This window comes from Heptranchias perlo, chromosome 35 (genome assembly GCF_035084215.1).
Source record: "Heptranchias perlo isolate sHepPer1 chromosome 35, sHepPer1.hap1, whole genome shotgun sequence".
Classification (NCBI taxonomy): domain Eukaryota; kingdom Metazoa; phylum Chordata; class Chondrichthyes; order Hexanchiformes; family Hexanchidae; genus Heptranchias; species Heptranchias perlo.
The window spans coordinates 6215676-6287072 of record NC_090359.1 but is presented as its reverse complement, the minus strand read 5'-3'; the positions used below and the strand labels follow the sequence as shown (position 1 = coordinate 6287072).

The following is a 71397-nucleotide window of genomic DNA, read 5'->3' as shown; positions in this document are numbered from 1 at the left end:
ATCTTCTGTGTGAGAAGAGCACAAGAAAGTTGTGCTTGAAGCTGCGACCTTGAGGCAAGTTTCAGGTTGTCCGGAAAACGGCTGTAGTGAAAGCTCAAAAATAAATCCAGAAACTGCTGGCAACACTCAGCAGGTCAGGTAGGATCTGTGGACAGACACTCGCTTCACCGGGGCATCATTGGCCATTTGCTTGATACTTCACGTTATTCACATCTGACACTCGCAACACCTCCGTGCGCCAATCAGGACCTTGATGATTTGAGCAGAGTTCAACGAGCATTGCAAAATTGATGCACCGTTGCTTCGGATTGGAGCGAGGCCCAACACCTCTGTTTGGATTTCATGAAGGAAGCAACACATCCAACGGTAAATGCAATAATGGCGCGGAGGAGATACAAAACCATGCGTGCAGAGCACAATGGATTAGGAATCCATCACCTCAACCACTCGGCCACCTCATCGCATGAACATTGCTCAGAAAGGCCATTAGTTTGATTCGCTCAATGGAAAATCTTCGAATCTGAGTTCAAAATGCAAGAAAAACAAATTTCAGTCACCGGATAGCAGATTCAGAACTCGAGCGTTTGATTGGGGGCAGCATGGGCGAACTGTCTCAGGCGCTGAATGATAACCGCAATCGTTGCGGGCGCTCGGTTCGCATCCCACCGCTGGTACAATTTAAAGTGCTTGCTATTTTTCCCTCATCACCAAACATGCTTCTTTTCCAAGCAGCACCGGACGCGACCTTCCTGTTGTTCGGGAATTGCTGCCCCACCTGATGCGCGTCGCCTTGATCGTATCGTGGTCCATCCTCTGCGTTGAGGTCGCAGTCAGTGCGGTTTGAATACGAGCTACAGTATCGTTTCGTTTACCTCTTTTGTTCTCTGCCACATACACGAATAGAATGCAGCAAGAAATCAATCTTTTGCACAAGAAAGAAATATGTTTTGGTGCTGGCAAAACCTAACCATTCCTTCAAATCCAGCACTCTCACCTGCCTGTACTTGATGCTCCACAGTTCAAACTCACCTGTTGTCCCCACTTTTTCTTCCTTCACAGTCATTCGGCCGCCATTGCTTTCTTCCTTCCATTTCATGGAAACTTTCTTGCGGCATTGCCGACTCTAACATTCACTTTCATGATCTCACGCCTTCAAGTTTGCTCTGCGACGACCGCTGTTTCTAATGGGCAGATGTCCGATTCGCACCAATGTTCATTTGCGCCTTGAAACCAGTCGATACATTTCGATCTGCGTGACTGTTCGACAGAGAAACACGAGGAAAGCAGGGCTGGCCTCTGGAAAGACAGCCGCCCGATTGTTCACGAATTTTACTTATCGAATCTTGTGATCCAGGTGATGGTAACTGAAGAACTGGTTTTTGTTTTGATGCTTTTTGGCTTTTTTATTTCAGCAGTTGAGTTCCGTGACCGATGGGCAACGCCACAGAGCTGCGAATTGCAGTTGACAGTTGCACATGTGGCAAGTTGGGGCGGCGCATTAAGATCGGATTTTTTCTGCCTTGATCTTAATAGTTCTGTTGAAATATGTGATTGAATGGAGTAGAGGATAAATTTAAAGGGCGCATCTGGATAAAAGGGAGCGATTACAGGCCATGAGCGAAAGGTCCTTCAAATTCTCGTGGTGCACGACGCTGTGTGCGGATAATGCAGATTTGAAAACGTGTGCAGGAATGTAAAGTGCGATCTTGTGGGTGAGAAGAGCACAAGAATGTTGTGCTTGAAGCTGCGCCCTTGAGGAAAGTTTCAGGTTGTCAGGAAAACGGCTATAGTGAAAGCTCAGAATTAAATCCAGAAAATGCTGGCAACACTCAGCACGTCAGGTAGTATCTGTGGACAGATACTCGCTTTATCGGGGCGTCATTGTGCACTTGCTTGATACTTCACGTTTTTAAAATCTGACACTCGCAATACCTCCGTGCGCCAATCAGGACCTTGCTGATTTGAGCAGATTTCAGCGAGCAATGCAAAATTCACCCACCGTGGCTTCGGATTGGAACGAGGCCCAAGACTTCTTGTTGAAAAAAAAGGAAGGAATCAAAACATCAAACAGTAAATGCAATAACGGCGCGGGTGAGATACAAAACCATGCGTGCAGAGCACAATGGATTAGGAATCCATCACCTCAAACACTCGTCCACCTCGTCGCATGAATATTGCTCAGAAATCCCATTTATTTGATTCGTTGAATGGAAAATCATCGACACAATGTTCAAAATGCAAGAAAACCACATTTCAATCACCAGATATCAGATTCTGAACGCAAATTTTTAACAGATGTTAGAATGGCCGTGCGGTCCAATGCGCTGGATTGAATCACCAGTCTTTGCCGGGGCAAGGGTTCGAATCCCGCCACTCCCATTTTTGAAAGTGCTTGCTATTTTTTCCTGATCACCAAAGATCCTTCTTTTCCAAGCAGTTCCGGGAGCGACATTGCTGTTGTTCGGGCATGACTGCCCCACCTGATGCGCGTCGCCTTGATCGTATCCAATTCCATTATCTGCGTTGAGGTCGCAGTAAGTTCGGTTTGAATACGAGCTACAGTATAGTTTCGTTTGCCTCTTTTGTTCTATGCCACATACACGAATAGAATGCAGAAATCAATCAATTTTTTGCACAAGAAATAAATAATTTTTCTTGCTGTCGAAAACCTATCCATTCCTTCAAATCCAAAACTCTCACATGCCTGCACTTGATGCTCCACAGTTCAAACTCACCTGTTTTCCCCACTTTTTATTTCATCCACAGTCAATAGGCCGCCTTTCCTTTCTTCCTTCCATTTCATGGAAATTTTCCTGCGGCATAGCGGACTCAAACATTCACTTTCATGATCTCACGCCTTTTAGTTTGTTCTGCTGCGACCACTGTTTCTATTGGGCAGATGTCCGATTCGCACCAATGTTCATTTGCGCCTTGAAACCAGTCGATACATTTCGATCCGCGTGACCGCTCGACAGACAAACACCACGAAAGCAGGGCTGGCCTCTGGAAAGACATCCGCCCGATTGTTCACGAATTTTACTTGTCGAATCTTGTGATCCAGGTGATGCTAAATAAAGATCTGGTTTTTGTTTTGCTGCTTTTTGGCTTTTTTCTTTCAGCAGTTGAGTTCCGTGACCGATGGGCAGCGCTACAGAGCTGCGAATGGCGGTTGAGAGGTGCACATTTCGCAAGTTGCGGCAGAGCATTAACATCGGAAGTGTTCTTCCTTGAACTTAATGTTTCTGTTGAATCATGTGATTGAATCGAGTAGAGGATAAATGTAAAGAGCGCCTCTGGCGAAAAGGGAGTGATTCCAGGCCTTGAGCGAAAGCTCTTTGAAATTCTCGTGGTGCACGACGCTGTGTGCGGATACGCAGATTTGAAAATGTGTGCAGGAAAGTAAAGTGCGATCTTGTGTGTGAGAAGAGCACAAGAAATTTGTGCTTGAAGCTGCGCCCTCGAGGAAAGTTTCAGGTTGTCAGGAAAACGGCTATAGTGAAAGCTCAGAAATAAATCCAGAAACTGCCGGCAACACTCAGCAGGTCAGGTAGTATCTGTGGACAGATACTCGCCTCACCGGGGCGTCATTGTGCAGTTGCTTGATACTTCACGTTATTAACATCTTACACTCGCAACACCTCCGTGCGCCAATCAGGACTTTGCTGATTTGAGCATAGTTCAGCTAGCAATGCAAAATTCATCCACCGTGGTTTCGGAATTGGAGCGAGGCCCAAGACTTCTGGTTGAATATGAGGAAGGAACCAAAACATCAAACGGTAAATGCAATAATGGCGCTGGTGAGATACAAAACCATGCGTGCAGAGCACAATGGATTAGGAATCCATCACCTCAACCACTCGGCCACCTGGTTGAATGAATATTGCTCAGAATGCCCATTTATTTGATTAATTCCAAGGAAAATCCTCGACACAAAGTTCAAAATGCATGAAAACCACATTTCAATCACCAGATATCAGGTTCTAAACGCAAATTTCTGTTAAGTGGTCCGTGGCCGAGCGCTTTCCGGGGTTGGATTAAGGCTCAAGTCTCTCCGGGGGCGTGGGTTCGAATCCCACCGCTGCCATTATTTAAAGTACTTGCTATTTTTTCCTCATCACCAAACATCCTTCTTTTCCAAGCAATCCTGGGCGCGATATTGCTTTTGTTCGGGCATGACTGCCCCACCGGAAGCGCGTCGCCTTGATCGTATCGTGGTCCATACTCTGCGTTGAAGTCGCAATAAGTTCGGTTTGAATACGAGCTACAGTATAGATAACGGAGGGTCCCTCCCAGTCAGCGAACACTTCAGCAGTCAAGGACATTCAGCCTCCGATCTTCGGCTTAGCGTGCTCCAAGGCGGCCTTCGAGACACACGACAACGCAAAATCATCGAGCAGAAATTGATAGCTAAGTTCCGCACCCATGAGGAACGCCTCAACCTGGATCTTAGGTTCATGTAACGCTACATGTAACCCCACCAGCGAAAAAAGTTATCTGTTTTTAATACAACTGGACATTCTCTCTCTCTCTCTCTGCCATTCGGGTCACTTTCTCCCTCTGTCTTTGTAATCTGACCCAGTGTGCATTCAGTATCCTGGGATGTAATTTTTTCCGTGGCTAACCTGTCTGAACACCAACGACACCTTTGATATCTGTGACTGTCTCCCAGCCGAGATTTGATAGGCGACAGTTGGAAAGATTACCTGTAATCACCAGTCATTGTTCTCTGACTATATATGCTATGCGTTTTAAAACCCTGCACTCACGTGACGAAGGAGGTCAGCTCCGAAAGCTTGTGATTTAAAATAAAACTGTTGGTCTACAACCTGGTGTTCTGCAAGTCCTTGCATTTCAATAAATGGTGCTTTGAATTTTTAAAAGATTGCCTGCTGAATGCAGATTGAAAGAAAAAATCAGCAGCAACATTCTTTGTTGCAGTGAAAAGAAGCAATGCAAAAAAAAACTTTCTCTTCTGAGAACTCGGTAAAGGAAAAGACTGGCTGAGCGAATGAACTGAAATCTGTATCAGGAGTTCGATCCGCATTGTTTGAGGCAGCGAACTGCCCAACATCAGGGATTGGATCCCAGGTGCCTTTTTAAAACATCGTGTGCTGGAAATCTGCAATAGAAACAGAAAATGCGGAAAAGTTCAGCAAGTGAGGCAGCATCCGTGAAGAAAGAAACAGAGTGAAGTTTTCATGTTGAAGGCCGATGGTCAGAACAGAAAGATGTTAAAGAGTTAATGTTTTGAAGCAAGTACAGATTAAGTGAAAGGGGGGAGGGAGAGGAGGGGAGGAAAGAACAAAAGGGAAGGTCTATGATAGGACAGAGGGCAAGAGTGATTAAATAATAAAAGAGACGATGGTGCAAGGCAAGGACGTTTTTAATGGGACAAGTTAAGAAGCAAAAGATCGGTATGGAGTAGCTGTAAATGGCAACAGCAGCAACATAATGAGCAGCTGCAGTCCAATAAATAAATATATATATATATATATATATACATTTTAAAAATGGGAGCAGTGGTTTTGGTCTGAAATTATTTTCATCAATGTTGAGTCCTGAAGGTTTTAAAGTGCCTAAACTAAAGACGAGGTGCTTTTCCTCGAGCTTCCGTTGAACTTCATTGGAACAGTGGAAGAGGTCGTAGACAGAGAGATCAGAGTGGGAGTTGGACGGGGGTTTCAATTCGCAAGCGACCGGCAGGTCAGGGTCACGCTTGCTGACAGAGCGGAGGTGTTCAGCAAAGCCATCACCCATTCTGCGTTTGTTCTCCCCAATGTAGAGGAGACCGCAGTGTGAGCAGCGAATACAATATACTAAATTGAAAGAAGTGCAAGTAAATTGCTATTTCACTTGGAAGCAATGGTTGGGGCCCTGGACGGTGAGAAAAGGCAGGCATTGCATCTCCTGCACTCGCACTGGAAGGTGCCGTTGGGAGGAGAGCGGGCGTTGGGGGTGATGGAAGAATGGACGAGGATGTCACGGAGGGAACGGTCCCCTTGGAATGCTGAAAGGGGAGGGGAGGGGAAGATGTATTTGGCAGTGGGATCACGCAGAAGGTGGATTGCGGTGGATGATACGTTGAATGTGGAGGCTGGTGGGGTCGAAGGTGAGGACAGGGGGACACTATCATGGTTCTGGGAGGGAGGGGAAGGGGTGAGAGCAGAATTGCAGGAAATGGGTTGGACACGATCGAGGGCCCTGTCAACTACAGTGGAGGGGAGTCCTCGGTTGAGGAAAAAGGAAGACATATCAGAAGCATTCGTGTTTAAGGTGGCATCATCAGAAGAGGTGCGACTGAGATGGAGAAATTGGGAGAAGGGAGTAGAATCCTTCCAGGAAATGGGGTGGGAGGAAGTGTATTCATGGTAGCTGTTGGAAACGGTGGGCTTATAATAGATATTGGTTGACAGCCTATCCCCGGAAATTGAGATGGCGAAGCCGAGGAAGGGAAGGGAAGAGTCGGAGATGGACCGTTGAAGGCGAGGGAAGTGTGGAAGTTGGAAGCAAAGTTGATGAAATTTTCCATTTCTGAGCGAGAGCAGGAAACGGCACTGATCTGGACATCAATGCAGCGGGGAAATGTGTTCATGGTGGTGCCCTGCTTAGGACTGGAAGAAGGAATGTCCCACGTATCCCACAAAAAGGCAGGCAGAGCTAGGATCCATACGGGTTCTCATTGCGACAACTTTTATTTGGAGGAACTGAGTGGAGTCAAAGGAGAAGTTGTTCAACATAAGGACAAGTTCAGTCAGGCGGAGAAGGCTGGTGGTGGATGGAAGAAGCGGAAGGCCCGCAGGCCGCCACGGTGGGGGATGGAGTTCCATGGTGAAAAGGAGATGGTTCGGGATTTGGAACTAAAAACTGTTAATGTGGTGGAGGGCGTCGGAGGAGAAGCAGATGTAAGTCGGAAGAGATTGAACAAAGGCAGAAAAATTAGGGTCGAGCTTGGGAAAAAATAAGTTCCGTGTGGGAAGAACAGTCTGAAATGACGCGTCTCCCGGGGCAGTCCTGTTCGTCGATCGTGGGAAGGAGGTAGAAGCGGGCTATGCCGGGTTGGGGGAATATGAGGTTAGATGAAGTGTGGGGAAGATCTGAGAGGAGATGAGGTAATTGACGGCATGGTAAACTATGGCTTGATGTTGGGCGGTGGGGTCATGGACCGGAGGGAGGGAAGAGGAGGCGTCAGAGAATTGTCCTTCAGCTTCCTCAAGTTGGAGGTCTGTTCGCCACGCAACAACAGCGCTGCCATTTTCAGCAGGTTTAATGACAATGTCAGAGTTGGACTCGAGAGAACGGAATGCTGTAATTTCAGGTGGAGGTGGGTTAGAGCGTGTTTGGGGAGCATAGAAATTGAAACGGACGATGTCACTCCGGCAGTTCCCAAGGAAAAGTTCAAGAGAGGGTTAGAGGCCAAAGGAAGGGGTCCGGGTGGAAATAGAATTCTGAAGACGGGAGAAAGGGTCCGCTGTTCGGGGGAAGATTTCTGTCCAACGAAGTGGGCGCGGAGGCAAAGGCGACGGAAGAAGAGCTTAGCAACGTGTCGAGCTCGAAATTCATTGAGGTGGGGGCGTAAGCGGATCAATTTATTGGTATCAACAAACAATACATCGGGGTTTATCGGCAATTCCTTCAATAACCAGCCGACATGTTGGCGTATATCGGCATTTGCTGGGAAAACCAGCCGATATATCTGTGTTTAAATGGGCGGTTTCCTGCGATCACCAGCCTATTTATATGGGTTCATTCGGGATTTACTGGGATCATCATCATATATCTACGTTTATCGGGGTTCACTGGCACTACCAGCCGATATATCTCGGTTTATCGGGGTTTACTGAGATCACCAGACTCTATATCTGGGTTTATGAGGGATTACTGGGTTCACCAATCTATATGTTTGGGTTGATCAGTTGAACAGCTGACTGGAATCACCAGCCTATATATCTCAGTTGATCGAGTTTACTGGGATCACCAGCTTATGTATCTGGGTCTATCAGAGTTTACTTGGGTCATCAGCTTATATATCTGCGCTTATCGTATTTACTGGAATGATCAGCCCATGTATCTGGCTTCATCATTGGGTTTTCTCGCATGATCGATCCATATATTTGGGTTTATCACTGGATTCACTGGGATTACCAGACTTTTAACATCGGATTATCAGGGTTTGCCGGGGTCACCATCATATATATAAATATATAGATTGATTGTGGTTAACTGTGATCACCAGCGTGTATATCGTCATTTATAACCGATTACTGTGATCGACATCAAGTCATCGAATCACAGAAAGATTACAGCATGGAAGGAGTCCATTTGGCTCATCGAAACTGCGCCAGCTCTATGGAAGAACAATCCAGCCAGTCCGAGTCCTACGTCCTGTCCCCGGAGCCCTGCATTTTTTTTCCTTTCAATTAATCATCCAGTTCCTTTAGAAGGCCATGATTAATTGTGCCTCCACCACCTCCTTGGACAGTGCATTCCAGATCCCAACGATTCGCTGTGTGAAAAAAGATTTTCCTCATGTCACCTTTGGTTCTTTGTCAATCACATTAAATCTATGTCCTCTGGTTCTTCGTCCTTCCGTCAATGTGGACAGTTTCTCTCTCTCTATAATGTCTACCCTCTCTGTGATTTTGAATACGTATATCAGATCTTCTCGCAACTGTCTCTGTTCCAAGGAGAACAACCCCAGCTTCTCCAGTCTATCCATGTAACAGAACCCCTGGAATCATTCTGATAAATGTTTTCTGCACCCTCCCTAAGGCCTTCACGTCTTTCATAAAGTGTGGTGCCCAGACCTGGAAACAATACTCCCGTTGTGGCCGAACCAATCTTTTATAAAGTTTCATCATGACTTGCAAACTTTTGTACTCTATGCCTCTATTTATAAAGCCCAGGATTCCGTCTGATTTTTTAACCGCTTTCTCAACCTGCCCTGCCACCTTCCACGATTTGTGCACATATACTCCCAGATCTCTCTCTTTCTCGAGCCCTTTTAGAGTGAGACCGTCGAGTTTATATTGCCTTTCCTCGTTCTTCCTACCAATTTGTACCACTTCGCATTTTTCTGCGATAAATTTTATCTGCCACGTGTAGGCCATGCCACCAGCCAACCTATAACTTCTTGAAGTCTATCACTGTTTCCTACCTTTCCAAGTTTTGTTTAATCTGCAAATTTTGAAATTGTGCCCTGTGCACCCAAGTCCAAGGTATTAATATATATGAAGAAAAGCAATGGTCCCAGTCCCGACCCCTGGGGAACACCAATGTACATCTCCCTCCAGTCCGAAAAACAACTGTTCACCACTAATCTCTGTTTCGTGTCACTGGGTTTATCACGGTTTGCTGACACACCAGCCCACATATCTGGATATATTAGAGAAAGAACTTTTTCACCCAGAGGGTGGTTGGAGTCTGGAACTCACTGCCTGAAAGGGTTGTGGAGGCAGGAACCCTCACAACATTCAAGAAGCATTTGGATAAGCACTTGAAATGCCATAGCACACAAGGCTACGGACCAAATGCTGGAATATGGGATTAGAGTAGACAGGGCTTGATGGCCGGCGCGGACACGATGGGCCGAAGGGCCTCTATCCGTGCTGTATAACTCTATGACTCTATGACTCTATTAGTGTTGGGGCTTAACAGGTTTTCCTGCAATCCCAGCCAACATATAGGAGTCTATCGGCGTTCACTGAGATCAACAACATGCATATCTGGTTTATCAGGGTTTGCTGGGATCACCAGCCAATATATCTGAGGTGATCAGAGTTTACTGGGATCACCAGCCTGTACATCTGTATTTATCGCGGTTTACTGGGATTACCAGCTGATATATCTGGGTTTACCGGCGTATGTTGTTACCGCCAGTCTATATATCTAGGGTTTCCGGGGTTGCTCAGTATCACCAACCTATATTTTTAGGTTTTTCGGGGACATTCACGTCTCCAGGAAGACAAGTTCTGAAGTAGCTCATGTGTAAACAGAGTGTTTGTTCAGTGACTGTAATTAAACCCAGTCAGCGCGGGACTTCTTTTTCCGAACGGTTGAATTCGCTCTGCTATAATTAAGGATAATCCGCTCAATGTCTCAATCGGAGAATTGATCCCAGCATCAGGACCAACCATCGAATCATCGCTTCTAACTGAAAGAGAAATAATGTCTCTTAGTTTTATGATCAAGTTCCAGATTCTAAGGGCGCTTTATGATATACAAAAGGTTTACCATCCTATCCTAGCTGCGTTCGGTGTCCCGGTTAAGTTACTATCTGCACCTGGAACTTCAGGAAGCTGAGTTTATCTGTACACGGTCTTTTAGTCCTCCTGTCCAGCTATTTATTGTTTTACTCTCCCAACATTATAACAGTGACTACACTGCCAACTTCATTGGTTGTGAACCACTTTGGGAGCTTCTCAGGTTGTGAAAGGCGCTTTGAAAATGCAATTGTTTCTTTCTTTCTTTCCATTGCTCTTGTGTGTGTTTAATAATGGCCCATGCTCCACTGATGTGAATTTCCATTCATTGGTGTCAGTTCAATGAAAAGTGTGCCCTTAGTTGCCATTATTAGTAACAATTCAGGCGATCTTATTAAGATCCCGGTCTTCTTTCAGACGACAGCACACGTCATGTGACTGGATCTTTCTGTTAATTAGAAGTATGCATTCTGCTGTAAATACTGAGTCCGACTGACAAGTGAGAAACGTTTTATTATCTCACACGGTCTGCAATTTCGGCAGATATATTTAGTTATTTAGTTCTACAGATGAGTCCGACCAGATAAATGACAAATGCATTGATGATCCAATCTCGTCCAACTCTCTCGCTTTCCACCGCTTCATGGTCTACACTGGTGTCACTGTCTCTGAATGGTTAAATTAGAATGGTTCAGTGAGCTACTATTTATTTTATTCAGATCATTTAATGTTTTCAGTTCTAATAATGAGTCTTCATTAACAATCTAATCCCGTGCCTGGCTGGTACAGTTTTTCGTTTCTCTGATCAGGGCCCACAATCAATGCAAGGGTCATATTCTGATAGTGAAACTCATTCAATATTAAATTGTGCATTAATCCTTGTATGAATTGGAAATTATAGAATTCGCACTACGGAAGAGAAAGAACAAGATTAACAGTATTTGACTGGAATACAGATCGATTTGTAATCACAAGTTGGTTTGAAGGATCAGAGGGTAACTGCGGAAAATTGTTTTCACCCACAGAGTGACGTGAGTCCGGAACTCGCTGCCGGAAAGGGTGGTGGAGGCAGAAACCTCAACTGATTTAAACAGTACAGATGTGCACTTGAAGTGCCGTAACCAACATGGCTACGGACCAAGTGTTGGAGAGTGAGATTAAGCTGGTTAACTCGTTTCGACCGGCACGGGCACGATGGGCCCAATCTTCTCCTTCTGTGCCGTAACTTTCTATAATTCTATGATTCTATGGTGTATTTTATTACCGGTCACATTATTCCACGATTTAAATTAAATGATCGTTGTTACAAGTGTGACCTGTAATGTAATTAGAAAACTTGCTTGCAAAATTAACGACATTATATTATCATTTTCGACCTTTGTATTCTTGGTGCGGAGCATCACACATGATCCTGAATATCGAATTACCATGCATGGAGCTTTGCGTGACTGCAACTCAGTTCATGCAACGATTGACCATTGGGAATCAGAGGGCAGAATATCTCACTGACTTTCACTTGTAATATATAACACAAACATGGATTGAAATATTTAGTAGTTTAGACCAGGAGCAGAAAGGTGGAATAATTATCTCGACACTCGATAATGTGGAGCACGGCAGGCTGTTTCTGTTTCACCTGGTCCAGAGCAATAGCACAGTAGAGGGCAAGGCCTGTAATTGAAGGGTTAGTTGGGGGGTAAAGTCAAAACTAAGCTGCAGAAAAAAATATTTCTGTGTTTGAGTGGCCAATCTATAGAACATGCTCCGTAGGGAGACTATGGAAACAGTTAGCATTGATTCATCAGCGAGGTTTCTTTCAGAAAATAACATTTTGGGTACAGTAGATGAGTAATAAGAGACATGACAGACGGTCAGTGTAACATGCTTGGGAGGGTAAAGGTGATTTTGGATATATGGTTCTCAAAATTTTACAAACTTGGGGCTTTGCTCACCTCTTGTCTGGGTCTGTGTACATTAATTGATAGAGATTGATTGCTATGATTTTTCGCCATCTCCATTATTGTTGTATCATGCGACTACCGGGAAGGTAGAAGCTGCACTCGATGGAGCTTGGTGTTTTTTGATCTAGCAATTCCTAAGTTCCTATACTCCTATCTCTTATGTACATTGAAACATTGGATGGGCGGGATTGATTTCTGTCATTGTATAGATGTTCTTAATGCCTTGAACAAGTGACCATGGACAATGTATGAGCACAGACAATGGGCGTTGTTAGCTCACTATTCCATTCAAAGGGCACCAGCGATTCCACCAATCCTCATCCTCCCAGGGCCCTATTGTCCCTTTCCAACCTGGGGGGATTAAATCCCGGTATCACTCCAGCAGCTGACGCACATACGCCGCAATTCAAACATGCAAACATCTCACCTTTTCCTCCCCCCGCCGGCTCAGGTGTAGGTGAGGCTCTCGCTTTCCCTTTAGTTACTTTTGTAATCATTCTAAACTAAGTTTCTGTTTGTAACCACATTTAATTTGATCGCGTTGCTTCACTTATTTGCCGATTCGTTACTCTGATTACAAAGTCCGTCACAGCTAATAGAATCGGATTCCATCACTGGACGCAGAGCAAAGATGCAAATTTCATACCGCATTTCAGGTTATTGTGAAGAACATTAACGTCCCTGTTCTGTAACCTGATCTGTTATTCCACTGGAAACGCATCAAATTAGTGTTTTTCCTGAGTCTGGTGAATCATTTCGCTATTTCCGTCTTGTTTACAGTTAACGTGGTGACGATTGTGATCCTGTCTCGGGGAAAGTGCGGTCTCTCCAAATGTGTCACTCGCTACCTGGCGGCGATGGCAGCGGCAGATCTACTGGTCGTTATCGTGGATCTGATATTAAGGCAGGTTCCGATTGCTTATTGGGACGAATTTAGATTTCTGTGGCACGTTGGACTGTGTAATATCCACGCCGTCCTGCTCTATGCAGTCACGGATTGTTCTGTCTGGTTCACGGTCACTTTCACCTTTGATCGATTTGTGGCCATTTGTTGTCAGAAGCTGAAAACTAAATACTGCACCAAGAAGACGGCGGCTGTGGTTCTCGGAACAGTTACTGTGCTGAGCGGCTTGAAGAACATTTTCTGGTATTTTCTGAATACAAATGAGTATTGGCTTTCTAATACTCCCTGGTTTTGCCGCGTGAAACCTGAAGTATCTCGTTCGCTGGCCTGGGCGGTTATTGATTTATTCCATTACATGTTAACCCCGTTTATTTCATTTCTTTTGATTGTGTTGTTCAATGTATTAATGGTCAGACACATTTTAGTGGCCAGCAGAGCTCGCAGGAGAATTCGGGGTCCGAGCATTGGGGAGAGTTCCAGTGACCCAGAGATGGAGAACCGAAGGAAATCCATCGTTGTACTGTTTGTTATATCTGGGAATTTCATCCTGTTGAGGGTGTTGTTCATGGTGTGTTCAATATTGAAACGGTTGGATTATTTGGGATATCCTGTCCCCCTGCACACATTTGTACGAGAAATCGGCTTCATGCTCCAGCTCCTGAGTTGCTGCACGAACACTTTTATTTATGCAGTGACCCAAAGGAAATTCAGAGAGGAGTTGAGGAATGGAGTGAAATATCCCCTCGCAATGATGGTCAAATTAATTAGATGAGAAGACCTCACACTTTCTAACTTTATCATGTAATTTTTGTTTCATGTTCATATCTCTTCACATTTCTTGAAACATATCACAATCTGGTCCAGTCTTAAAGGTAGGTTAATGTGGCCATTCTTCACGAGATAGGATCCAGACATGATCTCTGTCGAGGACGGTTTTACCATATACTTGCCCAAGAGCGGTTAACTGCTTTCGACAGTCCTGTGCTCAGCTCACAGTCTGGGGTGTTTTGGAAATGACCCCTTGTTGTGATTATTTCCCAAAAATAATCCAAGTGAACAATGTCCGGTCAGACAGGGGATGTTTAGTACCTCAGTGTTGATAAGTTTTTCTAATCTCTGCCAATGTTGGAAGGAAGACTTTTTGGATGTCAAGATAGACACCAGAAAACAGTCAAGGCATCAGGTGGACTGTGGAGGTTATTAATCTGTGCACCGTCACTGGGACAAAAAGAGAAAAATAATCAATGTTTCTAGATTATTTCCAATCAACCCGTGCGCCTTGGTCTAAGTGTGTTACATTTATTTACCAGTTTCCGTGCGGATGTTGAACTGATTACATCGAATGTATTTAATCGTGTTCAATGTTCTGTATCTTTTACCTGTGGTTGAATAAAGCAGATTGTGAATGGATCTCAAAGACATTTCGCCAAGTGATAAATTGGTCCACCGTTGCAGAGATTGTAAGAGGACAAAGATATCGCCAGCAGATCAATATTGCTCCACTTCCGGGACCCGGTAAAGCACACTCCCGTGTCCCGGCACTGGACACTGAACCATCCCAGTGCAGCAAACTCCCCGGTCCTGGCACAGCACACTCCCGGGTCCAGGTACAATACAGTCCAGAGTCCTGGTATGCATGACCCCGGATCCAGAAACAGCACACTCCCAAGTCCCCTTCCGGCAATCTACCCGAGTCCGGTACAGAATGGTCCCGGGTCCCAATATAGCACACTCCCAGGTCCCGGTTTATCACACACCCGGGTCCCGGTATAGCACACTCCTCGGTCCCGGTACACCACACTCCCATATCCCAGTTTAGCACACTCATATCTCGCGGTACATCATATTCCAGTCGACCACAATCCTCGTCTGCCCCATTGAATTTTTGGCACTTAACTTATATTTATATCATCCAGTTACCAACTCTCGTACCGGTGGAAACAGTGTCTCCTTATTTAGTCTATCACAATCCCTCATCATTGTGAACACATCTGATCAACCTTCTCTTAACCATCGATGCTCTCAGGAGAACAATCCCAGCTTTTCTATCTCTCCACATAACTGAAGTCCCTCATATCTGGTACCATTCCAGTTGATAATACAATTGGTATTTTCCAAAAAGAATCCATTTATTATTGTTGCCCTGTGGACCCTTAGGTTCCTCCAGCCTACGGTGTTACAATAACAGATGAGAGTTTTAAAGCAGCGTTTTAGTGTTACTTGTTTATCGGGGGGAGTGGGGCGATTGGCGACAATTGATTAGGTGAAATGGCAGGCCACAGGTCTTGAAATCTGAAGAACCAAATATACGATTTCTATATTCGTGAAGCAGATATACGTCCCTTTGAACTGTCATGTCGGGAAATTGGGAAGGAAAAGATGCTGCCTGGTGTCATGGTGTAAACGGGTGAAATGACTCAGCTCAGAGTTAATGATCCGCTGAAAGGTCGAGCGGCCTTTTCCAGTTCCCCTGTGGGAAAGGTTTAGCGTTTTAACCACTTGATAAAGTGTTCATTTTAATTGGTTCTAAACAATGAGAAAATGTTTGTCACAAATTAGAAGATGTGGAACTCATGGGTTATCTGTCCATGTTTCCTACATCAGAAACAGAAACAAGGATTCTCCTGAACACGTTTCTGGGAAATTTGAAAAGGGTCCCTGACGTGTATTTGGACTCTGAATATGAAGAGGCCACACATGAAGCGGTTTGATAAAATTCGAATGGGTGTGTGGAGCCTCGTGTTGAGCATAAAAGCTGGAAATCAATCAGTTGGGCCGCGTGGCCTGTTTCTGTGCTGTAAATTCTGTATATTCTTTGCAAACGTGGCGCTGAAATATCTCCGTCTCCAAAGTGAAATGATTAACGAGGCAGTGAACTGACAGTCTTCGGTTCAAGTCCTTTAAAACAATAACTTGCTTTTGTATATCGCGCCAATAACGTAGTAAAAAGTCCCATGGCGCTTCACAGCAGCGATTATCAAACATTATTTGACACCAGACCACACGAGGAGATATTAGTACAGGTGACCAAAAATTTGGTAAAAGTGATAGATTTTCACGAGCGTCATCAAGGAGGAGAGAGAGGTGGAAAGGTTTAGGGAAGGAATTCCAGAACTTATGGCCGAGGCAGCTGAAGGAAAGTCACCAGTGCTGGACCGAAGGGAATTGGGAATATACAAGAGGTCAGATTTGGAGGAACTGACAGATCTCGAAGTTGGGACGGGCAAGGCCATCGAGGGAATTGAAAACAACGATGAGAATTTTAAAATTGAGGCTTTGCCGGAACGGGAGCCAATGTCGGTCAGCGAGCACAGGGGTGATGGGTGAAGGGGATTTGGTGCGAGCTAAGATACGGACAGCAAGAGTTTTGGATGAGCTCTTTTTTAGGGAGTGTGAAAGGTGGGAGGCCGGAGAGGAGAGTATTTTAGGAGCCGAGTCTAAAGGTAACAAAGGCATGGATGAGTATTTCCGCAGCAGATCAGCTGAGGCAGGACTCTCGGCCAGGGATATTATGAAGCTGGAAGTCGGCAGTCTCAGTGGTGGAGCGGATGTGGGGTCGGAAGCTCGGCTCAGAGTCAAATAGGATGCCAAGATTGCGAACAGTCTGGTTCAGCCTCAGGAGAGAGATAAAACAGCAGACAATTTCTGTCCGTCCGGCCAACACGCTGCATTGTCAACTCTGGTGAGCAGCTGAGAAAATGGCTTTGTTCTCTGATCAGCACTTTTACCAGAAACATTTGGATTGTTAGAAAGACCACTTGTATTTGAAATTTGCCAATTGGATGGTTAATACTGAGTTCGGTTGGGTTGATCTGATTTTTTTTCTCACAAGTCTGCTACTTTTTAACACCCACACTCTCACTTCAATCACCATCCGGGTGGGTGAGAGAATACAGAGACATTCAGCGCTATAAATCTTTCCGTCCTGTCAATTACTGAAACTCGGCAACAATGTTAACCATTTCAGCCTCTCAGATACTGGTGTCGCCAGTTGCATCTTGTTCAGCCCGAAGCCAGGGTGATTTTACCGCCACTGCAGTTCACTTCATTTTCCCGAAAGTCTGCTCTTCGAGAGAGCAATGAATTGGGAAGGAATAGTAAGAATTTCTCTATTGGTGCAAAAGCAAATTAGCGGCTAAATGTGTAGTTGCAGCGATTCTCTTTTGTCCACTTTTACTGAGTTCAGTGGAAGCACCTTAAAAATAGTCACACTCCACAACTAAATGAACTTCTACCTTATATATTATAAACATTACATACTGTATTGCCGACATTACACCCGTGACTTCACTTCAAAAATGTTTCATTGTCTGTAAAGCGCTTTGAGATATCCTCAGGTCGTGGAAGGCGTTATATAAATGCAAATTCTTCCACTCTTTCTTTTACTTCACACACGTCTATTTATTAAGCAAACATCTATCAAAACTCAACGCAAAATTTTGCAGCCCTTCACTTTCATTAAAATTTCCAATTCCGGCATCAATTGGTCAGGCACTGCATATTTTAGGGAAACTTTTCGATTGTAGCCCATAAGCTACAAGAGTAATTTCGGCTTCTTCAGAGTGATTGCAGAGAATGTTGATTCGGAAAATCAAACGGAGCCAAGACTGTGGCCAGTTTGACGGCGGCAATTCTCAATCCCCGATATTGGTCCTTCGTCACGGCATTTTACTGCATTTTCAGCACGGAGTCCTTCTCAGTCATGTATAGAGTTACATCGAAACTACAACACAGGAAGAGGCCATTCAGTCCAACTGGTCTATTTATGATGCACAGGACCCTCCTCCCTCCTTACTTCATCTCACCCTATCAGGATACGCTTCTATTCCTTTCTCCCTCATGTGCTGAACTAGCTCCCCCTTAAATGCATCTGTGCGATTTGCTCAACTCTTCCTTGTGGTCGTGCGTTCGACACTATTACAATTCTTTGAGTAAAGAAGTTTCTCCTGAATTCCCGATTGGATTTTTCGAGGCTATTTTTTATTGATGACCTCTAACTTTGGACATGCTCAGAAAACCGAACCCCTCAACCTTTTCATTTCTGGAGAAAAGTGAACCAACCTGTTCAGCCTGTCCTGATAAGGATGTACTCTCATTTTTGGCATCATCCTTGTGAATCTTGTTTGCGCCCTCTCCAATGCCTGTATATCCTTTCTATAGTATGGAGATCATAACTGTGCAAAGTACTCCAAGTGTGACCTAAACCAGGTTCTGTAGAAGTTTAACATAACTTCTTTGCTTTTCAATTCTATCCCTCTACAAATGAACCCAATTCTTGATTTACCCTTTTTCTGGTCTTATTAATCTGTGTTGCTACTTTCCGTGAATTGTGCATTAGTACCCCTTTATTCCGTTATCCCATTTAGACTATTATTAAACAAGCAATATGTGGCCTCCTTAATCTTCCTATCAAAATGCAACATCTCACACTTATCTATATTGAAATTCATTTTCCAATTACATGCCCATTCTGCAAGTTTATTAGTTTCCTCTTGAATTTGAACGCAATCTTCCTGTGTATTAACTATACCTCTCAATTTGTTGCGGCCCGCAAATTTTGAAATTGTACTTCTGATTCCCGAATCCAAATAGTTAATGTAAATTATGAACAACAATGGACCCACCAGCGATCCCAGTGGAACACCACTGCCCAACTTTGCCTGTGTGAGTAGCTACCCTTAACCTCTCTTCTACGTTTCCTGTTTTGTAGCCAGCTTGCTCTCCATTCTGCTACCTGTACCCTGACTCCACATGCTCAGACCCTTGGCCATGAGTCTACAGTTCGGCATCTTATCTTCTGATGTACCACATTGGAATATCAGCAGATATATCTCAAGAGCACGTTTCCTCACAGGAAGCAGTTCCACAAGCTTGTGTGTGTGCGTACGCATGTGTGTATATGTGTGCTTGTGCGTGCATGTATCTGTGAGCATTTGTGTGTGCCAATTTGATTATGTGGATGCGTGTGTATGTGTGGCACATATGTATGTATGTATGTATGCGTGAATGTGTGTATGCGTGTTTTTGTGTCTTGGTTTGAGCGCATGCATGTGAACGCGTTTGTGTGTGTATGTTTGTCTATGTACCTGCTTGTGAGTGCACATCTGTGTGTATATTTGCATGTCAATGCGTATATCTTCGTGTGTGTGCGTGTATGTGTGCAGGTGCTGAGAAAGGAGCCAGGATTCTTTGAATGGTGTTTGCTCAACGCACTCACTGCGTTGTTTACATGGTGTAATGGTGAGCACTGTGGACTTTGAATTCAGTGATCCGCGTTTAAACTCTGTGACACCTGTTTTGAGTCGATCCCTATGTTTCCCATATCATAGAAGACACTTTTTACAATGTGGACACAGGTCGATTCTCGAGTTCAACATTCAAATATCCTCCCGCCACGTGAGCAGTGACTGCAATCCACGTAATTGGAGTTTTAGTCCAGCGCATTGCGCAATGACGGAATGTTTCCTTGCAGTGAATGTTAATTCTTAAGTTGAAAGGATCCATCTCCGTTCATAACCTGGACTTCTTCTGTTCTCTTTCTTTCTTCCCTTTTTGAGCTTCCTGCTCTTCTGGGCTTCATGTGATTGGAAGAGCAGAACCTGGTTTTCGTTCAGTTGAAGCGCTGTATAAGACAAATTTCCTTTCCTGTCGAATCTTTGCCGATGAAGAATATTGGAAAATGTCAAATGATTTCTCTTCAAATGCCAGCTGGTGCTCACACTGTGCCATTCCTCTCAGGCTGGATGCTTCATTCCAGGCCGATTGATGTCCATTAGAGTCCTGCAAAGAATGGACGCTTTTATTCGTACAGCCGATGGGATCAATCTCATGCAGCGAAAATAAACATCTGAAAGCTGTTTTAATCTGCCTTCACATAGAACTGGCAAGAATAGAACTGAAAATACCGACCAGAACTCGCTGGCCCAGAGAGCAAAGGCTGAAATGAAAATGTTCAATGTTTATTGTTCTCCTCTTATGAAAATTTCCGAAGCTTTCTTACTTCAAATGACAAAAAACATTCATTGACGAATGATTCGAGACCGAATGCTTTATCTACTGCCTCCCGGTACACGGAACATTGTCAGCAGATTCGGCCCGTTGGTTTCCCAGTGTAAGGGAGAGAAGTGTCTGATCTGCTCTGCGAATTAATCCAGAAAAAATCGGGTAAATTTGTCAGCTCTGAGTGATTCACTGGGGAAGTTTGAGAACATTTCTTAAAGCCTCCGGCTCACTCAGAAACAAACCCAGACACACGGATTGACCCCGAATTAAACTGGAGACAGTCACAGGGATAAACTGAGCCGAGATACAGGCAGTGTTTAGAAACACGTGGGAATAGATAAGAGAAAGAGAACGACAAAGCGATTTGATGACAAAAACTTGACTTAAACCCTAAAAGACAGCAACAAGAGGCTGCTAGCGTTTGCAATGACCGGATGCGGTCTCTCGGCTGTACCTCAGGGCTCCATGCCTTAGTTGCTTAAAAAGCCTGTCTAATGAGCAGGAGTTCCTGGCATCAAATCCCAGGGGGATCTCATTCTTTTCACCTTGGTTCCATTTCCCTATTTGTGACTTTTAAGCGAGGGCTTTGAGATTCTTCGGAATTCAGCAAATACAGAGGGGCCAAACTGCACCTTTAATGTGCGGACAGAATGTATGAAGTAAGATGCTGGAAATCTAAAATAATAAGAGAAACTGCTGGAAAAACTCAACAGGTCAGAGAGCGTCTGTGTCGAGACGAACGTGGGATAACGTTCTGGCGAAAGGTCATCGATTGAAAAATTACTCTACCTTCCTCTTTTCACAGATGCTGCCTGACCCGTTGAGTATTTCCAGCATTTCCTGTTTTTATCTCAGGGAATGAGTCGATGACGTGTGTCGAGTATCCTCCGCTGGAGAAGTGTTTTTACAAACTCAGTTACTTACACAGGATCACAGTTATAGGAGTAGGCCATGCAGCCCCTCTGGCCTGTTCCGTCATTCAATCATATAATGGCTGATCTGTACCTGAACTCCATTCAGACGTTTTCAAGCCATTTCCCTTGATACTCTTAGCTAATAAATCTCCATTTATCGCATTCTTGAAAATTTCAATTGAGCCAGCATCCACTGATTTCCCCTGCTCTTTGAGTGTCCAACGTGCTTCCTGATATCACTCCTGAACGGCCGAGCTCTAATTGTAAGAATTTGCTCACTTGTTCTATATCGCTGCACCAGAGCTAATGGTTTCTATGTAACTCCCCTATCGAATCTCTTTACCAGTTTAAACGCCGATTAAATGGCCCTCCCACCGTATAAACTCAAGGGAATACAAGTCAGCTTTATGCAACCTGTCCTCTTAATTTCCCCTTTTATGCCCACGTATTCAGTTGAATCTGTGCTACACTCCCTTCGACCATTCCTGAGTTGCAGTGCCCAACACTGAACGAAGTTCTCCAGATGGAATATGAACAAGAATCTGTTCATCAGAAGCATCATTTCCTCACTTTTGTTTTCCAGCCGACTTAAGATAAAGGCTTTCACTTCATTAGTCTATTTGATTGCTTGTTGTACTTGCATAGCAGCTTTTAATGATTTGTGTTCCTTGACACACGAATATCTTTACTCCTTCACACTTCCTAGTCTCTCGCCACAAAGAAAATATTTCGATTTTTCTTTCTTGGATCCAAAGTGGATGACCTCGCACCTCCTCAAATTAAGCTCCATCTGCCATAATTTTACCCACTCTCTTTGTCTGGCAATGTCAGTTCGTAACTTTCTGCTCCCATCTACACACGTTACTGTGCCTCCGAATTTAGTGTTACGTGCAAATTTGGATATAGAACTCTCTCTTCCTTCGTTCACCGCCATTTGCCACATTCTGCCAATCAGAATGCATTCATAGAATCATAGAATCATAGAATGATACAGCACAGAAGGAGGCCATTCGGTCTTCGTGCCCGTACAGGCTCTTTGAAAAAGTGTCCAATTCGTCTCATTTTTCTGTCCTTTCTACAAATTTTCGCTCGTCAAATATTTATCCAATTCTCTTCTGAAAGTTATTAGTGAATCTGCTTCCACCACCCTTTCATGCACTGCATTGCAGATCATAACAACTCGCTGTTTTAAAAACAAGTTCTCCTCACCTCGCCTCTGGTTCTTTTGCCAATACTATCATTCTGCGTCCTCTGGTAACAGGCCGTTCTGCCTCTGGAAACAGTTTCTCCTTATTTGCTCTATCAAAACACCTCATGATTAAGAACACCTCCATTACATCTTCCCTTTATCTTCTCTGCTCCAAGGGAACGGCCCCTCCTTCTTTCGTCTATATACACCGACTCTCTGTCTCCTACCTTTTAACCAATTACGAACATATTTCACAAGCTTACCTCCAATTCCATGCACTTTCAATTTCGCTAACCATCTCTTGAGAGGAACCTTATCAAATACATTCTGGTATTCCATATGGACGATATAATTGGACATTTTTTATTCATTCATGGGATGTGGGAGTCGCTGGCAAAGCCAACATTTATTGTCCATCGCTAAATGTCCTGCTAATAAATGGGGAATAGAGAGGAGACAATGAGACAATAGGCGAGAGCCCAAGTTAAAGCCAGAAGTACCGTGGCGGGATAAATTTGATGTTGATATGGTGGAGTCAGCTTGAAGCATCGACGAACTGATGTCCAGTTTCAAAGGCAGGTGGGGAGAGCGAGTGAGTCCAGAAGTTATTTGAAGGGAAGAGTAACAGAGGGCGCATTGCTGGAGGTATTTCTGTGCGAATGAAGAGCTAGGAGGTGTGCAGAACGAATCGCGGGGAGAAAAAACAGTGGGGAAATTGAAAGTCATTAGAAGATCAAGAAACGGCGGAGAAATTGATTATGGCCCAGGGACTGAATTTATAACCAGGAACCATGAACTGAAGCAAATTAAGATAAAAAATAATAGTAGGACCAGTCGGATAATCATAAGCTCAGCAGATATTAGGAGTGGTGGAAGGTGGGCATCAATCACAGCAGCTAAGTGTAACAATGCAATCAAGTGCAGTCAAGTGCAGTCCAGTGGAGTGGCGTAGCCTTGAAGTCCAGGAAAGGCCAGGAATTTGGAAGCCAAAGTTGAGCAAAGAACCAGTGCTCACTGATGAAAACAAAGAGCAGACATGGTCAGGGAGTGGGCCCAGGTAAATTTATAGTTGCAACTTCAACTTGCAGTTCGGGCTAAAATGCACCCACCAGAAGAGCCAGTGGACGTTAAACAGGGTCAGAGAGGAGATTTGTGGAGAAAGGGCATCGGATGGCAAAGGATGGCCAAGGATCGTGTTGAACAGCAAAGGAGCTCCCGATGGATCTAACAGCCTCGGAGCGATCTTAAAAATGCCATCTTTAAATTTAAATATGGCACCCATCGAGAGGATAAGAAATAAATTGTCCAGAGTAAACTGGACTGTGCTGTTAAAGGGGAACACTGAAGATCAAGGTCGTAAGTATTCATAGGCTTATTTGTAGAATCCAAAACCAATACACACCTATAAAATGCAAAAACTCTACTTGTGTAGTTAAGCAACCATGACCAACGGATGAATTAAGAGGCAGCATCGAGCTAAAAGAAAAGTCTTACACAAATACAGGAAAAGTGGACTGGGGGAGCTATAAAAAGCATCAAAATGAGACAAGCAAATTAATAATAGGTGCATGAAGCTTTTAGAAACGAGAATGTGGGACAAAATTAATAGTCGTTTGGACAAGTGTGGGTTAATAAAGGATAACCAGCATGGATTTGTTAAACTTGATTGCGTATTTTGATAAAGCAAACTGGACGGTTGATGAGGGCAATGCGGTTGATGTTGTGTAATGGACTTTTAAAACGCGTTTGATAAAGTGCCACATAATAGGCTTGTGAACAAAATTGAAGCCCGTGGAATAAAAGGGGCAGTGGCAGCATGGATCGAAATTAGCTAAGTGATAGGAAACAGACAGTGTGGTGAAAAGTTTTTTTTCGGACTGGAGGACGGTAGACAGTGGCGTGTGAATGGATGGTAGAAGCGGAAACCATCAGCTCATTTAAAAGTATCTGGAGGTGCACCTGAAGTGCAGCGACCGACAAGGCTATCAACCAAGTGCTGGAAAGTGGGACTAAGCTGCGTGGCTCATTTTCGGCTGGCGCCGTAAATATTCTATGATTCTACATTCCCCAGGTGTCGTTACTAGGGCCATTGCTTTATATATATATATATATATATATATATACCTAACAGAAGGCTAGAAACAGAATCCATATGGATTGAAACAAGAGGTAAGAAGGGATCGATCATGCTAATAGGGGTATACGACAGACCACCTCATCGCGGAGAGGAGGTGAAGGAAAAAATATGCAAGCACATTTGTGAAACGAGTAAAGGGCATAGAATAATAATGATGAGAGATTTTAACAATCCCCAGATGAACTGGCAAGGAGAGGTCGGTAAAGTGATACACGGAATGGAGTTTTTACAATGTGTGCTGGATTCCTTTCTTACCCATTATGAAAACAGCCCAACAAGAGAGGATGCACTGCTGGTTCTAGTAATGGGAAACGAACAAGAACAGAAAATAGAAGTAAGTGTCCGGGTGCATCTAGGCAATAGCAATCACAACATAATAAGGTTTAAGTAAAGATTGTGAAGCACATAAGTGAGTCAAAGACCAACATAATGAATTGGAAGAACGCACATTTTCAGGGGATGAGAATGGAAATGGGGAAAATAACCTGTAAAAAATACTGATAAACAAAACAAAACGAACAGAAGTGGGAAATGTTTAAAAATGGTGATATATGGAGTCCAGGAGAAATATATCCTACTGAAAAACAAGAAAAAACAGCCAGTAATGATACACCATGGAAGAATAAAGGAATAAGTGCCCAACTGAAACTAAAAAAGGAATACACGAAATACATAGACAACAAAGGAGAGGATGACAAAACGGATTACGAAACAGTTAGGGAAAGGGTAATAATAACAAGCAGGAAGGCAAAGAGAATCTACAAAATTGAATTATTAAGCAATATAAAAAGAAATAATTAAGTATTCTACGGACGAACAACTGGCAAAAGAAAAATCGGGATAGACATCGGGGCACGAAGGTATACACACGATAAACTCACAGGTAATGACAGCGATATGGCAGAAACATTAAATAATTACTTTACCTCAGTATTTAACAGGGAGACTAACATGGTAAGGATGATATTGGAAGAAGAAATAAAAATGTAAAAAGACATTTAAGATAGAAAGGGGGGAGATAATTGATAAACGAAACAAACCTAGAGAGGATACAATCCCTGTTCCAGGTGGATTTCATCCGTGCATCGTAAAGGCAAGCAACAGCAGAGGAGCGATTACATCTATATTGAACAAATCATTAGAACAGTGTATATTGTCAGAGGACTGGCAGACAGCTAATGTGATTCCTAAATTTAAAGATGGAAATAGAAGCAGTCCAGTGAACTATAGAACAATTAGCTTAACTTTGATGGTAGTAAAGATAATAGAATCTTTTATTCAAAGATGTAACAGAAAAACATCAGAAACTTAAAATATAACAAAAGAGTAGTCAGCAAGGATTGCAAAAAGGAAGGTCACGTTTGACCAACGTTAATGAATTCTTTGAAGAAGTGACAGAAAGGGTAGACAAGGATCACGTCGACGATTAAATGTATTTGGATTTTCAAAATGCCTTCGATAAGGTACTGCATAGTGGAATCATGACTAATGTCAGAGCATGTGGAGTCAGGGCACAAGTAGCAGAAAGGGTAGCAAGCTGGCTACAGAAAGCAGAGAGAAGGGTGAAAGGCAGTTACTCAGTTTGGCAAAAGGTGGGAAGTGGTGTTCCGAAGGGATGGGTGCTGGGACCACTGATGTGCACCATTTAAATAAACGAATTGTACTCGGGAATCGGAAGCACAGTTTTAAAATTTTCAGATGACATAATAGTTTTTTTGCGGGGGGGGGGGGGGGGGCTGTTATCGTTAATATAAAGGAGGACAGCAAAAAAATGCGGGAAGACATTAATAAAGTTGCAGAATGGGCAAGTAATTGGCAAATAAATTTCAATGTGGATAGTTGTGAGATATTACATTTAGTTCGAAATAATAAGGGGCTACATACTGCTTGGATAATAAGAGTCTAAATGGTCAGAGGCTGGGTATTCTGCGGCGAGTGACTCACCTCCTGACTCCGCAAAGCCTTTCCACCATCTGCAAGGCACAAGTTAGGAGTGTGATGGAATACTCTCCACTTGCTTGGATGAGTGCTGCTCCAACAACACTCAAGAAGCTCGACACCATCCAGGACAAAGCAGCCCGCTTGATTGGCACCCCATCCACCACCCGACACGTTCACTCCCTTCACCACCGGCGCACTGTGGCTGCAGTGTGTACCATCCACAGGATGCACTGCAGCAAAGAGCCAAGGCTTCTTCGAGGGTACCTCCCAAACCCGCGACCACTACCACCGAGAAGGACAAGAGCAGCAGGCACTTGGGAACAACATCACCTGCACGTTCCCCTCTTCCCCTCCAAGTAACACTCCATCCCGACTTGGAAATATATTCCCGTTCCATCATCCTCGCTGGTTCAAAATCCTGGAACTCCCTCCTTAACAGCACTGTGGGGGAACGTTCACCACACAGACTGCAGCGGTTCAAGAAAGCGGCTCACCACCACCTTCTCAAGGGCAATTCGGGATGGGCAATAAATGCAGGCCGCGCCATCGAACGCCCCCATCCCATGAAGGAATAAAAAAAGGATAGAGGAGCAGAGTGATCTGGGCGTACAGATGATTAAAGTAGCGAAGTTGGTTAGTAAGGCGATAAAAGAGCAAACCAAGAATTGGGGTTTATTTGCAGAGGGATGGAATTGAAAAGCTGAGAAGTTATATTAAATTTGTGTAGAACCTGGTTTAGACCATACTTCGAGTATTGGGAACAGTTCTGGTCTCCATATTATAAAAAAAGGACATAGAGGAATTCGAGAAGAGGCAAAAAATATTTAGTGGGATGAACGGACTATTGCAAAGAAGCATACCGACAACTGGACAACGAGGAATACTACAGACGGTTACCCGCAGATCCAAAGAAGGAACACACCCACCACCTCAACAAACTGATCAAGACCTTCGATACAGACCTTCAAAACATCCTACGCGCTCTCATCCCACGTATTCCCTGCGTGGGAGACTTCTACTGCCTCCCAAAGATACACAAAGCCAACACACCCGGACGTCCTATCTTATCAGGCAACGGAACTCAGTGTGAGAACCTCTCTGGATACGTCGAGGGCATCCTGAAACCCATCGTACAGAGAACCCCCAGCTTCTGTCGCAACACTACAGACTTCCAACAAAAACTCAGCACCCACGGACCAGTTGAATCAGGAACACTTCTCACCACGATGGACGTCTCGGCACTCGACACCAGTATCCCCCACGATGACGGCATCGCTGCAACAGCATCAGTACTCAACACCAACAACAGGCAATCCCCAGACGCCATCCTACAACTCATCCGCTACATCCTGGATCACAATGTCTTCACCTTCGACAACCAGTTCTTTACCCAAACACAAGGAACATCCATGGGGACCAAATTCGCACCCCAACACGCCAAAGTTTTCATGCACACGTTCGAGCAGGAATTCTTCACTGCACAGGACCTCCAACCAATGCTATACACCAGATACATCGACGACATTTTCTTCCGATGGACCCATGGCGAAGAATCACTGAAGAGATGACACGATAACATCAACAAGTTCCATCCCACCATCAAGCTCACCATGGACCACTCCTCAGAATCGGTTTCTTTCTTGGACACACGAATCTCCATCAAAGACGGGCACCTCAGCACCTCACTCTGCCGCAAGCCCATGGACAATCTCACGATGCTCCACTTTTCCAGCTCCAACCCTAACCACGTCAAAGATGCCATCTCCTATGGACAGGCCCTGCGAATACACAGGATCTGCTCAGACGAGGAGGAACGCGATGGACACCTACAGACGCTGAAAGACGCCCTCCTAAGAATGGGATATGACGCTCGACTCGACGATCGACAGTTCAGACAGGCCACAGCAAAAAATCGCAGAGACTTCCTCAGAAGACTAACACGGGACGCAACCAACAGAGTGCCCTTCGTCGTCCAGTACTTCCCCGGAGCGGAGAAACTACGCCATGTTCTCCGCAGCCTTCAACATGTCATCGATGACGACGAACACCTCGCTCAGGCCATCCCCACGCCTCCACTACTCGCCTTCAAACAGCCACCCAACCTCAAACAGACCATCGTTCGCAGCAAATTACCCAGCTTACAGGAGAACAGCGTCCACGACACCACACAACCCTGCCACGGCAACCTCTGCAAGACATGCCAGATCATCGACACAGACACCACCATCACACGAGAGGACACCACCCACCAGGTACATGGTTCATACTCCTGTGTCTCGGCCAACGTTGTCTACCTCATACGTTGCAGGAAAGGATGCCCCAGAGCATGGTACATTGGCGAGACCATGCGGACACTGCGACAACAGATGAACGGACACCACGCAACAATCGCCATACAGGAGGGTTCACTCCCAGTCGGGGAACACTTCAGCAGTCAAGGACATTCAGCCACCGATCTTCGGGTCAGCGTTCTCCAAGGCGGCCTTCGAGACATACGACAACGCAAAATCGTCGAACAGAAATTGATAGCCAATTTCGGCACCCATGAGGACGGGCTCAACCGGGATCTTGGGTTCATGTCCCGCTACAGGTAACTCCACCAGCGAAAGAAAGTTATCTGTTTTTAACACAACGGTTCATTCTCTGTCTTTCTGTTCCTTTCGGATGTTTCTCTCTCTCTCTCTGTCTGTCTTTTGTTCTGGCCGTTTGTGTTTTCGGTGGTCCTGTCGGTAACATCACTCTGTCTGAACACTTTGATTGCCTTGACAACGGGCAGTTGGAAAGATTATCTGTAATCACCAGGTATTGTTCTCTGACTGTAAATGCGGTAACCTTCCATGGAATCGCACACTCGCTCACCTGACGAATGAGAAAGCCTCCGAAATCTTGTGATTTTCAAATAAAACAGTTGGACGAAAACTTGGTGTCGTAAGATTCCTTACATTTGTCAACCCCAGTCCATCAACTGCATCTCCAAATCACAGATTTAAAATTAACAATGGCGCTAGAATTAACTGTCATTTGCAGAAGAGCCTAACTTAACCAAACGTTTTCGTGCAGAATTGTTTCCAACTTCACTCCTGAAAGCGCTGGATCCAATTTATCGACGACGTCCCCGAGTTCGAGAAAAGAGCCAAGTATCTTTGGATGGAGGGTGTGACATTTCTAATTGAATGGGTTCCATGGTGTAATGGTACGCACTCCAGACTTTGAATCTACCGATCTGAGTTCGAATCGCAGTGAAACTTGGTTTGTTTTTGTCCCATTCGTTTGCAACTGCAAGGCGAAAAAACAAAATGCAGCTGGAATGCACTCCCTGCTGGTGGGAAGTTGCTGCCTCAATCAATGAGGTTCCAGTTGCTTCTATCGGTTCCAGTTCAGAAGCTCAACCGGACTTTTGCTTTCCCAAATCAGCAGAAGAGAAAGTTGTTTTTTCTTTGATGCTAAGTTTCACTGCACCAAAGGATGGTGTTTGCTGAGCTATTCTTTGTAATCTGCATTCAGCAGTCAAGCAGGCAGAAATTCAAAGCACTGTTTCTTGAAAGGCAGGCATTGCTTGGATCATGTCCTCGGGCAAAGTTTACATTTTCTTTGCAAGAAGTTGCAGTTTTGCTGATGGGAGAGGTTTGTCGGTAGCCTCGAGGTGTCAGTGATATTGCATTATGGCAGTGCTAAGAAAAGAGACAAGTGTCTTTGACTGGTGGGTGCCGGCAGAAGTAATCAGTTGGATTCCATCGTGCAATGGTGAGCCTTCTGGACTTGGACTCCAGCGATCCAAATTTGAACCTCGAATTTTGTCCGATTCGTTTGCAAGTTTAGCGCAGAATAAGTCAAACGCACTTGAAATCCAATCCCTGTTGGTGGGGATTTCGCAGCTTCAATCAGTGAGGATCGAGCTCTTTTCTTTTTACCCCGAACTTCATGCATCAGTGCCTTGCAATGTTTATGCACTGATTATCCAACAAGACGAGCTGCGCTGAGATGTGTGAAACAGAAGCAGCAACGAGCGAAGCGATGGATTCGACAGCAGCTGTGTGATTGGCAAAGCATCTATACTTATCAAAGGGGAAAGTGGGCAAGCTGAACGTCTGGATGAGAAAGGGCGGAGCCAAAGTGGCAGGTTGGGATTGACCAGGGCTTGCAGTTTTGTGAATGGCAGAGGTTTGCCAGTCGCCTCGTGCAGTCAACGATGCAGCGCCATGGCGATGCTGATAAACGAGCCCAGTATCTTTGATGGAAGGTGGGGGCCTGTTTTAATAAATGGGTTTCATGGTGTCATGCTGAGCTTTCTTTACTTTGAATCCAGCGATCCGAATTGAAATCTTGCTGGAACCTCAACTTTTGTCAATTTCGTTTGTAATTTTTGGGGAAAGAAACAAATGGCACCTGGAATCCCATCCCTGTTAGTGGGCAGTTCGCAGCCTCAATCAATGAGGCTCGAGCTCCTTGTATAAATTTGGCCTTTTGTTAAAGGCAAATCGTATTGAACGAACTTGATAGAGTTTTTGATGAGGTCACGGAGTGGGTTGATGAGGGCAATGCTATTGGTGTGGTGATTTTTAACTTTCAAAAGGCGTTTGATAAATTGCCTCATAATAGGCTTGTCATCAAGATTGATACCCATAGAATAAAAGGAGCAGTGGCAACATGGATGAAAAATTGCCTCAGTAACAGAAACCAGAGAGGATTGATGAACGGTCTTTTTTCGGATTGGAAGGAGGTGTACAGTAATGTTTCCCACAGGTCGGTAATCGCACCACTGCCGCTTTTGACATTTATTAATGACTTGGAATTCGGTGTACAGGGCACAATTTCCAAATTTGCAGATGAGACAAATCTTGGAAGTATAGTGAACAGTGAGGAGGATAGTGATAGACTGCAAGTGGATATAGGTATTTCACCCAGAAAAATGCAAGGCGATACACCTTGGTCGGAAGAAGGAGGAGGAGCAACATAAATTAGAGTGCTCAAATCGAAGAGGGGTGCAGGAACAGAGATATCTGGTGGTATATGTGCACAAATCATTGAATGTAGCGAGGCAGGCTGAGAAAGCGGTTCAGAAAAGCAGACGGGATCCTGGGCTTTATAAATAGAGGCATAGAGTACTAAAGCACGGAATTCATGATGAACCTTTATAAAACATGAGTTCGACCACAACTGGAGTATTGTGTCCAATTCTGGTCACCGCACTTTTGGAAAAATGTGAAGGCCTAAGAGAGGGTGCAGAAAAGATGAACGAGATTGATTCCAGGGATGAGGAACTTCAGTTACCTGGATAGACTGGAGAAGCTGGGGTTGTTCTTCTTGGAACAGAGAAGATTGAGAGGAGATTTGAGAGAGGTAATTAAAATCATGAGCGGTGTTGACAGAATAGATGGAGACAAACTTTTCCCATTGGCGGAAGGGTCAAGTACCAGAGGAAATAGATTTAAGTGACTGGCAAAAGAACCAAAGCTGACTTGAGGAAAAAGCTTTTTTAGTCAGTGAGTGGTTCGGATCAGGAATGCACTGCCAGGGGTCGTGGTGGAGGCAGATTCAATCGTGGCTTTCAAGAGGGAACTGTATAAATACTTGAATGGAAAACATGTGCTGGGCCACGGGGATAGGGCGAGGAAGTGGGATTGGCTGCATTGCTTTTGCACAGAGTTGGCAGGACTCGATGTATCGATCGGCCTCCTTCCGTGCTGTAACCTTTCGATGAGTCTGTCAGCTCAGCCTATCTTTTGCTTTCCCAAATCTTCAGAAGAGAAAGTTGCTTCATGTGCAACGCTGCGCGTCACTGCACCAAAGAATGGTGTTTGCTGAATTTTTCTTTGCAATCTGCATTCAGCAGGCAAACATGTCGAAATTCAAAGCACTGTCTCTTGAAATGCACGCATTGCTTGGATCGTGTCCTCGGGCAAAGTTTGCATTTTATTTTACGCCAATCTTCATGCATCAGTGCCTTGCAATATTTATTCACAGATTATCCAGCAAGACTGCAATTGGAGCAGAATCTGCGCTGAGCAGATTGAAACAGAAACAGTCACGAGGCAAGCGATGGGTTTGACGAGCAGCTGTGTGATTCGCAGAGCTTCGGAACGAAGCAGAAGGGAAAGGGTGGAAGCTGAAGGTATCGATGAGAACGGGCCGAGTCAAAGTGGCAATTTGGAATTGTCCACTTCTTGCAGTTTTGCTGATGGGAGAGGTTCAGCAACAGTCAGTGATGCAGCGACATGTCCGTGCTCAGAAAAGAGTGAAGTGTCTTTGGATGGAGGGTGCGGCATATCTTCATGAATGGGTTCCATGGTGTAAAGTGAAACACATTAAATTCTGAATCTAGCGATCCGAGTTCGAATTTTGGTGGAGATTGTTATGTTTTTGGTTCATTTGTTTGAAACTGCAGGGCGAAAAAACAAAATGCAGCTGGAATCCACTCACTGCTGGTGGGAAGTTGCTGCCACAATCAATTTGGTTCCAGTTGTTTCAATCGGATTCAGTCCATAAGTTACTTGTCGAATCTTGTGATCCAGGTGATGGTAACTGAAGAACTGGTTTTTGTTTTGATGCTTTTTGGCTTGTTTCTTTCAGCAGTTGAGTTGCGTGACCGACGGGCAGCGCTGCAGAGCTGTGAATGGCGGTTGACAGGTGCACATTTGGCAAGTTGGGGCGGCGCAGCAAGATCGGAAGTGTTCCGCCTTGGTCTCAAGAGTTCTGTTCAAACATGCGATTGAATCAAGTAGAGGATAAATGTAAAGAGCGCCTGTGGCGAAAAAGGAGCGATTACAGGCCATGAGCGAAAGGTCTTTCAAATTATTGTGCTGCACGACGCTGTGTGAGGATTCGGCAGATTTTAAAACGTGTGTCGGAAAGTAAAGTGCGATGTTGTGTGTGCGAAGAGCACAAGAAAGTTGTGCTTGAAGCTGCGCCCTTGAGGAATGTTTCAGGTTGTCAGGAAAACAACTACAGTGAAAGCTCAAAAATAAATCCAGAAACTGCTGGCAACACTCAGCAGGTCAGGTATTATCTGTGGACAGATACGCGTCAGATACTCGCGAGCAATGCAAAATTTATCCACCGTGGCTTCGGATTGGAGCGAGGCCAAAGACTTCTGGTTGAATTTCAGGAAGGAACCGACATATCAAACGGTAAATGCAATAATGGCGCGGATGAGATACAAAACCATGCGTGCAGAGCACAATGGATTAGGAATCCATCACCTCAAACACTCGGCCACCTCGTCGCATGAATATTGCTCAGAAAGCCCATTTATTTGATTCGTTCAATGGAAAATCCTCGACTCAAAGGTCAAAATGCAAGAAAACCACATTTCAATCACCAGATATCAGATTCTGAAGGCAGAACGTTGTCAGGTGTTAGCGTGGCCGAGCGGTCTGAGGCGCTGCATTCAGGCTCCAGTCTCTTCGGGGGCGTGGGTTCGAAACCCACCGCTGCCAGCGTGGAAAGTGCTTGCTATTTTTTCCTCATCACCGAACATCCTTCTTTTCCAAGCTGCACCGGGCGCGACATTGCTGTTGTTCGGGCATGACTGCCCCACCTGATGCGCTTCGCCTTGATCGTATCCTCGTCCATGCTCTGCGTTGAGGTCGCAGTTTGTTCGGTTTGAATACGAGCGACAGTATAGTTTCGATTACCGCTTTTGTTCTCTACCACATACACTAATAGAATGCAGCATGCAATCAATCTTTTGCACAAAAAAGAAATATTTTTTGTTGCTGGCAAAAACCTAACCATTCCTTCAAATCCAGCACTCTCACATGCCTGTACTTGATGCTCCACAGTTCAAACTGGCCAGTTTTCCGCACTTTTTCTTCCTTCCACAGCCAATATGCCGCCTTTCCTATCTCCCTTCCAGTTCATGGAAACTTTCCTGCGGCATTGCCGACTCCAGCATTCACTTTCATGATCTCACGCCTTTAAGTTTGTTCTGCTGCGACCACTGTTTCTATTGGGCAGATGTCCGATTCGCACCAATGTTCATTTGCGCCTTGAAACCAGTCGATACATTTCGATCTGCGTGACCGCTCGACAGACAAACACGATGAAAGCAGGGCTGGCCTCTGGAAAGACAGCCGCCCGATTGTTCACGAATTTTACGTGTCGAATCTTGTGATCCAGGTGATGGTAACTGAAGAACTGGATTTTGTCTTGATGCTTTTTGGATTTTTTCTTTCAGCAGTTGAGTTGCGTGACCGACGGGCTGCGCTACAGAGCTGCGAGTGGCGGTTGAGAGGTGCACATTTGGCAAGTTGGGGCGGCCCAGGAAGATCGGAAGTGTTCCGCCTTGATCTTAATAGTTCTGTTTAAACATGGGATTGAATCGAGTAGAGGATAAATGTAAAGAGCGCCTGTGGCGAAAAAGGAGCGATTGCTGGCCAAGAGCGAAAGGTGTTTCAAATTTTCGTGGCGCAGGAAGCTGTGTGCGGATAAGCCAGATTTTAAAGCGAGTGTGTCGGAAAGTAAAGAGCGATGTTGTGTGTGAGTAGAGCTCAAGAAAGTTGTGCTTGAAGCTGCGCCCTTGAGTAAAGTTTCAAGTTGTCACGAAAACGGCTATCGTGAAATCTCAACAATAAATCCAGATACTGCTGGCAACACTCAGCAGGTCAGGCATTATCTTTGGACAGATACTTGCATACCGGGGCGTCATGGTGCACTTTCTTGATACTTCACGTTATTCACATCTCACACTCGCAACACCTCCGTGCACCAATCAGGACCTTGCTGATTTGAGCAGAGATCAGCGAGCAATGCAAAATTCATCCACCGTGGCTTCGGATTGGAGCGAGGCCCAAGACTTCTGGTTGAATTTCAGGAAGGAACCGACACATCAAACGGTAAATGCAATAATGGCGCGGATGAGATACAAAACCATGCGTGCAGAGCACAATGGATTAGGAATCCATCACCTCAAACACTCGGCCACCTCGTCGCATGAATATTGCTCAGAAAGCCCATTTATTTGATTCGTTCAATGGAAAATCCTCGACTGAAAGGTCAAAATGCAAGAAAACCACATTTCAATCACCAGATATCAGATTCTGAAGGCAGAGCTTTAACAGGTGGTAGTGTGGCCGAGCGGTCTAAGGCGCTGGATTAAGGCTCCAGTCTCTGCGGGAGCGTGGGTTCGAATCCCACCGCTGCCAGCATATAAAGTGCTTGCTGTTTGTTCCTCATCACCAAACATCCTTCTTTTCCAAGCAGCACCGGGCGCGACATTGCTGTTGTTCGGGCACGACTGCCCCACCTGATGCGCTTCGCCTTGATCGTATCCTCGTCCATGCTCTGCGTTGAGGTCGCAGTTTGTTCGCTTTGAATACGAGCTACAGGATAGTTTCGATTACCTTTTTTGTTCTCTACCACATACACTAATAGAATGCAGCATGAAATCAATCTTTTGCACAAAAAAGAAATATTTTTTGTTGCTGGCAAAAACCTAACCATTCCTTCAAATCCAGCACTCTCACATGCCTGTACTTGATGCTCCACAGTTCAAACTGGCCTGTTTTCCTCACATTTCTACCTTCCACAGCCAATATGCCGCCTTTCCTTTCTTCCTTCCATTTCATGGAAACTTTCCTGCGGCATTGCCGACTCCAGCATTCACTTTCATGATCTCACGCCTTTAAGTTTGTTCTGCTGCGACCACTGTTTCTATTGGCCAGATGTCCGATTCGCACCAATGTTCATTTGCGCCTTGAAACCAGTCGATACATTTCGATCTGCGTGACCGCTCGACAGACAAACACGACGAAAGCAGGGCTGGCCTCTGGAAAGACAGCCGCCCGATTGTTGACGAATTTTATTTGTCGAATCTTGTGATCCAGGTGATGGTAACTGAAGAACTGGATTTTGTCTTGATGCTTTTTGGATTTTTTCTTTCAGCAGTTGAGTTGCGTGACCGATGGGCAGCGCTACAGAGCTGCGAGTGGCGGTTGAGAGGTGCACATTTGGCAAGTTGGGGCGGCCCAGGAAGATCGGAAGTGTTCCGCCTTGATCTTAATAGTTCTGTTTGAACTTGGGATTGAATCGAGTAGAGGATAAATGTAAAGAGCGCCTGTGGCGAAAAAGGAGCGATTGCAGGCCAAGAGCGAAAGGTGTTTCAAATTTTCGTGGCGAAGGAAGCTGTGTGCGGATAAGCCAGATTTTAAAGCGAGTGTGTCGGAAAGTAAAGAGCGATGTTGTGTGTGAGTCGAGCTCAAGAAAGTTGTGCTTGAAGCTGCGCCCTTGAGGCAAGTTTCAAGTTGTCACGAAAAGGGCTATCGTGAAAGCTCAAAAATAAATCCAGAAACTGCTGGCAACACTCAGCAGGTCAGGTATTATCTGTGGACAGATACTCGCTTTACCGGGGCGTCATTGTGCACTTTCTTGATCCTTCACGTTATTCACATCTTACACTCGCAACACCACCGTGCACCAATTTTTCCTTGCTGATTTGAGCAGAGATCAGCGAGAAATGCAAAATTCATCCACCGTGGCTTCGGATTGAAGCGAGGCCCAAGACTTCTGGTTGAATTTCAGGAAGGTTCCGACACATCAAACGGTAAATGCAATAATGGCGCGGATGAGATACAAAACCATGCGTGCAGAGCACAATGGATTAGAAATCCATCACCTCAAACACTCGGCCACCTCGTCGCATGAATATTGCTCAGAAAGCCCATTTATTTGATTCGTTCAATGGAAAATCCTCGACTCAAAGGTCAAAATGCAAGAAAACCACATTTCAATCACCAGATATCAGATTCTGAAGGCAGAACTTTGACAGGTGGTAGCGTGGCCGAGCGGTCTAAGGCGCTGGATTAAGGCTCCAGTCTCTTCGGGGGCGTGGGTTCGAATCCCACCGCTGCCAGCGCTTGCCATTTTTTCCTCATCACCAAACATCCTTCTTTTCCAAGCAGCACCGGGCGCGACATTGCTGTTGTTCGGGGATGACTGCCCCACCTGATGCGCTTCGCCTTGATCGTATCCTCGTCCATGCTCTGCGTTGAGGTCGCAGTTTGTTCGCTTTGAATACGAGCTACAGTATAGTTTCGATTACCTCTTTTGTTCTCTACCACATACACTAATAGAATGCAGCATGAAATCAATCTTTTGCACAAAAAAGAAATATTTTTTGTTGCTGGCAAAAACCTAACCATTCCTTCAAATCCAGCACTCTCACATGCCTGTCCTTGATGCTCCACAGTTCAAACTGGCCAGTTTTCCCCACTTTTTCTTCCTTCCACAGCCAATATGCCGCCTTTCCTTTCTTCCTTCCACTTCATGGAAACTTTCCTGCGGCATTGCCGACTCCAGCATTCACTTTCATGATCTCACGCCTTTCAGTTTGTTCTGCTGCGACCACTGTTTCTATTGGGCAGATGTCCGATTCGCACCAATGTTCATTTGCGCCTTGAAACTAGTCGATACATTTCGATCTGCGTGACCTCTCGACAGTCAAACACGATGAAAGCAGGGCTGGCCTCTGGAAAGACAACCGCCCGATTGTTCACGAATTTTACTTGTCGAATCTTGTGATCCAGGTGATGGTAACTGAAGAACTGGATTTTGTTTTGATGCTTTTTGGATTTTTTCTTTCAGCAGTTGAGTTGCGTGACCGACGGGCAGCGCAACGGAGCTGCGAGTGGCGGTTGACAGGTGCACATTTGGCAAGTTGGGGCGGCCCTGGAAGATCGGAAGTGTTCCGCCTTGATCTTAATAGTTCTGTTTAAACATGGGATTGAATCGAGTAGAGGATAAATGTAAAGAGCGCCTGTGGCGAAAAAGGAGCGATTGCAGGCCAAGAGCGAAAGGTGTTTCAAATTTTCGTGGCGCAGGAAGCTGTGTGCGGATAAGCCAGATTTTAAAGCGAGTGTGTCGGAAAGTAAAGAGCAATGTTGTGTGTGAGTAGAGCTCAAGAAAGTTTTGCTAGAAGCTGCGCCCTTGAGTAAAGTTTCCAGTTGTCAGGAAAACGGCTATCGTGAAAGCTCAAAAAAAAAATCCAGAAACTGCTGGCAACACTCAGCAGGTCAGGTATTATCTGTGGACAGACACTCGCTTAACCGGGGCGTCATTGTGCACTTTCTTGATCCTTCACGTTATTCACATCTTACACTCGCAACACCTCCGTGCACCAATTTTTCCTTGCTGATTTGAGCAGAGATCAGCGAGAAATGCAAAATTCATCCACCGTGGCTTCGGATTGAAGCGAGGCCCAAGACTTCTGGTTGAATTTCAGGAAGGTTCCGACACATCAAACGGTAAATGCAATAATGGCGCGGATGAGATACAAAACCATGCGTGCAGAGCACAATGGATTAGAAATCCATCACCTCAAACACTCGGCCACCTCGTCGCATGAATATTGCTCAGAAAGCCCATTTATTTGATTCGTTGAATGGAAAATCTTCGACTCAAAGGTCAAAATGCAAGAAAACCACATTTCAATCACCAGATATCAGAATCTGAAGGCAGAGCTTTGATAGGTGGTAGCGTGGCCGAGCGGTCCAAGGCGCTGGATTAAGGCTCCAGTCTCTTCGGGGGCGTTGGTTCGAATCCAACAGCTGCCAGCGTGTAAAGTGCTTGCTAATTCAACCTCATCACCAAACATCGTTCTTTTCCAAGCAGCACCGGGCGCGACATTGCTGTTGTTCGGGCATGACTGCCCCACCTGATGCGCTTCGCCTTGATCGTATCCTCGTCCATGCTCTGCGTTGAGGTCGCAGTTTGTTCGCTTTGAATACGAGCTGCAGTATCGTTTCGATTACCTCTTTTGTTCTCTACCACATACACTAATAGAATGCAGCAAGAAATCAATCTTTTGCACAAAAAAGAAATATTTTTTGTTGCTGGCAAAAACCTAACCATTCCTTCAAATCCAGCACTCTCACATGCCTGTACTTGATGCTCCACAGTTCAAACTGGCCTGTTTTCCCCACTTTTTCTTCCTTCCACAGCCAATATGCCGCCTTTCCTTTCTTCCTTCCACTTCATGGAAACTTTCCTGCGGCACTGCCGACTCCAGCATTCACTTTCATGGTCTCACGCCTTTAAGTTTGTTCTGCTGCGACCACTGTTTCTATTGGGCAGATGTCCGATTCGCACCAATGTTCATTTGCGCCTTGAAACCAGTCGATACATTTCGATCTGCGTGACCGCTCGACAGACAAACACGATGAAAGCAGGGCTGGCCTCTGGAAAGACAGCCGCCCGATTGTTCACGAATTTTACTTGTCGAATCTTGTGATCCAGGTGATGGTAACTGAAGAACTTGATTTTGTTTTGATGCTTTTTGGATTTTTTCTTTCAGCAGTTGAGTTGCGTGACCGACGGGCAGCGCTACAGAGCTGCGAGTGGCGGTTGAGAGGTGCACATTTGGCAAGTTGGGGCGGCCCAGGAAGATCGGAAGTGTTCCGCCTTGATCTTAATAGTTCTGTTTAAACATGGGATTGAATCGAGTAGAGGATAAATGTAAAGAGCGCCTGTGGCGAAAAAGGAGCGATTGCAGGCCAAGAGCGAAAGGTGTTTCAAATTTTCGTGGCGCAGGAAGCTGTGTGCGGATAAGCCAGATTTTAAAGCGAGTGTGTCGGAAAGTAAAGAGCGATGTTGTGTGTGAGTAGAGCTCAAGAAAGTTGTGCTTGAAGCTGCGCCCTTGAGTAAAGTTTCAAGTTGTCAGGAAAAGGGCTATCGTGAAATCTCAAAAATAAATCCAGAAACTGCTGGCAACACTCAGCAGGTCAGGTATTATCTGTGGACAGATACTCGCTTTACCGGGGCGTCATTGTGCACTTTCTTGATGCTTCACGTTATTCACATCAAACACTCGCAACACCTCCGTGCACCAATCAGGACCTTGCTGATTTGAGCAGAGATCAGCGAGCAATGCAAAATTCATCCACCGTGGCTTCGGACTGGAGCGAGGCCCAAGACTTCTGGTTGAATTTCAGGAAGGAAACGACACATCAAACGGTAAATGCAATAATGGCGCGGATGAGATACAAAACCATGCGTGCAGAGCACAATGGATTAGGAATCCTTCACCTCAAACACTCGGCAACCTCGTCGCATGGATATTGCTCAGAAAGCCCATTTATTTGATTCGTTCAATGGAAAATCCTCGACTCAACGGTCAAAATGCAAGAAAACCACATTTCAATCATCAGATATCAGATTCTGAAGGCAAAGCTTTGACGGGTGGTAGCGTGGCCGAGCGGTCTAAGGCGCTGGATTAAGGCATCAGTCTCTTCTGGGGCGTGGGTTCGAATCCCACCGCTGCCAGTGTGTAAAGTGCTTGCTGTTTTTTCCTCATCAACAAACATCCTTCTTTACCAAGCAGCACCGGGCGCGACATTGCTGTTGTTCGGGCATGACTGCCCCACCTGATGCGCTTCGCCTTGATCGTATCCTCGTCCATGCTCTGCGTTGAGGTCGCAGTTTGTTCGGTTTGAATACGAGCTCCAGTATAGTTTCGATTACCTCTTTTGTTCTCTACCACAGACACTAATAGAATGCAGCAAGAAATCAATCTTTTGCAAAAAAAAGAATTTTTTTTTTTGCTGGCAAAAACCTAACCATTCCTTCAAATCCAGCACTCTCACATGACTGTACTTGATGCTCCACAGTTCAAACTGGCCTGTTTTCCCCACTTTTTCTTCCTTCCACAGCCAATATGCCGCCTTTCCTTTCTTCCTTCCACTTCATGGAAACTTTCCTGCGGCATTGCCGACTCCAGCATTCACTTTCATGATCTCACGCCTTTAATTTTGTTCTGCTGCGACCACTGTTTCTATTGGGCAGATGTCCGATTCGCACCAATGTTCATTTGCGCCTTGAAACCAGTCGATACATTTCGATCTGCGTGACCGCTCGACAGACAAACACGATGAAAGCAGGGCTGGCCTCTAGAAAGACAGCCGCCCGATTGTTCACGAATTTTACTCGTCGAATCTTGTGATCCAGGTGATGGTAACTGAAGAACTGGATTTCGTTTTGATGCTTTTTGGATTTTTTCTTTCAGCAGTTGAGTTGCGTGACCGACGGGCAGCGTTACAGAGCTGCGAGTGGCGGTTGAGACGTGCACATTTGGCAAGTTGGGGCGGCCCAGGAAGATCTGAAGTGTTCCGCCTTGATCTTAATAGTTCTGTTTAAACATGGGATTGAATCGAGTAGAGGATAAATGTAAATAGCGCCTGTGGTGAAAAAGGAGCGATTGCAGGCCAAGAGCGAAAGGTGTTTCAAATTTTCGTGGCGCAGGAAGCTGTGTGCGGATTAGCCAGATTTTAAAGCGAGTGTGTAGGAAAGTAAAGAGCGATGTTGTGTGTGAGTAGAGCTCAAGAAAGTTGTGCTTGAAGCTGCGCCCTTGAGTAAAGTTTCAAGTTGTCAGGAAAACGGCTATCGTGAAAGCTCAAAAATAAATCCAGAAACTGCTGGCAACACTCAGTAGGTCAGGTATTATCTGTGGACAGATACTCGCTTTACCGGGGCGTCATTGTGCACTTTCTTGATACTTCATGTTATTCACATCTAACACTCGCAACACCTCCGTGCACCAATCAGGACCTTGCTGATTTGAGCAGAGATCAGCGAGCAATGCAAAATTCATCTACCGTGGCTTCGGATTGGAGCGAGGCCCAAGACTTCTGGTTGAATTTCAGGAAGGAACCTACACATCAAACGGTAAATGCAATAATGGCGCGGATGAGATACAAAACCATGCGTGCAGAGCACAATGGATTAGGAATCCATCACCTCAAACACTCGGCCACCTCGTCGCATGAATATTGCTCAGAAAGCCCATTTATTTGATTCGTTGAATGGAAAATCTTCGACTCAAAGGTCAAAATGCAAGAAAACCACATTTCAATCACCAGATATCAGAATCTGAAGGCAGAGCTTTGATAGGTGGTAGCGTGGCCGAGCGGTCCAAGGCGCTGTATTAAGGCTCCAGTCTCTTCGGGGGCGTTGGTTCGAATCCAACAGCTGCCAGCGTGTAAAGTGCTTGCTAATTCAACCTCATCACCAAACATCGTTCTTTTCCAAGCAGCACCGGGCGCGACATTGCTGTTGTTCGGGCATGACTGCCCCACCTGATGCGCTTCGCCTTGATCGTATCCTCGTCCATGCTCTGCGTTGAGGTCGCAGTTTGTTCGCTTTGAATACGAGCTGCAGTATCGTTTCGATTACCTCTTTTGTTCTCTACCACATACACTAATAGAATGCAGCAAGAAATCAATCTTTTGCACAAAAAAGAAATATTTTTTGTTGCTGGCAAAAACCTAACCATTCCTTCAAATCCAGCACTCTCACATGCCTGTACTTGATGCTCCACAGTTCAAACTGGCCTGTTTTCCCCACTTTTTCTTCCTTCCACAGCCAATATGCCGCCTTTCCTTTCTTCCTTCCACTTCATGGAAACTTTCCTGCGGCACTGCCGACTCCAGCATTCACTTTCATGGTCTCACGCCTTTAAGTTTGTTCTGCTGCGACCACTGTTTCTATTGGGCAGATGTCCGATTCGCACCAATGTTCATTTGCGCCTTGAAACCAGTCGATACATTTCGATCTGCGTGACCGCTCGACAGACAAACACGATGAAAGCAGGGCTGGCCTCTGGAAAGACAGCCGCCCGATTGTTCACGAATTTTACTTGTCGAATCTTGTGATCCAGGTGATGGTAACTGAAGAACTTGATTTTGTTTTGATGCTTTTTGGATTTTTTCTTTCAGCAGTTGAGTTGCGTGACCGACGGGCAGCGCTACAGAGCTGCGAGTGGCGGTTGAGAGGTGCACATTTGGCAAGTTGGGGCGGCCCAGGAAGATCGGAAGTGTTCCGCCTTGATCTTAATAGTTCTGTTTAAACATGGGATTGAATCGAGTAGAGGATAAATGTAAAGAGCGCCTGTGGCGAAAAAGGAGCGATTGCAGGCCAAGAGCGAAAGGTGTTTCAAATTTTCGTGGCGCAGGAAGCTGTGTGCGGATAAGCCAGATTTTAAAGCGAGTGTGTCGGAAAGTAAAGAGCGATGTTGTGTGTGAGTAGAGCTCAAGAAAGTTGTGCTTGAAGCTGCGCCCTTGAGTAAAGTTTCAAGTTGTCAGGAAAAGGGCTATCGTGAAATCTCAAAAATAAATCCAGAAACTGCTGGCAACACTCAGCAGGTCAGGTATTATCTGTGGACAGATACTCGCTTTACCGGGGCGTCATTGTGCACTTTCTTGATGCTTCACGTTATTCACATCAAACACTCGCAACACCTCCGTGCACCAATCAGGACCTTGCTGATTTGAGCAGAGATCAGCGAGCAATGCAAAATTCATCCACCGTGGCTTCGGACTGGAGCGAGGCCCAAGACTTCTGGTTGAATTTCAGGAAGGAAACGACACATCAAACGGTAAATGCAATAATGGCGCGGATGAGATACAAAACCATGCGTGCACAGCACAATGGATTAGGAATCCTTCACCTCAAACACTCGGCAACCTCGTCGCATGGATATTGCTCAGAAAGCCCATTTATTTGATTCGTTCAATGGAAAATCCTCGACTCAACGGTCAAAATGCAAGAAAACCACATTTCAATCATCAGATATCAGATTCTGAAGGCAAAGCTTTGACGGGTGGTAGCGTGGCCGAGCGGTCTAAGGCGCTGGATTAAGGCATCAGTCTCTTCTGGGGCGTGGGTTCGAATCCCACCGCTGCCAGTGTGTAAAGTGCTTGCTGTTTTTTCCTCATCAACAAACATCCTTCTTTACCAAGCAGCACCGGGCGCGACATTGCTGTTGTTCGGGCATGACTGCCCCACCTGATGCGCTTCGCCTTGATCGTATCCTCGTCCATGCTCTGCGTTGAGGTCGCAGTTTGTTCGGTTTGAATACGAGCTCCAGTATAGTTTCGATTACCTCTTTTGTTCTCTACCACAGACACTAATAGAATGCAGCAAGAAATCAATCTTTTGCAAAAAAAAGAATTTTTTTTTTTGCTGGCAAAAACCTAACCATTCCTTCAAATCCAGCACTCTCACATGACTGTACTTGATGCTCCACAGTTCAAACTGGCCTGTTTTCCCCACTTTTTCTTCCTTCCACAGCCAATATGCCGCCTTTCCTTTCTTCCTTCCACTTCATGGAAACTTTCCTGCGGCATTGCCGACTCCAGCATTCACTTTCATGATCTCACGCCTTTAATTTTGTTCTGCTGCGACCACTGTTTCTATTGGGCAGATGTCCGATTCGCACCAATGTTCATTTGCGCCTTGAAACCAGTCGATACATTTCGATCTGCGTGACCGCTCGACAGACAAACACGATGAAAGCAGGGCTGGCCTCTAGAAAGACAGCCGCCCGATTGTTCACGAATTTTACTCGTCGAATCTTGTGATCCAGGTGATGGTAACTGAAGAACTGGATTTCGTTTTGATGCTTTTTGGATTTTTTCTTTCAGCAGTTGAGTTGCGTGACCGACGGGCAGCGTTACAGAGCTGCGAGTGGCGGTTGAGACGTGCACATTTGGCAAGTTGGGGCGGCCCAGGAAGATCTGAAGTGTTCCGCCTTGATCTTAATAGTTCTGTTTAAACATGGGATTGAATCGAGTAGAGGATAAATGTAAATAGCGCCTGTGGTGAAAAAGGAGCGATTGCAGGCCAAGAGCGAAAGGTGTTTCAAATTTTCGTGGCGCAGGAAGCTGTGTGCGGATTAGCCAGATTTTAAAGCGAGTGTGTAGGAAAGTAAAGAGCGATGTTGTGTGTGAGTAGAGCTCAAGAAAGTTGTGCTTGAAGCTGCGCCCTTGAGTAAAGTTTCAAGTTGTCAGGAAAACGGCTATCGTGAAAGCTCAAAAATAAATCCAGAAACTGCTGGCAACACTCAGTAGGTCAGGTATTATCTGTGGACAGATACTCGCTTTACCGGGGCGTCATTGTGCACTTTCTTGATACTTCATGTTATTCACATCTAACACTCGCAACACCTCCGTGCACCAATCAGGACCTTGCTGATTTGAGCAGAGATCAGCGAGCAATGCAAAATTCATCTACCGTGGCTTCGGATTGGAGCGAGGCCCAAGACTTCTGGTTGAATTTCAGGAAGGAACCTACACATCAAACGGTAAATGCAATAATGGCGCGGATGAGATACAAAACCATGCGTGCAGAGCACAATGGATTAGGAATCCATCACCTCAAACACTCGGCCACCTCGTCGCATGAATATTGCTCAGAAAGCCCATTTATTTGATTCGTTCAATGGAAAATCCTCGACTCAACGGTCAAAATGCAAGAAAACCACATTTCAATCACGAGATTTTATGCACAACCTGCAGTCACCTGACTCCAATTAAAAGAACCGCTGTTTTGATCCGATTGGCTGCCTTTCGGACACTCCAGAGGGCAGTGAAGAGTCAACCTGGCTTCTCTTCCATCCCACACACCTGAGCTGAGCGGAAAGGCGAAAAAAAATAAAAAGCTGTTTTTGAGACAACTCATTGTCTTTAGGATCCTCCTTTCATTCAATCACGTCCATTGTCCTATTTCATAAGTTTCTTTTCTTCATTTTGACCTGCTGTTTGTTTTTCTGTTACTTGTCTGTTTTTAACCTGTCTTCCGATGATTTCACCCCATGCTCCCCATCTGTTCTGCTCGTTTCTCCCAATCTGCACCATTCCTTTTTTGATCCCCAGATTTCCACACATTCCCATGTCCCCTTGTAACGCCGTGCAGTCTGCAGCCGATGGAAATGTCCCTGTGCTTCACTCAGCCTGAGTCTCTCTCTGTCCGTGTGAGTCACTGCACCACATGTTTTTAATCAGCCGTCTCATTGTCCATTTGCATCACACAGAACAGAGCGGATCGAGTGACACATGGAGACACCAGCAGAGGGAGGTAGAGAGCGGTGTAACTGAGCACAGAGATACAGAGAGACATCAGCAGAGGGAGTGAGAGAACGGTGTAACTGAGTACAGAGATGCAGACAGACACCCGAAGAGGGAGGAAGAGAGTGGTGTAACTGAGTCCAGAGATGCAGAGAGACACCCGAAGAGGGAGGTAGAGAGCGGTGTAACTGAGTCCAGAGATGCAGAGAGACACCCGAAGAGGGAGGTAGAGAGCGATGTAACTGAGTCCAGAGATGCAGAGAGACACCCCAAGAGGGAGGAAGAGGGCAGTGTAACTGAGTCCAGAGATGCAGAGAGACACCCGAAGAGGGAGGTAGAGAGCGGTGTAACTGAGTCCAGAGATGCAGAGAGACCAGGACATTGCGATTGTGAGAGGCATAACTCAGTGAAGAGATATGGAAAGACAACAGCAGAGTGGCCAGCAAAGCCACCTTGTATCTGAAATATTTGGCGAGATCTAATCTGCACTGAGTAGAGGAAGCATTTTGTGTATCTAAACTGTGTTGTACCTGCCCTGGGAGTGTTTGATTTAACAGTGTAGAGGGAGCTTCATTCTGCATATAACCCGTGCTGTACCTTTCCTGGGAATGTTCAATGGGGCAGTTCAGAGGGAACTTTAATCTGTACCTATCCCGTGCCGTGCCTGCCCTGACAGTGTTTGATGGGACATTTTGCCAGGAGCTTTAATCTGTATCTAACCTGTGATGTTACTGCCCAACTTGTCCTGCCACCTTCAAAGATTTGTGTACATGCATCCCAGGTCTCGCTATTACTGCACTCCCTTTGAAATTGCACCATTTAGTTTATATTGGCTCCCCTCATTCTTCCTACCATAATGTATCATTTCACAATTCTTAGCATTAAATTTCATGTGCCATGTTTCTGCCCATTTCGCCAGTCTGTCTATGTATTACTGAAGTCCTTCATTATCCTTTACGTTGTTTTTTACACTTTTGAGTTTCGTGTCATCTGCAAATTCTTTGAAATTATCCCCTGTACACCCAAACCCCGTTCATTAATACATATCAAAAAGAGCAGTGGTCCTATTTCCGAGCCCTGGGGAACACCACTGTTTCCTTGCCGCCAGTCTGAAAAACAACCGTTCACCACTACTCTCTGTTTTCTGCCCCTCAGCCAATTTTGTGTCCACGCTGCAATTGACCTTTAATCCCATGGGCTTCAATTTTGCAAACAGGTCTATTGTGTGATACTTTATCCTACTGCAACTGGAAAGTTTCTCCTTATTTACTCTATCAAAACGCTTCATGATTTTGAACATCTCTATCCAACCTCCCCTTAACCTTCATTGATCTGAGGAGAACAACCCCAATTCTTCAGTTTCTCCAGACAACTGAAGTCCCTCATCCATGGCACCACTCTAGTAAATCTCCTCTGCATCCTCTCTAAGGCCTTGACATCCTTCCTAATGTTTGGTGCCCAGAATTGAATAGAATACTCCAGCTGAGGCCTAACCAGTGTTTTATCAAGGTTTAGTATTAATTCCTTGCTTTTTATCCTATGCCTCAATTAATAAAGAGAAGGACCCCATTTGCTTCATTAACATCCTTCTCAACTTGTCCTGCCACCTTCAAAGATTTGTGTACATGCATCCCAGGTCTCGCTATTACTGCACTCCCTTTGAAATTGCACCATTTAGTTTATATTGGCTCCCCTCATTCTTCCTACCATAATGTATCATTTCACAATTCTTAGCATTAAATTTCATGTGCCATGTTTCTGCCCATTTCGCCAGTCTGTCTATGTATTACTGAAGTCCTTCATTATCCTTTACGTTGTTTTTTACACTTTTGAGTTTCGTGTCATCTGCAAATTCTTTGAAATTATCCCCTGTACACCCAAACCCCGTTCATTAATACATATCAAAAAGAGCAGTGGTCCTATTTCCGAGCCCTGGGGAACACCACTGTTTCCTTGCCGCCAGTCTGAAAAACAACCGTTCACCACTACTCTCTGTTTTCTGCCCCTCAGCCAATTTTGTGTCCACGCTGCAATTGACCTTTAATCCCATGGGCTTCAATTTTGCAAACAGGTCTATTGTGTGATACTTTATCCTCACTTAATCTCTCCCTGCATAGAAACTCCCCGACGCATATTCACGGCCACCCCTTCGACCTTGCCATCTCACGTGGCCTCTCTACTCCTGATCTTGTCAATCATGGATAAGGTCATCTCTGAATACTTCCATGTATCCCTCTCAACCCACATGGAATCATAGAATCATAGAAGGGTCACAGCACGGAAGGATGTCATTTGACCCATCGAGTCAGTACCGGCTCTATTCCTGAGCAATCCACCTCGTCCCACTGCCCCAATGCACATCACCGAATGAACGCGGGAATCCCACGCCACTTTCAAAGAGCGATAACAGGCTGCGGCAATGGATCAGACCGGGACCCGGAGCTGAGGCTGTGGTCATCAGTTACTCTGGGAGTGGCACAGTGTGGTTCATGACTAGCCAGGGGTGAGAGTAATACCAGGGAGTCAGGCTGGTGTTTGGTTGGGTGTGGGTTCCAGCTCCAGTTCCAGCTCTGGGATATGTGATCCAGGCTGACTGTGTCGTGCTGAGAGGGAGCTACATTGTGAGAGGTGCTGTCATTTGAATGAGCTGTTTAATGTGGGTCCCTTCTTTCTGCTCCGAGGTGTAAAGGTCCCGTGTCAATTTGTGAAGATCAGAGAATTCTACCGGTTTCCTGGCCAACATTCTTCCCTCAACCATCAACACCCAACAAACAGGAGCTCTGCTCAATATCTCATCACGGTTTATGGGATCTTGCTGTACACAACGAGGCTGCTGCGTTCTCTTATAAAACGATAATGATTGAACTTCCAGTGGAGTGAGTTGGGATGCCCTGAGGATGTGAAAGGTCCTGTGCAAATGCAAGTTCTTTTTTTCTCACAGGGGGCCGTGTCTCGTTCCTCGTCACATTGAGGCTCTCAGTTAATTGGTCCGTTCTCTCCACAGATGGGGCCCGACTGGCAGAGTGTTTACAAAATGTTCTGTGCGTGTTTCACTGAGACTCAGATTTTACAGTAAATGATAAAAGAATTGTAGTCAAACAATTGGCCATGAACTGCTGCTTCACTTCAGCTTTTCGTTTTGGGTTTTTGGTCACTTTAATAGCTGTGGTCTGCCTCATTTCTGAGTGTGATTGTGGGACAGACACAGAAGCGAGGGAGGAAAAAGCAGCCACAGCCCACACTGCAGGCAAATTGGAAGGCTGGGGCGAAAAGTTGACTAATCCAACACCTGGAGTCGAAATCGCGTTAATTGGATACCAACAAGGAGCCCGAACCGGAAGACAATATGAGAACCGATGGAAAAGCCACCAGGAACGGCACTGAGACTACACCCAGAAGGTTATGGTGCGATTTAATGGAGCTGTTCACAATTATGAAAGGTTTTGATAGAGTAAATAAGGAGAAACTGTTTCCAGTAATGGGAGCTTCAATAACCAGAGGACACACATCTAAGATAAATTGGAAAACAGTCACGGTGGGATGAGGAGAGATTTTCTTCAACGAAGTGAGTGCGAGAAGCTCAGAGACTTCTTTGTCACTACGATTGAGACCATCAGTACAGCTGCCTCTGCCACTTCCCTCCCTTCCCCGAGCCCACGAAGTTTCTCTCCTCTCTCTCCTCATGCCCTCTCTGAGCTCATTTTGAACATGAGACCCACCTCCTGATGCTTCGAAATTATTTCCACCAAACTGTTGGACACCCAACCTCCCTTCCTGGCCCCATGTGAGCTGACACTGATAACGGTTCGCTCTCCTCAGGGACTGTCCTCCTCCCTATCAAATCTGCTGTCACCACCCTCCTTCTCAAAAGACGCACCTTGACCATCTGACCATGCAAACTACCACACCATCTACAACCTCCCTTTCCTCTCAAGTCCTTGAACGTGTTGTCATCTCGCAAATCCGTGTCCATCTTTCCCACACATCCGTCCAATCAGGTTTCCACCCCTGCCACAGATCTGAAACGGCCCTTATCAAAATCACAAATGACATCCTCTGTGACTGTATAGAGGGAGATTTAATCTTGATCTGACCCTTGTTGCACCTGCCCCCGCAGTGTTTGATGGCACAGTGTAGAGGGAGCTTTACTCTGCCATGCACTGTACAGTATCAGTCTGTGATGGAGAAGAGCCCTGCTCTTCAATAAAAATCATTCTTTCGATGAGCCACTGAGCCCCAAAAGCAGCCTCCGAGACGAAAAGCCTGTTTTCCATCCGACAATTCCAGCAGTTTGCGAGGACTGGGCCACGTTAACAGCAGCTCTCTGTTCCTGGTCAGGAGCTGAGGTGTTGTGTATTGTCCCTGACACAGGGACCAGACGGCGAGCTGCGGGTTCCTATTGTTCTGGGATCATTCACTGCTGCTCTGTTCTCACCTCTTCACTGTCTCTCAGATTATTAACAGCCATCTTCCTGATCAATAAACAATCGGCAGTCTGACCGCGGAGATTTGAGATGAGTGAAACATTTCAGAGAGCCAGGAGATGTGTAACTGAGCCAATCCCCCAGGGTGTGTGGCACTCAGCACACTGACCAAAAACAGCCTGGGCCCTGCACAGTGTGTGGGAGTCCCGCTACCCTTCCTGTGAAGATGTGTTTCCTGACATCACCCCTGAAAGGCCCTGCTCTAATTTTAATGTTAAGACCCCTTGTTCGAGACACCCCCGAAGGAAATTGCCTCTCTCTCTCCACCCTATCTTTTTAAACATTACAATTAGATCACCCCTTAATCGCCTATAATCAAGAAACGACACGTCTCGTCTGCACGACCTGTCCTCATAATTTAACCCTTTTAGCCCCAGTATCATTCTGGAGAATCTATTCTACACCCCATTCAAGGCCAATATGTCCCTCCTGGGGTACGGTGCCCTGAACTGAATGCTGTACTCCAGATGTGGTCTAACCATAGCTTAATGCTTCCGTAGCATAACTTCCACGCTTTTTATTCCAGCCCCTTGAGATGAAGGCTCACATTCCATCAATTATTTTTTGTACTTGTCTGCTAGTTTTTAGTGCTTTATGGAGATAGACCCCTGAACCACTCTGCCCCTCCATAGTTCCTAGTTTCTCGTCATATAGAAAATACTCTGGTTCAGATCTTTTTAAGGTTCCAAGTGGATTATATCACACTTCTCCACATTGAACTCCATCTGTCATTGTTTTACCCTCTCATTTAATCATCAATGTCCCTTCACTACTTTCTGCTCCCATCTACACGACTTACTGCGCCACCCAACTTGCTGGTTTAAGATTGAAAACTGCCCTCCGCTTCACTGTAAGTGCAAGAGACAACTTTCGAAATGCCGTGTAGTATTACAGACCGGCTCGTTGGACCTGCTCGTTTCATCTCATCTCAATTTCATCAAACCGGAATATGACTGAAATAGACGATGATGAATCACAGCTCGAGAAACCGATCCCCTCTACCAATGGGGACTGCGACTTCCAACAAGTAGGCATTCATGGACAAGGTGATTCTGCTGCTCAGAAATAATACAGCACAGATCATTACTCGTGCCAGCTTCACACCCTTTAGTTTGGAAAAGTAAACTGATGGTGGACAGCTGCTGTCGTAAAATGATTTCCAAAACTAAAATCAAATGGATTTGTTCTGTGTTGTGAATTACTATTTGTCTGATTCGGGTAATCAGAGCAGTGGGGACTGCATTTTGTACATTTCCAATACCAACCACCAATCACGTGAGCCTGTCGTTCCTTTCCCGTCCCAAGTCCTCTTTTAAATTTCGATGACTTTCCCGAACTTTGCTTGGAGGACTGTTCGAATCGCAGTCCAGCCCTTCCCACTGTCGCATCTTCTAAATCTCCACCCATGATTTTCACTGGTGCAACTTTCATCAACTTGGGCTACACTTTAATTTCAAAAGCAATGTGCTGGAAATCTGAAATATAAACAGAAAATGTTGGATACATTCAGCCGGTCAGGCAGCATCTGTGGAGCGAGTTCTGATGAAAGGTCACCGACCTGAAAGGTTCCCTCTGTTTCTCTCTCCACAGATGCTGTCTGACCTGCTGAGAGTTCTCAACATTTTCTGTTTCTGCTTTTTAATTTGTTCTTCGTGTCGACCCATTGCGCGGCATCTGGTGGTTTGGATTCGGGGATTTTACCGCCGCGGTGTGGGTCGATTCCCGGTCAGAAAAATAATTTTCACAGAACAGTGATGAACTTTATGAAATGAATGCACGAAACTGATGAAACCCTGTGAAAGATAAATGATTGTTGTAATCGCTGTGAATGAAGCGATAACGTTCTGCAAACTGGCTGACGAAAATACGAACATGGTTACCGAGTGAGAGTGACACGTGAGTAAGTTATTGTGTTTGCATGTGATGAACTTTCATCCGTTCTCATTTTCAATACTGTGTTTTAAGAGTCTGGTTAAAATGTTCAGTGTTTATGACACCAGGAAAGTGGTGCAGCCGTTGCTAAATTTAAAAGGAACAACGAATTATCACCCCCTTTTCACAAGAGCAAATTCCCAAATAACGTTCCCGCCTGCGATCAAACCAGAGACTTTTCACATGTGAGGTGAACGTGATAACAGCTAAACTGCGGAAACCGTTGCTTTTGACATGGCATCGTGTGGCTTCTCCGTTAAACAGCGGCTTTCAGCATCTGGATTCGAGAGTGGGGATCCTGAGCTGTTCGTGAAGCGGTCTGGTTGCATCTCGCTCTCCCTGTTGGTGGGGAGTTCGCAGATTCAATCAGTGAGGAGTCTTACAACATTAGGTTATAGTCGAAAAGCTTTATTGGAATCACAAGATTGTGATTCTAATAAAGCTGTTGGACTATGACCTGGTGTTATCAGAGTCTTGACATTTGTCCAACCCAGTCCATCACCGGTATCTCCACATCCATCAGTGAGGATCGAGCTATTTTCTTTTCACCCCGAACTTCAAGCATCAGTGCCTTGCAATGTTTATGCACTGATTATTCAACACGACAAGCTGCGCTGAGCAGTGTGAAACAGAAGCAGCAACGAGGGAACCGATGGATTTGACAGCAGCTGTGTGATTGGCTGAGCATCTCTACTTATCAGAGGGAAAAGTGGGGAAGCTGAAAGTATGGATGAGAAAGGGCGGAGCCAAAATGGAAGGTTGGGATTGACCAGTGTTTGCAGGTTTGCTGATGGCAGACGTTTGCATGAGCCTCGTGCAGTCAATGATGCAGCGCCATGGTGATGCTGATAAAGGAGCCCAGTATCTTTGAAGGGAGGGGGCCGCTTGTTTTAATAAATGAGTTACATGGTGTAATGGTGAGCAGTCTGGACTTTGAATCTGACGATCCGAATTCAAATCTCGGTAGAACCTCCACCTTTGTCTCATTTGTTTGTAATTTATGGGGAAATAAATAAGAGGCACCCGGAATCCCATCCCTGTTCCTGGGCAATTCGCAACCTCAATCAACGAGGCTCGAGCTCCTGGCAGAAATTTGGCCTTTTGTTCAAGGCAAATCGTATTGAACTAACTTGATAGAGTTTTTGATGAGGTAACGGAGAAGGATGCTGAGGTCAATGCGATTGATGTGGTGTATGTAAACTTTCAAAAGGCGATTAATAAAGTGCCTTATGATAGCCTTGTCATCAAGATTGATACCCATAGAATAAAAGGAGCAGTAGCAATATGGATACAAAATTGCCTCAGTAACAGGAACCAGAGAGGAGTGATGAACGGTTGTTTTTCGGATTGGAGGGAGGTTTCCAGTAATGTGCCCCACAGGTCGGTGTTCGCACCACTGCCCTTTTTGATATTTATTAATGACTTGTACTTGGGTGTCCAGGGAACAATTTCCAAATTTCAAGATGACACAAACCTTGGAATTATAGTGAACAGTGAGGAGGATAGTGATAGACTTCAAGAGGATATATAAATTGAACGCAGCAAAATGCAAGGTGATACATCTCAGTGGTCGGAAGAACGAGGAGAAGCAATGTAAATAAGAGGGCTCAATTCGAAAAGGGTACAGGAGCAGAGAGATATGGGGGAAAAGTGCACAAATCGTTGAATGTAGCGAGGCTGGTTGAGAATGCGGTTCAAAAAGCATACGGGATCCTGGGCTTTATAAATACAGGCATAGAACACTAAAGCACGGAATTCATGATGATCCTTTATAAAACATTAGTTCGACCACAACTGGAGTATTGTGTCCAGATCTGGGCACCGCACTTTAGGAAAAATGCGAAGGTCTAAGAGAGGGTGCAGAAAAGATGAACGAGAATGATTCCAGGGATGAGGGAATTTAGTGGCGTGGATAGACTGGAGAAGCTGGGCATGTTCTTCTTGGAAGAGAGAAGTTTGAGAGGAGATTTGATAGAGCTATTTAAGCTCATGAGGGGTATTGACAGAATAAATGTAGACAAACTGTTCCTATTGGCGGAAAGGTCAAGAACCAGAGGACATAGATTGAAGGTGACTGGCAAAAGAATCAAAAGTGACTTGAGGAAAAACCTTTTTTACACAGTGAGTGGTTAGGAAATGCAATGCAATGTCAGGGGTCATGGTGGAGGCAGATTCAATCGTGGCTTTCAAGAGGGAACTGAAAAATACTTTAAAGGAAAACATGCCGAGGGCTACGGGGATGGGGCGAGGGAGTGGGATTGGCTGGATTGCTGTTGCATAGAGCTGTCAGGACTCGAAGGGCCGAACGGACTACTTCCGTGCTGTTACATTTCTATGAGTCCATAAGCTCAGCCTGTCTTTTGCTTTCCTAAATCTTCAGAAGACAAAGTTGCTTTATGTGCAACGCTGCGCTTCACTGCACCAAAAATGGTGTTTGCTGAATTTTTCTTTGCAATCTGCATTCAGCAGGCAAACATGCAGAAATTCAAAGCACTGTCTCTTGAAATGCAGGCATTGCTTGGATCGTGCCCTCGCACAAAGTTTACATTTTGTTTTAGGCCAATCTTCATGCATCAGTGCCTTGCAATATTTATTCACAGATTATCCGGCAAGACTGTCATCGGAGCTGCGCTGAGCAGATTGAAAGAGAAGCAGTGACGAGGGAAGCGATAGGTTTGACTAGCTGCTGTGTGATTGGCTGAACATCGATACTAAGCAGAAGGAAAAGGTTGGAAGCTGAAGGAAGAGATGAGAAAGGGTCAAGTCAAAGTGGCAGTTTGGAATTGTCAAGTTCTTGTAGTTTTGCTGATGGGAGCGGTGTGGCAACAGCCTCGAGAAGTCAGTGATGCAGCGACGTGGCCGTGCTTGGAAAAGAGCCAAATATCTTTTGATTGAGGGTGCGACTTTTGTTAACAAATGGGTTCCATGGTGTAATGGTGAGCACTCTAGACTCTGAATCTCGCGATCCGAGTTCGAATCTCGGTGGAACCTGATTTGTTTTTGTCCCATTCGTTTGCAACTGCAGGGCAAAAAAAACAAAATGCAGCGGGAATCCACTCCCTGCTCGTGGGAAGTCACTATCAATCAATGAGGTTCCAGTTGCTTCTATCGGTTTCAGTTCATCAGCTCAACCGGACTTTAGCTTTCCCAAATCAACAGAAGAGAAAGCTGTATTTTGTTTAATGCAGAGTTTCACTGCACCAGAGAATGGTGTTTGCAGAACTTTTCTTTGTAATCTGCATTCAGCAATCAAGCATGTAGAAATTCAAAGCATTGTTTCTTGAAAGGCAATAATTGCTTGGATCATGTCCTCGGGCAATGTTGACATTTTCTTATCAAGATGTTGCAGTTTTGATGATGGGAGAGGTTTGTCGGTAGCCTCGAGGTGTCAGTGATGTGGGGTTAAGGCAGTGCTGATAAAACAGCCAAGTGTTTTTGACTGGTGGGTGCCAGCTGAAGTAATCAGTTGGTTCACACAGTGCAATAACAAGGGCATTCTGGACTTGGATTCCAGCGATCCAAATTGAAATTTCGATCAACCTTCGAATTTTGTCCTTTTCGTTTGCAAATTGAGGGCAAACAAGTTAAAATCACTTGGAATCTAATCCCTGTTGGTGGGGAGTTCGCAGCTTTAATCAGTGAGGATCGAGCTCTTTTCATTTCACCCCGAACTTCATGCATCAGTGCCTTGCAATGTTTATGCACTGATTATCCAAAAAGACGAGCTGCGCTGAGCAGTGTGAAACAGAAGCATCAACGAGGGAAGCGATGGATTTGACAGCAGCTGTGCGATTGGCTGAGCATCTCTACTTATCAGAGGGAAAAGTGGGGAAGCTGGAAGTATGGATGAGAAAAGGCCAAAGTGGCAGGTTGGGATTGACCAGTGCTTGCAGTTTTGCTGATGGCAGACGTTTGCCAGTCGCCTCGTGCAGTCAATGATGCAGCGCCATGGCGATGCTGATAATGGAGCCCAGTATCCTTGAAGGGAAGGGGGTCGCATGTTTTAATGAATGGGTTTCATGGTGTAATGGTGAGCACTCTGGACTTTGAATCCAGCGATCCGAGTTCAAATCTCGGTGGAACCTCAACTTTTGTCCCTTTCGTTTGTAACTTTTGGGGAAACAAATAAAAGTCACCTGGAATCCCATCCCTGTTCGTGGAAAGTTCGGAGCCTCTATCAATGAGGTTCGAGCTAATTGTATAAATTTGGGCTTTTGTTAAAGGCAAATCGTATTGAACTAACTTGATAGAGTTTTTGATGAGGTAACGGAGAAGGATGCTGAGGTCAATGCGATTGATGTGGTGTATGTAAACTTTCAAAAGGCGATTAATAAAGTGCCTTATGATAGCCTTGTCATCAAGATTGATACCCATAGAATAAAAGGAGCAGTAGAAATATGGATACAAAATTGCCTCAGTAACAGGAACCAGAGAGGAGTGATGAACGGTTGTTTTTCGGATGGGAGGGAGGAGTCCAGTAATGTGCCCCACAGGTCGGTGCTCGCACCACTGCCCTTTTTGATATTTATTAATGACTTGTACTTGGGTGTCCAGGGAACAATTTCCAAATTTGAAGATGACACAAACCTTGGAATTATAGTGAACAGTGTGGAGGATAGTGATAGACTTCAAGAGGATATATAAATTGAACGCAGCAAAATGCAAGGTGATACATCTCAGTGGTCGGAAGAACGAGGAGAAGCAATGTAAATAAGAGGGCTCATTTCGAAAAGGGTACAGGAGCAGAGAGATATGGGGGAAAAGTGCACAAATCGTTGAATGTAGCGAGGCTGGTTGAGAATGCGGTTCAAAAAGCATACGGGATCCTGGGCTTTATAAATACAGGCATAGAACACTAAAGCACGGAATTCATGATGATCCTTTATAAAACATTAGTTCGACCACAACTGGAGTATTGTGTCCAGATCTGGGCACCGCACTTTAGGAAAAATGCGAAGGTCTAAGAGAGGGTGCAGAAAAGATGAACGAGAATGATTCCAGGGATGAGGGAATTTAGTGGCGTGGATAGACTGGAGAAGCTGGGCATGTTCTTCTTGGAAGAGAGAAGTTTGAGAGGAGATTTGATAGAGCTATTTAAGCTCATGAGGGGTATTGACAGAATAAATGTAGACAAACTGTTCCTATTGGCGGAAAGGTCAAGAACCAGAGGACATAGATTTAAGGTGACTGGCAAAAGAATCAAAAGTGACTTGAGGAAAAACCTTTTTTACACAGTGAGTGGTTAGGAAATGCAATGCAATGCCAGGGGTCGTGGTGGAGGCAGATTCAATCGTGGCTTTCAAGAGGGAACTGAAAAATACTTTAAAGGAAAACATGCCGAGGGCTACGGGGATAGGGCGAGGAAGTGGGATTGGCTGGATTGCTGTTGCACAGAGCTGTCAGGACTCGAAGGGCCGAACGGCCTCCTTCCGTGCTGTAACCTTTCTATGAGTCCATAAGCTCAGCCTGTCTTTTGCTTTCCTAAATCTTCAGAAGACAAAGTTGCTTTATGTGCAACGCTGCGCTTCACTGCAACAAAAATGGTGTTTGCTGAATTTTTCTTTGCAATCTGCATTCAGCAGGCAAACATGCAGAATTTCAAAGCACTGTCTCTTGAAATGCAGGCATTGCTTGGATCGTGCCCTCGCACAAAGTTTACATTTTGTTTTAGGCCAATCTTCATGCATCAGTGCCTTGCAATATTTATTCACAGATTATCCGGCACGACTGTCATCGGAGCTGCGCTGAGCAGATTGAAAGAGAAGCAGTGACGAGGGAAGCGATCGGTTTGACTCGCTGCTGTGTGATTGGCTGAACATCGATACTAAGCAGAAGGAAAAGGTTGGAAGCTGAAGGAAGAGATGAGAAAGGGTCAAGTCAAAGTGGCAGTTTGGAATTGTCAAGTTCTTGTAGTTTTGCTGATGGGAGCGGTGTGGCAACAGCCTCGAGAAGTCAGTGATGCAGCGACGTGGCCGTGCTTAGAAAAGAGCCAAATGTCTTTTGATGGAGGGTGCGACTTTTGTTAACAAATGGGTTCCATGGTGTAATGGTGAGCACTCTAGACTCTGAATCTAGCGATCCGAGTTCGAATCTCGGTGGAACCTGTTTTGTTTTTGTCCCATTCGTTTGCAACTGCAGGGCAAAAAAAACAAAATGCAGCGGGAATCCACTGCCTGTTCGTGGGAAGTCACTATCAATCAATGAGGTTCCAGTTGCTTCTATCGGTTTCAGTTCATCAGCTCAACCGGACTTTAGCTTTCCCAAATCAACAGAAGAGAAAGCTGTATTTTGTTTAATGCTGAGTTTCACTGCACCAGAGAATGGTGTTTGCAGAACTTTTCTTTGTCATCTGCATTCAGCAATCAAGCATGTAGAAATTCAAAGCATTGTTTCTTGAAAGGCAAGAATTGCTTGGATCATGTCCTCGGGCAATGTTGACATTTTCTTATCAAGATGTTGCAGTTTTGATGATGGGAGAGGTTTGTCGGTAGCCTCGAGGTGTCAGTGATGTGGGGTTAAGGCAGTGCTGATAAAACAGCCAAGTGTTTTTGACTGGTGGGTGCCAGCTGAAGTAATCAGTTGGTTCACACAGTGCAATAACAAGGGCATTCTGGACTTGGATTCCAGCGATCCAAATTCAAATTTCGATCAACCTTCGAATTTTGTCCTTTTCGTTTGCAAATTGAGGGCAAACAAGTTAAAATCACTTGGAATCTAATCCCTGTTGGTGGGGAGTTCGCAGCTTTAATCAGTGAGGATCGAGCTCTTTTCATTTCACCCCGAACTTCATGCATCAGTGCCTTGCAATGTTTATGCACTGATTATCCAACAAGACGAGCTGCGCTGAGCAGTGTGAAACAGAAGCATCAACGAGGGAAGCGATGGATTTGACAGCAGCTGTGCGATTGGCTGAGCATCTCTACTTATCAGAGGGAAAAGTGGGGAAGCTGGAAGTATGGATGAGAAAAGGCCAAAGTGGCAGGTTGGGATTGACCAGTGCTTGCAGTTTTGCTGATGGCAGACGTTTGCCAGTCGCCTCGTGCAGTCAATGATGCAGCGCCATGGCGATGCTGATAATGGAGCCCAGTATCCTTGAAGGGAAGGGGGTCGCATGTTTTAATGAATGGGTTTCATGGTGTAATGGTGAGCACTCTGGACTTTGAATCCAGCGATCCGAGTTCAAATCTCGGTGGAACCTCAACTTTTGTCCCTTTCGTTTGTAACTTTTGGGGAAACAAATAAAAGTCACCTGGAATCCCATCCCTGTTCGTGGAAAGTTCGGAGCCTCTATCAATGAGGTTCGAGCTAATTGTATAAATTTGGGCTTTTGTTAAAGGCAAATCGTATTGAACTAACTTGATAGAGTTTTTGATGAGGTAACGGAGAAGGATGCTGAGGTCAATGCGATTGATGTGGTGTATGTAAACTTTCAAAAGGCGATTAATAAAGTGCCTTATGATAGCCTTGTCATCAAGATTGATACCCATAGAATAAAAGGAGCAGTAGCAATATGGATACAAAATTGCCTCAGTAACAGGAACCAGAGAGGAGTGATGAACGGTTGTTTTTCGGATGGGAGGGAGGAGTCCAGTAATGTGCCCCACAGGTCGGTGCTCGCACCACTGCCCTTTTTGATATTTATTAATGACTTGTACTTGGGTGTCCAGGGAAGAATTTCCAAATTTCAAGATGACACAAACCTTGGAATTATAGTGAACAGTGAGGAGGATAGTGATAGACTTCAAGAGGATATATAAATTGAACGCAGAAAAATGCAAGGTGATACATCTCAGTGGTCGGAAGAACGAGGAGAAGCAATGTAAATAAGAGGGCTCAATTCGAAAAGGGTACAGGAGCAGAGAGATATGGGGGAAAAGTGCACAAATCGTTGAATGTAGCGAGGCTGGTTGAGAATGCGGTTCAAAAAGCATACGGGATCCTGGGCTTTATAAATAAAGGCATAGAACACTAAAGCACGGAATTCATGATGATCCTTTATAAAACTTTAGTTCGACCACAACTGGAGTATTGTGTCCAGATCTGGGCACCGCACTTTAGGAAAAATGCGAAGGTCTAAGAGAGGGTGCAGAAATGATGAACGAGAATGATTCCAGGGATGAGGGAATTTAGTGGCGTGGATAGACTGGAGAAGCTGGGCATGTTCTTCTTGGAAGAGAGAAGATTGAGAGGAGATTTGATAGAGCTATTTAAGCTCATGAGGGGTATTGACAGAATAAATGTAGACAAACTGTTCCTATTGGCGGAAAGGTCAAGAACCAGAGGACATAGATTGAAGGTGACTGGCAAAAGAATCAAAAGTGACTTGAGGAAAAACCTTTTTTACACAGTGAGTGGTTAGGAAATGCAATGCAATGCCAGGGGTCGTGGTGGAGGCAGATCCAATCGTGGCTTTCAAGAGGGAACTGAAAAATACTTTAAAGGAAAACATGCCGAGGGCTACGGGGATAGGGCGAGGGAGTGGGATTGGCTGGATTGCTGTTGCATAGAGCTGTCAGGACTCGAAGGGCCGAACGGACTACTTCCGTGCTGTTACATTTCTATGAGTCCATAAGCTCAGCCTGTCTTTTGCTTTCCTAAATCTTCAGAAGACAAAGTTGCTTTATGTGCAACGCTGCGCTTCACTGCACCAAAAATGGTGTTTGCTGAATTTTTCTTTGCAATCTGCATTCAGCAGGCAAACATGCAGAAATTCAAAGCACTGTCTCTTGAAATGCAGGCATTGCTTGGATCGTGCCCTCGCACAAAGTTTACATTTTGTTTTAGGCCAATCTTCATGCATCAGTGCCTTGCAATATTTATTCACAGATTATCCGGCAAGACTGTCATCGGAGCTGCGCTGAGCAGATTGAAAGAGAAGCAGTGACGAGGGAAGCGATAGGTTTGACTCTCTGCTGTGTGATTGGCTGAACATCGATACTAAGCAGAAGGAAAAGGTTGGAAGCTGAAGGAAGAGATGAGAAAGAGTCAAGTCAAAGTGGCAGTTTGGAATTGTCAAGTTCTTGTAGTTTTGCTGATGGGAGCGGTGTGGCAACAGCCTCGAGAAGTCAGTGATGCAGCGACGTGGCCGTGCTTAGAAAAGAGCCAAATGTATTTTGATGGAGGGTGCGGCTTTTGTTAACAAATGGGTTCCATGGTGTAATGGTGAGCACTCTAGACTCTGAATCTAGCGTTCCGAGTTCGAATCTCGGTGGAACCTGATTTGTTTATGTCCCATTCGTTTGCAACTGCAGGGCAAAAAAACCAAAATGCAGCGGGAATCCACTCCCTGCTGGTGGGAAGTCACTGTCAATCAATGAGGTTCCAGTTGCTTCAATCGGTCTCAGTTCATCAGCTCAACCGGACTTTTGCTTTCCCAAATCAACAGAAGAGAAAGCTGTATTTTGTTTAATGCTGAGTTTCTCTGCACCAGAGAATGGTGTTTGCAGAACTTTTCTTTGTAATCTGCATTCAGCAATCAAGCATGTAGAAATTCAAAGCATTGTTTCTTGAAAGGCAAGAATTGCTTGGATCATGTCCTCGGGCAATGTTGACATTTTCTTATCAAGATGTTGCAGTTTTGATGATGGGAGAGGTTTGTCGGTAGCCTCGAGGTGTCAGTGATGTGGGGTTAAGGCAGTGCTGATAAAACAGCCAAGTGTTTTTGACTGGTGGGTGCCAGCTGAAGTAATCAGTTGATTCACACAGTGCAATAACAAGGGCATTCTGGACTTGGATTCCAGCGATCCAAATTCAAATTTCGATCAACCTTCGAATTTTGTCCTTTTCGTTTGCAAATTGAGGGCAAACAAGTTAAAATCACTTGGAATCTAATCCCTGTTGGTGGGGAGTTCGCAGCTTTAATCAGTGAGCATCGAGCTCTTTTCATTTCACCCCGAACTTCATGCATCAGTGCCTTGCAATGTTTATGCACTGATTATCCAACAAGACGAGCTGCGCTGAGCAGTGTGAAACAGAAGCATCAACGAGGGAAGCGATGGATTTGACAGCAGCTGTGCGATTGGCTGAGCATCTCTACTTATCAGAGGGAAAAGTGGGGAAGCTGGAAGTAGGGATGAGAAAAGGCCAAAGTGGCAGGTTGGGATTGACCAGTGCTTGCAGTTTTGCTGATGGCAGACGTTTGCCAGTCGCCTCGTGCAGTCAATGATGCAGCGCCATGGCGATGCTGATAATGGAGCCCAGTATCGTTGAAGGGAAGGGGGTCGCATGTTTTAATGAATGGGTTTCATGGTGTAATGGTGAGCACTCTGGACTTTGAATCCAGCGATCCGAGTTCAAATCTCGGTGGAACCTCAACTTTTGTCCCTTTCGTTTGTAACTTTTGGAGAAACAAATAAAAGTCACCTGGAATCCCATCCCTGTTCGTGGGAAGTTCGGAGCCTCTATCAATGAGGTTCGAGCTAATTGTATAAATTTGGGCTTTTGTTAAAGGCAAATCGTATTGAACTAACTTGATAGAGTTTTTGATGAGGTCAATGCGATTGATGTGGTGTATGTAAACTTTCAAAAGGCGATTAATAAAGTGCCTTATGATAGCCTTGTCATCAAGATTGATACCCATAGAATAAAACGATCAGCAGCAATAAGGATACAAAATTGCCTCAGTAACAGGAACCAGAGAGGAGTGATGAACGGTTGTTTTTCGGATGGGAGGGAGGAGTCCAGTAATGTGCCCCACAGGTCGGTGCTCGCACCACTGCCCTTTTTGATATTTATTAATGACTTGTGCTTGGGTGTCCAGGGAACAATTTCCAAATTTCAAGATGACACAAACCTTGGAATTATAGTGAACAGTGAGGAGGATAGTGATAGACTTCAAGAGGATATATAAATTGAACGCAGCAAAATGCAAGGTGATACATCTCAGTGGTCGGAAGAACGAGGAGAAGCAATGTAAATAAGAGGGCTCAATTCGAAAAGGGTACAGGAGCAGAGAGATATGGGGGAAAAGTGCACAAATCGTTGAATGTAGCGAGGCTGGTTGAGAATGCGGTTCAAAAAGCATACGGGATCCTGGGCTTTATAAATACAGGCATAGTACACTAAAGCACGGAATTCATGATGATCCTTTATAAAACATTAGTTCGACCACAACTGGAGTATTGTGTCCAGATCTGGGCACCGCACTTTAGGAAAAATGCGAAGGTCTAAGAGAGGGTGCAGAAAAGATGAACGAGAATGATTCCAGGGATGAGGGAATTTAGTGGTGTGGATAGACTGGAGAAGCTGGGCATGTTCTTCTTGGAAGAGAGAAGATTGAGAGGAGATTTGATAGAGCTATTTAAGCTCATGAGGGGTATTGACAGAATAAATGTAGACAAACTGTTCCTATTGGCGGAAAGGTCAAGAACCAGAGGACATAGATTTAAGGTGACTGGCAAAAGAATCAAAAGTGACTTGAGGAAAAACCGTTTTTACACAGTGAGTGGTTAGGAAATGCAATGCAATGCCAGGGGTCGTGGTGGAGGCAGATTCAATCGTGGCTTTCAAGAGGGAACTGAAAAATACTTTAAAGGAAAACATGCCGAGGGCTACGGGGATGGGGCGAGGGAGTGGGATTGGCTGGATTGCTGTTGCATAGAGCTGTCAGGACTCGAAGGGACGAACGGACTACTTCCGTGCTGTAACCTTTCTATGAGTCCATAAGCTCAGCCTGTCTTTTGCTTTCCTAAATCTTCAGAAGACAAAGTTGCTTTATGTGCAACGCTGCGCTTCACTGCACCAAAAATGGTGTTTGCTGAATTTTTCTTTGCAATCTGCATTCAGCAGGCAAACATGCAGAAATTCAAAGCACTGTCTCTTGAAATGCAGGCATTGCTTGGATCGTGCCCTCGCACAAAGTTTACATTTTGTTTTAGGCCAATCTTCATGCATCAGTGCCTTGCAATATTTATTCACAGATTATCCGGCACGACTGTCATCGGAGCTGCGCTGAGCAGATTGAAAGAGAAGCAGTGACGAGGGAAGCGATAGGTTTGACTCGCTGCTGTGTGATTGGGTGAACATCGATACTAAGCAGAAGGAAAAGGTTGGAAGCTGAAGGAAGAGATGAGAAAGGGTCAAGTCAAAGTGGCAGTTTGGAATTGTCAAGTTCTTGTAGTTTTGCTGATGGGAGCGGTGTGGCAACAGCCTCGAGAAGTCAGTGATGCAGCGACGTGGCCGTGCTTAGAAAAGAGCCAAATGTCTTTTGATGGAGGGTGCGACTTTTGTTAACAAATGGGTTGCATGGTGTAATGGTGAGCACTCTGGACTCTGAATCTACCGTTCCGAGTTCGAATCTCGGTGGAACCTGATTTGTTTTTGTCCCATTCGTTTGCAACTGCAGGGCAAAAAAAACAAAATGCAGCGGGAATCCACTCCCTGCTGGTGGGAAGTCACTGTCAATCAATGAGGTGCCAGTTGCTTCCATCGGTTTCAGTTCATCAGCTCAACCGGACATTAGCTTTCCCAAATCAACAGAAGAGAAAGCTGTATTTTGTTTAATGCTGAGTTTCACTGCACCAGAGAATGGTGTTTGCAGAACTTTTCTTTGTAATCTGCATTCAGCAATCAAGCATGTAGAAATTCAAAGCATTGTTTCTTGAAAGGAAAGAATTGCTTGGATCATGTCCTCGGGCAATGTTGACATTTTCTTATCAAGATGTTGCAGTTTTGATGATGGGAGAGGTTTGTCGGTAGCCTCGAGGTGTCAGTGATGTGGGGTTAAGGCAGTGCTGATAAAACAGCCAAGTGTTTTTGACTGGTGGGTGCCAGCTGAAGTAATCAGTTGGTTCACACAGTGCAATAACAAGGGCATTCTGGACTTGGATTCCAGCGATCCAAATTCAAATTTCGATCAACCTTCGAATTTTGTCCTTTTCGTTTGCAAATTGAGGGCAAACAAGTTAAAATCACTTGGAATCTAATCCCTGTTGGTGGGGAGTTCGCAGCTTTAATCAGTGAGGATCGAGCTCTTTTCATTTCACCCCGAACTTCATGCATCAGTGCCTTGCAATGTTTATGCACTGATTATCCAACAAGACGAGCTGCGCTGAGCAGTGTGAAACAGAAGCATCAACGAGGGAAGCGATGGATTTGACAGCAGCTGTGCGATTGGCTGAGCATCTCTACTTATCAGAGGGAAAAGTGGGGAAGCTGGAAGTATGGATGAGAAAAGGCCAAAGTGGCAGGTTGGGATTGACCAGTGCTTGCAGTTTTGCTGATGGCAGACGTTTGCCAGTCGCCTCGTGCAGTCAATGATGCAGCGCCATGGCGATGCTGATAATGGAGCCCAGTATCGTTGAAGGGAAGGGGGTCGCATGTTTTAATGAATGGGTTTCATGGTGTAATGGTGAGCACTCTGGACTTTGAATCCAGCGATCCGAGTTCAAATCTCGGTGGAACCTCAACTTTTGTCCCTTTCGTTTGTAACTTTTGGGGAAACAAATAAAAGTCACCTGGAATCCCATCCCTGTTCGTGGGAAGTTCGGAGCCTCTATCAATGAGGTTCGAGCTAATTGTATAAATTTGGGCTTTTGTTAAAGGTAAATCGTATTGAACTAACTTGATAGAGTTTTTGATGAGGTCAATGCGATTGATGTGGTGTATGTAAACTTTCAAAAGGCGATTAATAAAGTGCCTTATGATAGCCTTGTCATCAAGATTGATACCCATAGAATAAAACGATCAGCAGCAATAAGGATACAAAATTGCCTCAGTAACAGGAACCAGAGAGGAGTGATGAACGGTTGTTTTTCGGATGGGAGGGAGGAGTCCAGTAATGTGCCCCACAGGTCGGTGCTCGCACCACTGCCCTTTTTGATATTTATTAATGACTTGTGCTTGGGTGTCCAGGGAACAATTTCCAAATTTCAAGATGACACAAACCTTGGAATTATAGTGAACAGTGAGGAGGATAGTGATAGACTTCAAGAGGATATATAAATTGAACGCAGCAAAATGCAAGGTGATACATCTCAGTGGTCGGAAGAACGAGGAGAAGCAATGTAAATAAGAGGGCTCAATTCGAAAAGGGTACAGGAGCAGAGAGATATGGGGGAAAAGTGCACAAATCGTTGAATGTAGCGAGGCTGGTTGAGAATGCGGTTCAAAAAGCATACGGGATCCTGGGCTTTATAAATACAGGCATAGTACACTAAAGCACGGAATTCATGATGATCCTTTATAAAACATTAGTTCGACCACAACTGGAGTATTGTGTCCAGATCTGGGCACCGCACTTTAGGAAAAATGCGAAGGTCTAAGAGAGGGTGCAGAAAAGATGAACGAGAATGATTCCAGGGATGAGGGAATTTAGTGGTGTGGATAGACTGGAGAAGCTGGGCATGTTCTTCTTGGAAGAGAGAAGATTGAGAGGAGATTTGATAGAGCTATTTAAGCTCATGAGGGGTATTGACAGAATAAATGTAGACAAACTGTTCCTATTGGCGGAAAGGTCAAGAACCAGAGGACATAGATTTAAGGTGACTGGCAAAAGAATCAAAAGTGACTTGAGGAAAAACCGTTTTTACACAGTGAGTGGTTAGGAAATGCAATGCAATGCCAGGGGTCGTGGTGGAGGCAGATTCAATCGTGGCTTTCAAGAGGGAACTGAAAAATACTTTAAAGGAAAACATGCCGAGGGCTACGGGGATGGGGCGAGGGAGTGGGATTGGCTGGATTGCTGTTGCATAGAGCTGTCAGGACTCGAAGGGACGAACGGACTACTTCCGTGCTGTAACCTTTCTATGAGTCCATAAGCTCAGCCTGTCTTTTGCTTTCCTAAATCTTCAGAAGACAAAGTTGCTTTATGTGCAACGCTGCGCTTCACTGCACCAAAAATGGTGTTTGCTGAATTTTTCTTTGCAATCTGCATTCAGCAGGCAAACATGCAGAAATTCAAAGCACTGTCTCTTGAAATGCAGGCATTGCTTGGATCGTGCCCTCGAACAAAGTTTACATTTTGTTTTAGGCCAATCTTCATGCATCAGTGCCTTGCAATATTTATTCACAGATTATCCGGCACGACTGTCATCGGAGCTGCGCTGAGCAGATTGAAAGAGAAGCAGTGACGAGGGAAGCGATAGGTTTGACTCGCTGCTGTGTGATTGGGTGAACATCGATACTAAGCAGAAGGAAAAGGTTGGAAGCTGAAGGAAGAGATGAGAAAGGGTCAAGTCAAAGTGGCAGTTTGGAATTGTCAAGTTCTTGTAGTTTTGCTGATGGGAGCGGTGTGGCAACAGCCTCGAGAAGTCAGTGATGCAGCGACGTGGCCGTGCTTAGAAAAGAGCCAAATGTCTTTTGATGGAGGGTGCGACTTTTGTTAACAAATGGGTTCCATGGTGTAATGGTGAGCACTCTAGACTCTGAATCTAGCGTTCCTGATTGGTTTTTGTCCCAATCGTTTGCAACTGCAGGGCAAAAAAAACAAAATGCAGCGGGAATCCACTCCCTGCTGGTGGGAAGTCACTGTCAATCAATGAGGTTCCAGTTGCTTCTATCGGTTTCAGTTCATCAGCTCAACCGGACTTTAGCTTTCCCAAATCAACAGAAGAGAAAGCTGTATTTTGTTTAATGCTGAGTTTCAATGCACCAGAGAATGGTGTTTGCAGAACTTTTCTTTGTAATCTGCATTCAGCAATCAAGCATGTAGAAATTCAAAGCATTGTTTCTTGAAAGGCAAGAATTGCTTGGATCATGTCCTCGGGCAATGTTGACATTTTCTTTTCAAGATGTTGCAGTTTTGATGATGGGAGAGGTTTGTCGGTAGCCTCGAGGTGTCAGTGATGTGGGGTTAAGGCAGTGCTGATAAAACAGCCAAGTGTTTTTGACTGGTGGGTGCCAGGTGAAGTAATCAGTTGGTTCACACAGTGCAATAACAAGGGCATTCTGGAATTGGATTCCAGCGATCCAAATTCAAATTTCGATCAACCTTCGAATTTTGTCCTTTTCGTTTGCAAATTGAGGGCAAACAAGTTAAAATCACTTGGAATCTAATCCCTGTTGGTGGGGAGTTCGCAGCTTTCAGGAATTAGGATCGAGCTCTTTTCTTTTCACCCCGAACTTCATGCATCAGTGCCTTGCAATGTTAATGCACTGATTATCCAACAAGACGAGCTGAGCTGAGCAGTGTGAAACAGAAGCATCAACGTTGGAAGCGATGGATTTGACAGCAGCTGTGTGATTGGCTCAGCATCTCTATTTATCAGAGGGGAAAGTGGGGAAGCTGGAAGTATGGATGAGAAAAGGCCAAAGTGGCAGGTTGGGATTGACCAGTGCTTGCAGTTTTGCTGATGGCAGACGTTTGCCAGTCGCCTCGTGCAGTCACTGATGCAGCGCCATGGCGATGCTGATGAAGGAGCCCAGTATCTTTGAAGGGAAGGGGGCCGCATATTTTAATGAATGGGTTCCATGGTGTAACGATGAGCCCTCTGGACTTTAAATCCAGCGATCCGAGTTCAAATCTCGGTGGAACCTCAACTTTTGTCCCTTTCGTTTGCAACTTTTTGGGAAACAAATAAAAGGCACCTGGAATCCCGTCCCTCTTCGTGGGAAGTTCGCAGCCTCAATCAATGAGGTTCGAGCTCCTTGTATTAATTTGGCCTTTTGTTAAAGGCAAATCGTATTGAACTAACTTGATGGAGTTTTTGATGAGGTAACGGAGAGGGTTGCTGAGGGCAATGCGATTGATGTGGTGTCTGTAAACTTTCAAAAGGCGTTTGATAAAGTGCCTTCTAATAGCCTTGTCATCAAGATTGCTACACAAAGGATAAAAGGAGCAATAACAACATGTTTCGAAAATTGCCTCAGTAACAGGAACCAGAGAGGAGTGATGAACGGTTGTTTTGGGGATTGGAGGGAGGTGTACTGTAATGTTCCCCACAGTTCGGTGCTCGCACCACTGCCCTATTTGATATTTATTAATGACTTGGACTTGGGTGTACAGGGCACAATTTCCAAATTTGCAGATGACGCAAACCTTGGAAGTATCGTGAACATTGAGGAGGATAGTGATAGACTTCAAGAGGATATCGAAATTTATCGCAGAAAAATGCAAGGTGATACATCTCGGTAGGAAGAACGAGGAGAATCAATATAAACTAAAGCTCACAATTCTAAAATGTGTCGATGGACGGAGAGGTCTGGGGGTATATGTGCACAAACCGTTGAATGTGACGAGGTAGTTTGAGAAAGCGGTCAACAAATCATATGGGATGCTGGGCTTTATATTTTGAGGCATAGAGTACAAAAGCAAGGAGGCTATGATGAAGGTTTATAAAACACTAGTTCGACCACAACTGGAGCATTAGGTTCAGTTCTGAGCACCGCACTTCACGAAAGATGTGAATGTTTTAGAGAGGTTGCAGAAAAGATAAACTAGCATGATTCCAGGGATGAGGGACTTTAGTTCCGTGGATAGCCTGGAGATGCTGGGTTTGTTCTTCTTGGAACAGAGAAGATTGAGAGGAGATATGACAGATTTACTTGAAATCATGAGGGGTGTTGACAGAATAGATCGAAAGAAACTGTTCCTTATGCCAGAAGGATCAAGAACCAGAGGAAATAGATTTAAGGTGACTGGCAAAAGAACCAAAGGTGACATGAGGGAAAACCTTTTTTACACAGTGAGTGGTTAGGATCTGGAATGCACTGCCAGGGGTCGTGGTGGAGGCAGATTCAATCGTGGCTTTCAAAAGGGAACTGCATAAATACTTGAAAGGAAAGCATGTGCAGGGCTCCTGGGATCGGTCGAGGGAGTTGGATTGGCTGGATTGCTTTTGCATCGAGCCGTCAGGGCTCGATTGGCTGAATGGCCTCTTTCCGTTCTGTAACATTTCTATCAGTCTAGAAGCTCAGCCTGTTTTTTGCTTTCCCAAATCTTCAGAAGAGAAAGTTGCTTTTTGTGCAACGCTGCGCTTCACTGCACCAAAGAATGGTGTTTGCTGAATTTGTCTTTGCAATCTGCATTCAGCAAGCAAACATGTCGAAATTCAAAGCACTGTCTCTTGAAATGCTGGAATTGCTTGGATCGTGTCCTCGGACAAAGTTTCCATTTTGTTTTACGCCAATCTTCATGCATCAGTGCCTTGCAATATTTATTCACAGATTATCCGGCAAGATGTAATCGGAGCTGCGCTGAGCAGAGTGAAACAGAAGCAGTGACGATGGAAGAGACAGTTTTGACTTGTAGCTGTGTGATTGGCTGAGCATCGATGCTTAGCAGAGGAGAAGGAGTGGAAGCTGAACGTGTGAGTGGCAAAGGGCCGGGTCAAGATGGCAGTTTGGAATTGTCCATTGCTTGCAGTTTTGCTGATGGGAGAGGGTTGGCAACAGCCTCGAGAGGTTGACCCAAAGGAAATTCAGAGAGGAGTTGAAGAATGGAGTGAAATATCCTCTCGCAATGATGGTCAAATTAATTAGATGAGATGGAAAATAAATGAAAATTAAATAAGCAAATGGCAGACTTGTTCAATAATTCCTTGAGAGGAAGGGGATAATATTGCTGACATTCCAGGGAAACTAATAATGAATCAATGACTGAAACTCACTAAAGTTATGCTAAGCAAGAAAACAATATTAGAAAAAATAATCGGCCGGATTCTGGCATATACATATCGCTGAGGCTCACAGCGCTCCGCGTTATTAATGTGCAAATCGGAAAGCGACTGCTTGCGAGTGCACATGCGCAGTTAAAAGCGCAAATGCAGAAGCTCCTCTCCAAAATGTGATTCTTCGCCCAACTGTTTCTCGCCGGTTGGCTCCCCGTTCAAATATATTGAACCACGTGAAGTTCCTGGACTGAGGTCGCAGCGACAAACTAATCTCGCCACAAAAAATAAGTCAAGTCAGTTGAAGTCTAAGTATCGTTTTAACGGCGTGGTATGTCTCAATTACTGCCAAACAAC

General features: G+C 45.1%; 12 non-coding genes across 12 annotated transcripts; all 12 read left to right on the top strand.

The window, feature by feature from the left end:
* The first annotated feature begins 35308 nt into the window (after nt 1-35308).
* On the top strand, nt 35309-35390 carry trnal-aag (transfer RNA leucine (anticodon AAG)). Its single transcript has one exon. It is a non-coding gene; the product is annotated as a tRNA-Leu (tRNA).
* Nucleotides 35391-37014: 1624 nt separating this feature from the next.
* On the top strand, nt 37015-37096 carry trnal-aag (transfer RNA leucine (anticodon AAG)). The gene has a single exon. It is a non-coding gene; the product is annotated as a tRNA-Leu (tRNA).
* A 1617-nt stretch (nt 37097-38713) lies between these two features.
* On the top strand, nt 38714-38795 carry trnal-aag (transfer RNA leucine (anticodon AAG)). Its single transcript has one exon. It is a non-coding gene; the product is annotated as a tRNA-Leu (tRNA).
* A 1626-nt stretch (nt 38796-40421) lies between these two features.
* Nucleotides 40422-40503, top strand: trnal-aag (transfer RNA leucine (anticodon AAG)). Its single transcript has one exon. It is a non-coding gene; the product is annotated as a tRNA-Leu (tRNA).
* Nucleotides 40504-43836: 3333 nt separating this feature from the next.
* Nucleotides 43837-43918, top strand: trnal-aag (transfer RNA leucine (anticodon AAG)). The gene has a single exon. It is a non-coding gene; the product is annotated as a tRNA-Leu (tRNA).
* Nucleotides 43919-55414: 11496 nt separating this feature from the next.
* On the top strand, nt 55415-55486 carry trnaq-cug (transfer RNA glutamine (anticodon CUG)). Its single transcript has one exon. It is a non-coding gene; the product is annotated as a tRNA-Gln (tRNA).
* A 1022-nt stretch (nt 55487-56508) lies between these two features.
* trnaq-uug (transfer RNA glutamine (anticodon UUG)) lies at nt 56509-56580 on the top strand. The gene has a single exon. It is a non-coding gene; the product is annotated as a tRNA-Gln (tRNA).
* A 1947-nt stretch (nt 56581-58527) lies between these two features.
* On the top strand, nt 58528-58599 carry trnaq-cug (transfer RNA glutamine (anticodon CUG)). Its single transcript has one exon. It is a non-coding gene; the product is annotated as a tRNA-Gln (tRNA).
* Nucleotides 58600-59621: 1022 nt separating this feature from the next.
* On the top strand, nt 59622-59693 carry trnaq-uug (transfer RNA glutamine (anticodon UUG)). The gene has a single exon. It is a non-coding gene; the product is annotated as a tRNA-Gln (tRNA).
* A 1947-nt stretch (nt 59694-61640) lies between these two features.
* Nucleotides 61641-61712, top strand: trnaq-cug (transfer RNA glutamine (anticodon CUG)). The gene has a single exon. It is a non-coding gene; the product is annotated as a tRNA-Gln (tRNA).
* A 1022-nt stretch (nt 61713-62734) lies between these two features.
* On the top strand, nt 62735-62806 carry trnaq-uug (transfer RNA glutamine (anticodon UUG)). The gene has a single exon. It is a non-coding gene; the product is annotated as a tRNA-Gln (tRNA).
* A 3020-nt stretch (nt 62807-65826) lies between these two features.
* On the top strand, nt 65827-65898 carry trnaq-uug (transfer RNA glutamine (anticodon UUG)). The gene has a single exon. It is a non-coding gene; the product is annotated as a tRNA-Gln (tRNA).
* The last annotated feature ends 5499 nt before the right edge of the window (nt 65899-71397 follow it).